This window comes from Tachysurus vachellii, chromosome 6, assembly GCF_030014155.1.
Source record: "Tachysurus vachellii isolate PV-2020 chromosome 6, HZAU_Pvac_v1, whole genome shotgun sequence".
In the NCBI taxonomy this organism is placed as follows: Eukaryota; Metazoa; Chordata; class Actinopteri; order Siluriformes; family Bagridae; genus Tachysurus; species Tachysurus vachellii.
The window spans coordinates 18,440,118-18,507,270 of record NC_083465.1 but is presented as its reverse complement, the minus strand read 5'-3'; the positions used below and the strand labels follow the sequence as shown (position 1 = coordinate 18,507,270).

The 67,153-nt window shown below is 36.4% G+C and overlaps 6 protein-coding genes across 12 annotated transcripts in view; 5 read left to right on the top strand and 1 right to left on the bottom strand.

The window, feature by feature from the left end:
- Nucleotides 1-3,559, top strand: part of sertad2b (SERTA domain containing 2b) — a 26,614-nt gene extending 23,055 nt beyond the window's left edge. For all 6 annotated transcript variants that reach the window (XM_060872688.1, XM_060872687.1, XM_060872686.1 and 3 more), the window contains one exon: nucleotides 1-3,559. This exon is cut by the window's left edge and continues 262 nt beyond it. In XM_060872688.1, the coding sequence (XP_060728671.1) occupies nucleotides 1-792 (792 nt within the window). In that variant the 3' untranslated portion in view covers nucleotides 793-3,559.
- A 7,809-nt stretch (nucleotides 3,560-11,368) lies between these two features.
- On the top strand, nucleotides 11,369-18,967 carry lgalslb (lectin, galactoside-binding-like b). The gene is made up of 5 exons (XM_060872683.1): nucleotides 11,369-11,790; nucleotides 13,036-13,119; nucleotides 13,225-13,313; nucleotides 14,417-14,606; nucleotides 15,473-18,967. Exons 1-5 carry the CDS (start codon nucleotides 11,758-11,760, stop codon nucleotides 15,614-15,616), a joined length of 540 nt encoding a protein of 179 aa, XP_060728666.1. The 5' UTR covers nucleotides 11,369-11,757; the 3' UTR covers nucleotides 15,617-18,967.
- Nucleotides 18,968-20,609: 1,642 nt separating this feature from the next.
- Nucleotides 20,610-24,832, top strand: echs1 (enoyl CoA hydratase, short chain, 1, mitochondrial). The gene is made up of 8 exons (XM_060872682.1): nucleotides 20,610-20,776; nucleotides 22,840-23,037; nucleotides 23,119-23,246; nucleotides 23,359-23,458; nucleotides 23,562-23,666; nucleotides 23,820-23,939; nucleotides 24,204-24,271; nucleotides 24,350-24,832. Exons 1-8 carry the CDS (start codon nucleotides 20,686-20,688, stop codon nucleotides 24,413-24,415), a joined length of 876 nt encoding a protein of 291 aa, XP_060728665.1. The 5' UTR covers nucleotides 20,610-20,685; the 3' UTR covers nucleotides 24,416-24,832.
- A 2,634-nt stretch (nucleotides 24,833-27,466) lies between these two features.
- Nucleotides 27,467-30,689, top strand: fuom (fucose mutarotase). Of its 2 annotated transcripts, XM_060872681.1 has the most exons (6): nucleotides 27,467-27,623; nucleotides 29,298-29,366; nucleotides 29,464-29,534; nucleotides 29,754-29,852; nucleotides 30,010-30,083; nucleotides 30,172-30,689. In XM_060872681.1, exons 1-6 carry the CDS (start codon nucleotides 27,539-27,541, stop codon nucleotides 30,236-30,238), a joined length of 465 nt encoding a protein of 154 aa, XP_060728664.1. In that variant the 5' UTR covers nucleotides 27,467-27,538; the 3' UTR covers nucleotides 30,239-30,689. The 2 variants fall into 2 exon arrangements, with proteins under 2 accessions (XP_060728664.1, XP_060728663.1); XM_060872680.1 differs by having other exon boundaries at nucleotides 30,010-30,689.
- si:ch211-217g15.3 (uncharacterized protein LOC368914 homolog) lies at nucleotides 30,681-32,375 on the bottom strand. Its single transcript, XM_060872679.1, has 4 exons — nucleotides 32,311-32,375; nucleotides 32,154-32,220; nucleotides 31,574-31,608; nucleotides 30,681-31,490 (listed from the first exon to the last, which is right to left on the bottom strand). The coding sequence occupies exons 1-4, from the start codon at nucleotides 32,316-32,318 to the stop codon at nucleotides 30,980-30,982; spliced, it is 621 nt and encodes a 206-aa protein (XP_060728662.1). The 5' UTR covers nucleotides 32,319-32,375; the 3' UTR covers nucleotides 30,681-30,979.
- A 32,146-nt stretch (nucleotides 32,376-64,521) lies between these two features.
- On the top strand, nucleotides 64,522-66,640 carry msx3 (muscle segment homeobox 3). Its single transcript, XM_060871421.1, has 2 exons — nucleotides 64,522-65,107; nucleotides 65,373-66,640. Exons 1-2 carry the CDS (start codon nucleotides 64,708-64,710, stop codon nucleotides 65,786-65,788), a joined length of 816 nt encoding a protein of 271 aa, XP_060727404.1. The 5' UTR covers nucleotides 64,522-64,707; the 3' UTR covers nucleotides 65,789-66,640.
- The last annotated feature ends 513 nt before the right edge of the window (nucleotides 66,641-67,153 follow it).

The following is a 67,153-nucleotide window of genomic DNA, read 5'->3' as shown; positions in this document are numbered from 1 at the left end:
TTCCCTCCCTCGCCTCCTCCAGACCACCCAATGGACGAGGGATTCCGGGAAGCGCAGCCTGCTTTTGGTGTGCTCTCTGTGGTGGCTCCACCCCCTGTGCTATCCCAGCAGCCCCCAGTCCCACCTCCGTCCCCGGCTTTAGCGAACCCCACGCCGCTGGATGCTTGCCTCACCCCAGCTTCTCTGCTGGAAGAGGACAGCGCTGTGTTTTGCACTTCTCCCTCTTCACTCCATAATTCTCCATCCAGACCCCGCCCCCACATGGCCACTGACAGCTTCTCCTCAGCCCTGGATGAAATCGAGGAGCTGTGTCCATCATCTACAGCAGCAGGGTCTATCACTACCTCCTCACTTACTGTGCCCCTTCCCATGCCCCTTCAGCCCTCCAGCCAGCCCACCACAGCCTCAGACTCTAAAAACTGCACCAAATCCTGCAGCTCAAAGCCAGAGGGGCTGAGCTCATTAGCTGTGGAGCGGTTAACAACAGGTACAGCAGCTACTGACCCCAGAGGGATGGACACTCTCCCTTCAAGTGGTTTGGACATGAGCACTTTGCCATCATCCTCCTCTTCCTCAGGCTTCCTCACTGATCTGGCCCTGGACGATATTCTCTTTGCCGACATCGACACCTCCATGTATGATTTTGACCCGTGCACCTCGGCAGCAGGGACCTCCCCATCTAAATTATCGCCTGTGGCTGATGACCTCATCAAAACTTTAACCCCCAACCAGCCTTTTAAAATGGACCTCACTGAGCTGGACCACATCATGGAGGTGCTGGTAGGATCATGACCACGTTTGGCTGGGAATGCAAAAAGAACTTTTTTTAGATGCAAATTTTAAAAACTCTTAAATACCTATCTATGTGGGTGTTTTGTACAGTTTTTTTTTTAAGGCAAGGCAATTGTTAAAATGAGTCATGATGTCACCCAGTACTACTTTTCAACACTGTGCATGCACTGTGCTTGCCTTTCCAAATACAAACATGAAGGAACACACTTGACTTCTGTCAGATTCAAGTGCCTTCATCAAAAATGACCACTTAAATTCCTGTCTTTTTTTTTCTATAGTCTATTTAATTTCTCTAATAAGCAGAGAAGGAGTAGCAGCTCTTTTTCCCCTTCTAAACATACAGGTGCAAGAATGTGCTTAACCCAGTCTATTTTAGTAATCCTCTCATTTTCATAAAGCACAACAAATTTAAAAGAGGAACTTGGATTATGTGCTTTTTTGTGTTATTCTACATATGTTAATATTATAAAGAAATATTTAAGTGAATTTGCTTTAAATTTAATCTTGTGAAATAACTTTTATTCTTTAGTATGAAATGGACATGCTTTACCCCAAGTGATGTGTTTATACATGAGCTTGATATGAGATTCACCTTTAAGCATATTTCAGATGATCTGCAATGGTGAACTGGTTCAGGCAATAAGTGCAAACTGTGTGTTTCTTCTAACGTGACAAGGAGTTCTCTTTCTCATCTGGAAAAAAAAAAGTCAAGGTTAAAGTTCCTTTATGCGATGCAAATGCCCATTAAATGCAACTGCCGCCTTCTTAATTTTCAGGTTTGCAAACATTATTTTTTACATTTATATTATTTTTTAAATGTAATTTCCTGTAAAAATATGACACTATCTTATAGTAAGGGCCTATATGTGCCTGATAATGCAGTTTCATTCATTTCATAATTTATGTCATAAGCAGCTTCACATTAACAGTGATTTTTTTTTTTTAATCAAACAAATCTTTTTCACTTCTAACAGTGGCATCATGTTTGCTTGTTTTATTACGTGAACATTTTCTCCACTCTGTCTTTCACAGCGGTACATTATTCATATTGCATGCAGGAATGCATCATAACTGTACAAAAGCAAGCTGTAGGATTTTAAGCAAGTGGGTTTTATTTAACCTTATCCATAGCGTTGATTATGTTTTGCCAATAGTCATCGTGTCCTGTCTTGGCTCATTGTTATCTCTCGATGGTTTTGGACCAGTAGAAATGGTCAGAATGACTGGGGATATTTTTAAATATTGACTGGGGAGATTTTAAATGAAAAACATGCATAATGAGGCTTGTCAGTGTTAATGTTCAAAGTACCAGAGGAGATTTTCTTTCTTATTTATATTTCTGAACGTTCACATTACCAGTCTTGATTTCATGGTTAAAAATCCTGTGTATGCAACGATAGGCAACATATGCCTTTAGGTCTGAAACCCACTGCAAACGACTTAATGCAATCAACCTGGATGTAGGGGATTTAGACTTTGTGTTTTCGGTTCATTTCTGACTAATCACATCATACATGTGCAAAGGGACCATTTGTCATATCAGCTGCTTAGTGTTATAGACCTGTTTACCGGAGAGTGCTGTTAATCAGTGATGTCTTTAAAACAAATATCATTTCCTGTCACAGATTTCAAAAGAATCTTGGATTTTTAGCATAGATTTACATAGGCATTATCAAACAGTGAACTGTAAAACTGGTTCTTTACTAGTATGACCATTTTAGATATGGGATACGAAATTTCAATTTACAGAGAAGCCTTCAGTGGGAGTAACGGATCACATCCAATAGTGCTCTAGAGATTATATGAAAAGAATATGAAAAGATGACGATCAGGAGTATATAAAGCCAAGCAGGCAATACTATTCATTTATAATTAGAATTACTGATTATTTTAAGTTGTTTGGATTTGGAGTGATTTTTGTTTTAAATTATTTATTTTTCATTTCCTGTGTAAATATATTTATTTTGATGTGAATCTACCATCTGGATTGTAATATGTACAGAATGTATGGTAGGAATGTACTCTGCTTATAGGAATGTATTATACAATGAATTGGGTTGGAAGCCATCTTTTTTGTTTTGTTTTGAAAGCGTATTATTATTGTTTCTGTTTAGTTTCCTATATTATAATTTTGGGGTGCTGTTTGTGGCAGTGTTAGGTCTACACTCCCTACCCCTGTTTAAATATTAAGTATTTAATGTCTATCTACTTCATAGTGTGCAAGGGAAAGAATTGTGAAGCAATACTTTATTCTCTTCAAAAACTTCTGAGGTTCAGACTCCAAAGCTTATTTTTAGGAAAGTCTATCTATAACCCTCAATGCCAAAACCTATGAAGAGCAGAAATGAGTGCTTTGTGATGCCGGTTACTGTTAGAATGACATGGTGTCACCCTGTCTTCAGCCTATACCCCAGACCACCTGTTTGGGGAAATATAACGAGTTCAGTGGTTTTCAAGAGAGACCACCAGAAGCTGATAGAGGTTGTTTATGTGTTTGTTTGGGGGGTGGGGTGGGAGGGTTGGGGTCCCATTTCTGCTCAGTAAGAGAGGCTGTATTTTTCACAGACCTTGGGAGCTGTGCCTTTTCTATGCAATTACCAACATATTCATTTTGAGGAAAACCCACCCACCAACTGATGATCACTGTATTTAAAACAAGGTGTGGACTGTAGAATATATATAAAATATGGACAGGTGTCTATGAATTTGAAACAGTCTTACTTTTGTAGTTTTATATTATACAATAAACTATTCAAATTAAAATGAATCTGATCTTTGTCATTTTCTGTATTTATCACGCATTTACACAATTTGCTCAAAAGTATTAATAAATATATCTCATGGTTTATACTGCAATGTGTATATACTGTACAGTTCAGAGTAATCAATAGGTTCTTTAATCTTTTCTGTTCCCCCATCACATTTCTTTTTCTCCTCTGTTTCTCAAAGCTAATGTCAAGAATTTCTGCATCAACAGTTGCCACCATTTTGTAACTGTGACTCATGAGCTGTTACCGTGAACCTATTTCCAGCATTGGGGCCACACAGCTGCAGAGAGCAGAGCCACTTTTAGTTAATAGCTCATGGCTGTGTCTCATTTGTGTGCATGAGGCAGCAGGAAGATAGGCAGGAGCATGGCCTAGTCATCAAGTCAGGACAGTGAGGATGTTTTTTCCCTTACGTAGTCCACTGTCTTTATGTGAAAGAGTGAGTCACTCATACAGCAACCACGGCACTGCACAGCTATGTACCATGTAAAACACTCAGCCTGTTTTAGAGAATTGTCAGTTGTATATCATAAAATACTTAAAACATAAAACTCAAATAGATGTCTAGATACATCTCTATTCAATTAATAAATGTTGATAAAAAATTTCTTATTGCATTTGCATTGAATCACTTTAATCATCTCTCCCTGAGGGTTTTTCAATCTTTCTGCTTCATACAATACTGTTTCAGTGGTCCGAGAGGTGCCAGATTTCTGACTCACCATTTCTGTGCACATACATACACAATACATGAACTCGGATCTTAAAAATTAAAATGTGTTGCATTTTTGTCACTTAACAGAAATTAAGTAAAAAAAACCTAAAAAAAAACGTTTTGCGCAGTTGTGTTGTCCAACAGCAAAATTAGCACTGTTTGTTAGCAACATGATTGACACTGAACCACTAAAAGGTGTACTATTGAGTTAAACACTACTACTACCACTGATACTAATAATATAATAATAATAATAATAATAATAATATCAGTGACAGGAAGAAAATGTACTGTATATTACTATTGTATATGTCATATGTTTAATGTATTTTTTCCCACACTCATTCACATAAACTAAACAGTCAGTACATCCTGGCATGAGCTGGGTTTTACAGTTTATCATCAAAAATCTTTCACTTTTATATTCCCAGCCAAAAGCATCATAAATCATTCATTCTTGAATGAAAGATAATTCAGTCTTCCCACAATTCAAGTGGTCTATTCAAAGTTACAATGTTCAGAAAGAGAACTGAGTACCATTTTGAGTCCACTTGTATTGTGAACACCAAAAGGATCCAGGTCTTTTACAGTAAGTTCCCTTTCAGATCCACTTTAAATGGATTATAAATCAGACATTTACAAAGAACTACAGTATATGTGAAAACGGCCTTACGGGTCATTTTGTTTTATATAAAATATGCATATAGTTTAACAAATTAAAGAGGATTTTAAATTGTAAAAACAAAAAAAGGAACTAAATAAAAACAAGTCCGTTAACTGAGAATTATATATTCGTTTTGAATTTTCTACTTTGGATTAAACACTAACTTCTGAATGGATATTGTTCCAATCTACTCTATTCCTATATCTTTCTCCTGCTGCTCTTGTGTAATCAAGACAGTAAGCTCCTATAGTGGAAGGTGTTTTCATGCTATGGACTGGATACTATGGGCTTAAGGAATGAAACAAAAAGTGGGTATGATTGTTTGTTTGTTTGTTATGTGGACAACCATATAAAATAGTAACACAAGTAACATCTATTTAAAAAGTACGAAGACATTTTTCTGTTTTTTGCTCTCCCAACTTGGCCATTGGCCAGAGAATGGAGATTTCAAGAGTATGTTCATATAACTGCATAAAGGCAACTCCATTTGACTAAATAGGGGATGCCCACATTAACGCTTTCCTCCTGGGCTCCTTATTGGACTTAATGTTTTGTGTTTAAGAGTACAGCAAACAAACTTTAACACTTGACAGATTTATATATTTGTTGGGTTAGCGGAGTGTAATTAATTGTTAGTGGCTAGCAAAATGGAAGCAGGACCAGCCATTTTCAGTTGCTAGAGATATTCAGTGAGTTTTTCTAGAGAGACATGAGGGGCAGATTTTTGGTGCTGTTGTCACCCACTACATATCCTAATGGCAACGTTTTCTATTATAAAAGGCAGACACATTAATGCAGGTGAAGATTCAGCTTTAATTAATATCATTCAAATTAGACAAATCAGTGTGAATAACCAAGTATCAAAATAAGAGACAGGAAGAAGGTCTGATTACTGGTATGCAGACATTAACCAGCACAGATTGGATAATGTTTTGTCACAAAAAAAAAAACAAAAGAAAATCCTAATTATTTAAAGGCAGCATGAGTGAAGGAGCACGGGTTTGTCTCATAAGAAGTCAGGAGATTTTGACCATGGCTACATTTCAATTTGATCTTTGGCTGAGTCATGTGATGTAGGAAATAGATGAGGATTGTGGAAGTTGGAGTTTGTACTTCTGCAGAACTGATCACTGAAATGTTTTTAATTCTACCAAAATCTAAGTACACACAGACAACAATGCTTTACAATATTTAATTTAATTGTATTTTTGCACAAATCTGACCAAAGTATTTTGCAGTAAAAAACAACAGTCTGTTTCAGGTTCAGGGTGACTGAACTCACACACCTGTATTTCTGGCTGAATATGCTGATGATTCAGTCTATATCTCACAAATCGTCCCTCTCTTTCTTTACTTTTTATGCAGTGTATTGTGCATTACATAATAAGAAGGGAACGTAAAACATTTAAGCAGTGAAATAAAAATGTACGTCGTTCTGGATAAGGCTGTCTGCTAAATGCTGTAAATGTAAAATGGTAAATGGTTATTTGATTATTCCTTAGATATTAACTCTAGCATGACAGAATACCACACAGAGATATTCAACTGTTAGAACAGTAGTCGTAGTTGCAGAGACAAACTGTCTGCAAGCTGCATTTATAATTGGATTCTGCTCAGTTCACAGAGGGCATCTACAGCCTTCCTTGTTTCTGTGAAAGTGCGGTGGGGGGGTTGGAGACACTGCAGCAGACTTGCACTCTGCTCTGCCCTCCTTCCTGCCCTCCCTCCATCTATCCCTGTCAGGTTGGCTTTGTGCGGCTATCTGAATGATCCTGTTCCGCTCGGTCTGTGGAGGGAACGAAGCCACGCCTGCTCTCCGCCAACCACAAGCCCAGCTCAGCACACTCACACTCACACTCACACACACTCACACTCATACACACTCACACTCACTCACACACATGTTTATATAATGCCTATGTCAGCACAGCATTGCCCCCACCGACTGGAATGTAGAGCGCATTGTGTGGAGGGCCCTACATCTCTCTGCACTCCACCCTTGAAGAAACATGCTAAACTGGTGATGATACATTGCTGCGTTGTTGTTGTCACTTTTTGTACATTAGGAACAAAACATTTTTTGATATGAATAGCTGCAATTGAAGCATATTCTAAAGACTTAAATGCTCACCTGCTAACTAAAGAGTATGTACAGAAGTGTGTTTTGTTGCATCATATCTACTGACTAGATAAACAGAAATATGCTAAATTTCTGAGTAAAGTGATACACATTACCAAGGTCATTTGTCAACACAGTTGAAGTAACAGATATGTAAAGACCTTCAGAGACAAAAGACTTTCTCTGATTATTTAAAACAGCAGGCTTAATGTTTTCTCTGGTGTAAAGATCTCACAATGCACATAGATTGTGTAAGTTCTACGGAACTGTACGGGGTAGATTAACAACATACCTCCGTCACTTGTTGTATTGATGCCTAGTTATAGAGACTCTGGTGATGGAGCCAAAATAATCCATAGTTATTTTTCACTTTAAAAAAGTGCCGAGATGGTTTTACAAGGCCGAAGTAGGTGATTTACACCACTTTTATACTTATCAAATCATTTGGTGAGTCCTTGTACCCTGTAGATGGGGCATTATCGTCCACTCTCATCAGTATAAAATGTTTTATCATAGAATAAAGAACACTCATAATAACTTTGTATTGATTTGCAATGACCCTGCCCTCTGAGGGAACAAGTTGAGCAGAACTATGGAAGCAATAAATGCACCCTATTGTATATCAGAGCCATCCATTTTTCCTTTCATTTCAGTGCTGGATGTCAGTGCCAAAGGTCTCTGGAAGTTAATGATTATGAAGGGCAGAATGGAGATACCAAAGACCAACTGCAGATGAGTGGAAATCTGAACAGTTTGATGCGAGGCTATGAGACACATAATCTATATTAGTACTTGTCTAGTGATACCTTTAAGCTAATGTGGCACTAATGATTAAACTGACATTCATTTTACATCATTTTGTGAATGCCACCTATAATGTCACATTTGCCTACAGGTATTATTAATTGAAAAATACTCAAAAAAGAACTCAATTCTTAGACTTACACTAATTAAAGTTAATGTTCTAAGTACTTTACCTCTAGGCTATACAAAAAACATCTTAAAAGAGAGGACAATAATGCATGAAGTATCATTTTTTTTTAGTTTTGTGTTTGGGCTTTGTGAGTGAATGCATGTGATTACATGTCTAATGAACAGGTTCATGTGATTTCCAGTGAGCAAGTGTTGAGGGGAAAGACCCAGAGTGAGGAGCCAGAACAGGAAGTAAAAGGCAGACCACACACAGCTGCAGCATGGAAGCAGTGGGTGTGAGGAAGTGTGTGGGAGTGTGACATTAAAAAAGCAGACAAACAAGGGACAGATAGAGATAAAGCGACAGTAAACGAGTAGCATAATAGATGAAAACTCTAAAACCTATGCTTGAATATCAAGAATTAAATAACAAATATGAGATCTAAGTGTCTATTTCATTTTTTATTAGACAGACTCACACCTGATTCCATGAAAACCCCTGTTTTATATTCTCTGACGTAATCAGAATACTTTTAAACAAAGCACTATTTTTTGTTTTAGTTATTTTAGCCAACACAAAAGCTCTGTTTTTCACCGGAGCCATTCTGGTGGTTCTGGTAACAGTGTCAGTTAAAGTGCTTGATGCTGTGAGCAGGAGAAAGAGGCGTATAGACAGATGAGGTGTTCAGCAGGCCCAGGTGCACCCAGTTGGATTACTGTGTCCAGTGTGAAGCCCTTCTGCAGGATTTTCTGCATGAGATGTTGAGAAGAATGGAGCAGTAGGAAAGTAGCACTGTGCTACTGCAACATTAACTGAATTACAGCCTGGTTGTGCTAAATAAACACTTATTAAATTTGCATGCTCAAATACACTTATGAATGGACAGGGTCAAAATGCAAGGTAAATTTTTCACCCTCAGTCAGGGAACACCAAAAATCCACAGTTTTCATGGACCTTATGTACAATATTTGTTTATGCTAACGTCAGGTAAGTTGATGTTACTAGTGTCATTAGAAATGTTGACTAATAGTGGAATAATTAAATCTTTGCACATTATATAAAGTGTAACATAATAAAACAGACCTTTAGTACAATTTTATTTTATATTTTTAAGATTATGAATTAAGATTATAATTATGAAGTAATATAACATTACTTGTTATGTTTATGTGGCTAAATGACGATATAACTAATCTGTTAGTCCATAATAACTGTGAGTCCATACAGATGTCAAGTCAAGAAGCTTTTATTGCCATTTAAACCATATATGGCTGATGCAGTATATAGTGAAATGAATCAACGTTTCTCCAGGACCAAGGTTCTACATAGAACCAAAACAGAGCTACAGAGAACAACGGAGAACTAAAGACTTAAAGTAAGTTAGATGGCCTAACTAGTTACACTTTCTTTTGGTTTCTTGCAGAAGCATGTCCCCTAGTGTCTAAAATAATTATTACTTGCAACCATTTTATTTTCAGGTACCAACCCCGACGGCTCAAGCTGTCTGCAGGCAAATTGCATTCTACACTCATTAGGACCACCTGTATAACTACACAATCGCGCAATTATCTAATCAACCAATCGTGTGAGAGGAGTGCAATGCATAAAATCTTGCAGGTACAGGCCTTAAATAATGCAAGTCAGTAATATGTATAGCACTGCTGTGCAAATAGATATAATCACAGACGTTCTCAATTGGATCCAGGTCTGAGGAATGAGTCAATGGCATCAATGTCTTCATCATCCCTACACGCACTGCCCACATGAGGTTAGAAACTGTCGTACAACAGGAGGAACCTAGGGTCACTGAGCATAACATTCCCCACAGCAGCTTCAGACTCTTTCACATCTGTGACATGTTCTTATTGTGAACCTGCTCTTATCCATGAGGATGTTGGAATGTTGGATGTGCCAATTTTGGTGTTCTTTGGCAAATGCCAGAGGTGCTTGTGAGCACAGGTCCTACTAGAGGATGTCAGGCTCTCAAGCTATTCTCATGGAGTCTGCTTCTGGCAGTTGCACACCAATATCCTACTGGAGGTTATTCTGTAGGCCTGTGGCCTGTTCCTTCTTGCACAGAGGAGTAGATACCATTCCTTCTGCTGGGTTGTTGCCCTTCTACTGCACTGTCCAGCTCTCCTCATGTAACAGCCATCTATTGGTATCTCCTCCATGCTCTTGAAACCTCCATGCAATGGCACATATGGATGTGCCATCCGGGAGAAGCTGGACTACATGTGCAACATGATTAGGTTGCATGTACTTCCTCATGCTACAAGTAGTGAAAAGGAGCATAACAAAACACATAACTAGAGACAAATCATTCAGAAAGGATAAGGAGAGAGCATCTGTGTGTGACCACCATGTACAAAACCTTTGCCTTTTTTGGAGGTTTTTCGTTTTGCTGTTGCCTTTATTTGCACCAAAGTGTAATTGACTTGGTGTTATACGTGATTAAGTCTTCCTTAATTTTATATTATATAAAATGAATCTTCTGTGACCCTGACCAGGACAAGGCAGTTAATGAATACAAATAAATGAACTGAGTATTTCAAACTTTGTGATTGTTTTAGTATAGGAAGAAATACATTGCTTTCTTTAACTCACCTGTAATGCAGTGAGCACACTGTCTTTCCAGCAGCTAGCTATTAGTCTGCCTGCATATTTTTAAGGTGGCTCTATGGGCACTGAACCTGTACCTTGTTAGGATCTGGACTCCTTAACAATCTAATTTCAGACTTCATATTATGATCTTTTTGGTGTATATACTGCAGTGTAAAACATTACTGGCTGGGCTGTGTGTCCTCTAGGTCTTTAACACCTTAAAGTTGAGTAGTTCTTCCTGATTAGTTTTCAAGGGCCAATGGAATTTGAGAGCTATTGTATGTTGAACAAATTTTTATCTGTTATCAGTTCTTACTTCACCTTCCTTTCTTGAACACATTGCTTTAAGATTGTTTTGCTTTACCTTGTACACCAATTTGGCCCTATTTGTTTTAGAAACAAATTTAAAATTAGGTACATTATTTAAATTGATTTTTCAACATATAATATACAAACCAATATACAACAATTTGTATCATTTATTGTTTAGACACTTGATAATGAATTCATTCAGTAATGCTAAGACATTTTTTATGGGTATAATTATGTTAATGGGGGTGGTGGTGGTTGTGGATCTACCACTGTAGAGTAATTAAATAAATAAAAAAGGTTATGTTTTATAAAATCCATGGGATTAGGGTATATAGGGTGCAAATGTGGTCAGCCTGTTTTTTTTTTAATGGTCCCTCTTTACACTTTAGTAAGCTATTAAGACATGTGACTGTAAATCAATATTTTTACTCCACGCACTGAAAGAGCCCCTTTGGGAAATCATTATAATTGCACAGAGGACTGTGAAGCTTTTCCAGATTATTCCCAATTCGCTTACAACCATACTAAACATTCATTTAAAAAGTAGTGGCGTGGATAGACGACAGCTATTTTGACATAAATCAGCTTATTATTTAGTACAGTACGTAGCAGTCTGTGTGATTTGGGACGTAGCTCAGTCTGGATGTAGACACTGGATTAAGCTCCGTCCCTGCTCTTTCACACGTCAGCATAATTTCCCACAGCGGTGTGGGGAGCGAACCTCGAGCTTTTGTGTCTTTTCTCTCGTTACGCGTCTCTCCTCAGAGGCGTCCCGGTGAGCGCGTGGCTGCTGTACTACGCTGTGAGGAAGGCGCGTGCCGCGGTCAGATTCCTGCGCTACCGTAAGCATCCTATGGTCTTCTGGACAAAATGGCGGAACCGAGCACGGAAAAGGACGCGATAGTGAGTACACCTAAGCCTTTTAAAACCCCACGGTGATTGCATGCACATGATATGAATGTTTAAGGTACAGCATGCATTACAGTTTGGAAATCCAGTCAACACCAAGACACACGTTTTATCGCATGTGGTGTCAGTGTGGTGTTCGTTTGAGTAACGTGAACCTGTAATCACAGACTCATTGAATATTTAGGGCGATGTTCATTACATTTCTCATTGCTGAAGCATAAAACAAGATTTGACACGGGTACTGATATGCTGTATAGTGTATATAGTGTATATACTGATATACTGTATATGGTGTATATACTGATATAGTGTATATATACTGATATACTGATATAGTGTATATAGTGTATATACTGATATACTGATATAGTGTATATGGTGTATATACTGATATAGTGTATATAGTATATATACTGATATACTGATATAGTGTATATAGTGTATATACTGATATACTGATATAGTGTATATGGTGTATATACTGATATACTGATATAGTGTATATGGTGTATATACTGATATACTGATATAGTGTATATAGTATATATATACTGATATACTGATATAGTGTATATAGTGTATATACTGATATAGTGTATATACTGTTATAGTGTTTATAATGTATATAGTGTATATACTGATATAGCGTATATACTGATATAGTGTGTATAATGTATATAGTGTATATAGTGATATAGCGTATATACTGATATAGTGTGTATAATGTATATAGTGTATATAGTGATATAGCGTATATACTGATATAGTGTGTATAGTGTATATAGTGTATATATACTGATGTAGTGTATATACTGATATAGCGTATATACTGATATAGTGTGTATAATGTATATAGTGTATATACTGATTTAGTGTATATGCTGATATTCTGATATAGTGTATATAGCATATTTAGTGTATATTATGTATATAGTGTATATAGTGTATATACTGATATAGTGTATATAGTGTATTTACTGATATAGTGTATATACTGATAGTGTATGTAGTGTATATACTGATATAGTGTATACAGTGTATATAGTGTATATACTGATGTAGTGTGTGTATATACCATTAAAAGGTTTTGATAAATATTAATAAGGTGTGTGTGCTGTTGCATTGTTCTTAGCGAATATCATAAACATAATAATAATCATAAATTGCAGCGAATAGGCTTTTTTGCAGGTATTGATCTTAAAACCTTCTTTCTCTTTTCTACCTTGGGTAACACCGAAGACAACTGAGGATGATCATCTTAACAATTCATTAGGAGACAGTGGTTTGATCTCCCCTGACAAAGAGAATATCTCACGAATCCTGGTGAGGTAGCCTCATATAGCACTGTAAAAGATGAAAGCCATGTAATTGGCTACTGCTCATGCTTAGGCAGGTCTTTGACTAATCTCCTTTATTTGAATCTCACAGACAGTGCCGTTCAAAGGCCGGATCAGAGGAGGTATGAGGCCTGGGAAGAAAATCATAGTCATGGGCATCGTGGATGCAGAGCCAGAAAGGTAGTGATAATAAATTATCAATGTCATTACATTATTGTCATCTACATCTGATCCTAGAACTTAAAATACAAAGGTAAAATCTTCTTGCTTCTTTGTTTCTGAAGGAGCTTGCTCATTTTTAGTTTAATCTTATCTTGCTACTACTTCACTGCTGGATTATTGGAACTGCAACATCAACTTTATGGATATCTATTTAGTTTGAGAATAGAACTGTTGTTTATCGACATGGTACAATTGGTCTTTGCAAATACTGATACCGATTTATCATTGCCTACAATATGCAAATAGACCACTGAATATTAACTGGTTTTATTATCCCGTTCCAGAGCATTCTAATCTTAAACCATGCAGATGTGTTTCTGAAGGTGTTTTGATTGATTTCATAAATAATTTCTTTTGTGAAAAATTATGATCAGTTTTTAATCATATACAACAAAGTGTTTTAACATACTATAATATGACATCTCAATATAGTATTTTGTCCATATTCTGGAGCCTGTGTATGGACATGCTCTGGACTTTGTAGATGAGTGGCATGTGTTTAAGCATGCCAATGGGTGTTTACCTACTCTGACGGAAAGAGATTTTAAAGCCATTAGAGCTTGTGGGTGTGTCACTGAAGGTTACACTGTGAAAATCTATTTTCATTTTGGCAATACTGATAAGCTGCACTCACATTTTCACATTTTTTGTACCAGTAAATGTAACTAAGACTAGCCAAATCAATGGATGTGTCTCTTTGAAAATTAGCAGGCGTTTTTGGACAGACTATTTGTTGCCATAGACATTAAACATCAAATCTGTCAAATATTTTTGTTGATATGCTGCATCTTAATTTAAAATACATTATTATTATTTATAAATACTATTAATATTCTTAGATATTAGTACGTATTAATAGTTATTTGTGAGAACCTGAAAACAGGAACATAAATGAAGTATCTTGTAACAGTATAATATAACTTAAAATGTTTGAAATCTAGGTATCATTGGAGGTATTTATGGTATATACTAATTACACTGGACATGTCAATACTGCATGTTAAAATCAAAGTCTTATGTCAGATGTCTTGTTTAAACTTAAATGGCTGTTTTATGTTCAGCTTTGATGTTAGTCTGACCTGTAGCTGCAACACAGAGAAGGATGAGGAGGAGGTTACAGATGTGGCCCTGAAACTTAGTGCCCGATTCCATCAACGGCAGTTCTTGCGGAATGCAAGGATTTCTGGGAAATGGAGTGAAGAGGAGGGAACCATTCCATATTTCCCCTTCATCCAGGACCAGCCATTCAGGGTAATTATCAGACTTTAATCTGTAGTGTGTCCCTAGCCATTTCCAGTAACATTTAATGGAGGAATAAATTACAAGTAAAATCATTATTAGTTATTATTAGTGTCACAGATGTCTGGTTTAAGAGGCTGGGAGATTATAAGTGCTTTTTTGAAGACATAGACATTATCCCTATCCACAATAGACATTGTTAAAATCAATCTAAAACCTTTAGATTTGGGTTCATAATATTGTCCCAGCACCCAGCTTCATGTAGCCTAAAACTAATCTGTTAATCTCTGCACCAAAGCCAAGCATATGTTTTCTGGAACTTATTCTGAGCCAGAAAAGATGATTTTATTTACTGTTAAGTCAGTTAAGAAGAATTTTAATTCAGTAATCCATTAATTTTGCAAATTTGCACTAATTGCTTACATATAACCTATGGTATGTCATTTTGTACTTCCAACAATTGTAATGGGGTTTTTCACCTTTTTAATAGAATATAGTAGAGCATTATTTTTATTAAATGGAATTTTTGGAAGGATAAACAACAGCCCTCTCAACAAATATAGTCACAAAGTATGAAAAGTCCAAATTGTAGTTTGTGTTCCTGTTGATGGCAGTGAACTGTACAGCAGATAGATGTAAAGAAGGTTGAGATAATGTGAATGGTGAAAGGGGCTGGAGGAAACGGGTCACTCTACTTCCAGATCAATCAGTGATTCAATACAAAGTTGAGATAAGCATGCAAAACTGGATACGTGCTTCCTTTCAGCATACTGCACTGCACTACAATGTGTATTTCAGTGACTTTTGCCTTCAACGTTTCCATTACTTACTCTCTCCCTGATTATGTTCTTTCTGTATTTTTACACCAATCCATGCAGATTGAAATCCATTGTGAACACCAGCGTTTTAGGATCTTTGTCGATGGGCATCAGCTGTTTGACTTTTATCACAAAGTAAAGGCTTTGCTGACCATTGATATGATAAGGATAGACGGAAGTCTGCAGATCACCAAGCTAGGTTAATCGAGCACAGTGGTGCACGTTCCAGAGTGGACTTCTGACAGGTGTCCAAACATACCTTTGTCTGGTAATATTTTTGAAGGCCTGAGAGTTTCTGCTTCATCAAACACATCATGACTACCTACATTCCTTCACTGTACTTTTTCTTCCTGTATCCCATTTTCTGTCTGCACATTTTTGTAGGTTGATATGTAATTTGACTCCTATAAAAGGAAGGTGTGTGTGTGTGTGTGTGTGTTTGTTTGTGTGTGTGTGTATAACTACTTTTTATTGCAACAATTAATTTTTCTGGGATAAATATCCTGCACTGACTTTATGCCAAATGTAGTACATTGTGGAATAGGTGTTTTAATACTATCATTGGAAATGATGGCAGAACTTATTGGTTTACAACAAGCCACTGCAAATTTTAATGAACAGCCAATGACCATTTAACTGAAAATCCTAGGACAGGTATTTGGTTAAATAGCTATTTCACATTTAGTTATGTTTTGTACATTTAAAAAAATCACCTGCTGTTTACAACCTCTCATTTGAGCTTAGTGATAATAATAATAATGATAATAATAATGATTGTATTTGAATTAATTAAGAATGTAACATCCATGCTGATAACTTGGCTGATAAGGAGAAAATGGAGAAAAAGATATATATGTAGCAGGCTCTATCACATTCATTAAACCCTCATGTTCATTCATTCATTCATTCATTCATTCATTCATCTTCTACCGCTTATCCGAACTACCTCGGGTCACGGCGAGCCTGTGCCTCTCAGGCGTCATTGGGCATCAAGGCAGGATACACCCTGGACGGAGTGCCAACCCATCGCAGGGCACACACACACACTCATTCACTCACGCAATCACACACTAGGGACAATTTTTCCAAAGATGCCAATCAACCTACCATGCATGTCTTTGGACCTGAGGAGGCAACCGGAGTACCCGGAGGAAACCCCCGAGGCACGGGGAAAACATGCAAACTCCACACACACAAGGTGGAGGCGGGAATCGAACCCCCAACCCTGGAGATGTGAGGCGAACGTGCTAACCACTAAGCCACCGTGCCCCCCAAACCCTCATGTTATTCCTTACAAAGCAAATTTCTGTGTCCTATATTTCTGTCATATATTCAAGAAGTCTTTGTAATTTCCTGCCTCTCATTAGAACATTTAGTACAATGTTGTTTTTTCCCCAGATGGAAGGGCATATGTTCGCACAGCTGTGCACTTATTACCCCACGCCTGCTTACATATAGTTGTAACATGACAATTATGGTGATTATTACCACCATTTGTGAGTTGTTAATTATATCCCATAACAAGAGCACTCTCTGAATCTAATTTCTTGCTATGCAGAGGTGCTTATGGACATTATTTGTGTCTCTTTCCAGGTCTGTGTGAGTATAAAGGGTGATATCGTCAGTATACTTTCTGTAATGTTATTTTACTTAAGTATTTCATTATATATTTTGACTAAGCTTTGCCATTATTTAAGTGGCTACAGGAATGTGAAATTAAATAACTTGAGTACAAGATAAAATAATTGAACTCGTTAAGCTCTGGTGAGCCTTTCTTCACATTCTTGAACTCGACTGACACTCTAAACTAAATGAATTTCAACAGCAGTTAACAGAAAAAGCACCAGGCCTGAGATCTCAAAAAGCCAGAGAACATTATAAAGCTATGATTTAGCTGTGCTAATACTGATTATTTGCTTTATTTGGAGGTTTTACCCTGCAGGTGTTAAGACTTCTACATATTAAATCAAACATGCTGTTTTAAAAAAGTAATGTAGCATTTGATGAATTGGTGCTCTGCAAAATATTGTCTTTAATGTGTCCAAAACAAAATCATAGCTACCGGTCACTTAGCAATATGAGAATACTGCCATTGTTCAGGCCACACTTTTGATTCACTTTTTTTTACTAGACATTTAAATATAGCTCTTCCAGAAGAAAATACTAGATAAAACTGTAATGCTGAAGATGGACACGTCTCCTTCATTTGGAAACTTTCTCTTTTACAGTATAGTAATGGTTTCTGTTGTTGCACATTGTTTTCTGGGCTGTCTTTAAAGATGTCTGTAGCCAGACACCAAGACATTCTTTCCTCCGAAAGTAAGGAAAAATGTTAGATGTTGATGGCTTAGAGAAGACATTTATACATAGTTACATTTAAGTAATAAATTTGATTACATTTTTTATTTATTTATTAGTTCAATGCAGGGGATTCCATCATAGATAAAATATCTAAAACATATGTGGAACTGATTGTCAGGAAAGTTTTTTAATAATCAATAGAATATCACAAAAAGCCAACACAATACGCCTAAATGTATTTTGGCTGTTCTAGTCGTTTATGTTGTGAGTTTCCATCTGGTGCTGTTTATTTTGCTGCTTGAACAACTCCTAGAGCAATGGAGAGGGAGCAATCTGACATGAAAATATTACTATAACCTAAAGAATAACCCAGATATAAAAGCATTTACTGTACAGTCACTGTAGCTGGAACTCTTTTCCCCATTCATCAACATTTGGGTCTAATGCTAAATGTCAGGCTCCTTATGATCCTGATTAGTCTCTAGGGCCTACAGATGGATATAATTTGTGCTTAATGTTACATTACTTTTCAAATGTAATGTAAGAACTCTTTGACCAGATTCAGACGGATTGAATTAGATGATACTGTTACAGGCTGTACACTAATCTGTTTACAATATTGGATGTATATTGTTGTGATCAGGGTTTATTTACTATGTAATGTCATTAAAAGAGGGCTTGTGTGTGAGATATTTAATCCAACTGTTTCTAGATTATGCCATTATACATTTTATACCATAGATTTCTTAAACGTTGAATAACATATGCATAACATATCTAATCTGAGAATGTGTAGTTTGGCATTTCACTAGTGTGATACAGAATCTAATGTATCAGTTGTTTGATTTGGGGATTATTTCATATGTATATGTGCAGTGGCCTATTACATCAATTGCTAGCTTGTGGGATCAGTCATCTTTTTGGGGTTGTATAATCAACTGAACAATTGTGTATACACTGGCTCACTGGCTTTTTGTTTCTGTATTTGCATTTTTATTTAAAGATGTGCCTATGGAATTATGACTTTGGAATTTGGAATCAAACTTTTTACCAAAATCTTTCACTGATTGACTTCTTTAGCACTTTCTAAAATGTGCTTAAAATGTGTGAGTGATTACTCTGAAATTCTGTAATGTATAAGCATTTTTATAATGTATGAGCTGTTCTAGAATATCAAATAAAACCCACAACAAACACCTGACTAAGCAATACATTTGACTACAAAATAAAAGTTTCAATGCCTAAAATAGTGCTACGTTTGATCTATTTATTAACTGATAAAACAGGATCTAACTGCAATATTGACTCCAGGATTAATCACTGATTGATTTTGTGGAGGTAGAACAGTATAAAAATGAATTAAAAATAAATCGCATGATAACTGTACAATATCACTTTCTCATCATATCAAAATTAGCTAATAGCAACAAAACAGGATGCAGGAATGCAGTAATCTGATACAGAGTACTACTATTATGGCCAATATTGGCCTGAAACCCTGTGTTACCGGCACTGGTGCAGCAGGAGCGTTATTGTTTCAGCAGTCCACGATCCTCAGTTTCATCTTGACCTTGGATTATTATGCTGTATTTCACGTTCTCCATGTGTCTTTCCTCTGTGTTCTCCAGTTTCCTCCCACTCTGGAAAGCTTGTTAGTAGGTGGATTGGCTATTAAAATGATAGACTTTTAATAAATATAACACATTTAAATGTATTTATTCATTCATGAATCATTTATGTTTTTTAAATTATTTAAAAAATTCTTTGCTTGGGAAAGCAACGTTTTAAGGTTACCCGAAGTTGATTAAACATAGGTTTATGCTTTACAAAGTAGGAAATTGTAAAAATGTTCTTTTTAGATTTCTTTATTACATTGTCAGCGTTATGCTTTTACACCCCTACATATTAGGATGTAACGCCTGACCTGCTGAAAAGTAGCACAACCAAGACTTAAAACATTTAGCAAGCCCTTAAATTCGTTTTGAAGCTGGTTACACTCTCTCACTGTAGGCACTGAAAATCTGCTTTTCAACTCAGCATTTGTTAAACAAGTGGGTCTTTGTTTAGTCTTTGTAAAGCAACATTGTTTACTCTGTTGTTCATTGTTGTTTTATGCAGATATTTCCACACTGTTTTACCAAAGTGCTTTGTCACACCTCACACACTGACTGACTACACTTTAAAAACAACATGATTTGTGAAATTATTATTATTATTATTATTATTTATTTATTTATTTATTTATTTATTTATTCTTATTGTTTTTTTAAAATCATTCTTGCAGTGGAGCTTGCCATAAATAGTTCAAAACACTCATTCATTTTAGATTAGGGTATTTTTTTTCTATTCCAATTAACAGTTCTGAGTATTTTAATTTTAACATAAGCCACTTATGCAAACTAGCATGCTAATAAGTTATGCAGGATTTTTTATAAATAGCACATACAGACTGTCTTAAGGCAAAAAATAAGTGACTTTTTTTTTTTTTTTTTTTACAAAATGCAGTATGTTAATATTACCTGGGTAATGTACTATAAAAACATAAAAACATAGCATGGAACAAAAGGTGTACTGGATTTCCCGAATGGAGAACTAATAAAGGCTCACCTGTCATTATATCCTCTTTGTGCTTGATTTTTCCTGTAATATATGCAGTCACCAGAGGGAGGCAGTATAACTCTGTGAACATACTGACACACATGCTTATGTTAAAATGCTCATGTTAGGTTGTAGGGAGTAAATCTCAACCTCAACTGCTCGATTTTATTGTCTAATGTGTAAGTCGTAAAAAAAATCAACATATTAATCTTCCCTTAATTAAAATAAATAAACGAAACCTTCAAAAAAAAAAAAGTTAGCATATACGGGTTGTTTATATAATATCTGGCAACCATTCTAAACCACCGTAAGGGGTGTATTAGTGGCGGAGTGAGAGAAGTGCTGTCGAGGTGAAACACTGAAACAAGTGGAAAATGGCAGTGTTTTGCAGATCAGCCGCTTCAATTTTGAAACCAGTCCATTTATTGCCGTCTGCGCTTGCAGCTGTTCGACAATACAGCTCAGGTAAAATAAGAAGAAACGTGCTAATTTCACTTGCTCCTTGTTCAATGTCACACCGACCAGCAGCCAGCGCGGGGCGATGGCTAAACATGCTAACAGCTCGTAGCTGGCTGTATAACGTTAGATATAGTGTATATTAGCAGTTCACCTCCTTTTTTGTCGGCGGAGAAACGTATTGTTGGCGTTTCACGGCTTTGTTTCTGTGAACTTTTCATACTATTGAGGTTTATAACAGCTAAAGGTTGACACGGGTTAGCTACTTAACGTCCCTCAGCTAGCCTCACTACCTTTGACCTGCTTTCTACAGGCACAAGGAAAGTATAAACTCTCACGACCTTATTTATTATCTACACCTGCACTGTTTACTAAATGACGACTTGCTACATGACTTAACATACCAGTCTAAATAGGACAGTATATTGTTGTCAAAAGGAGAAACGTAGCTAACTCAGCAGTCGCCAGGTGACGCCACACACCTGCACACTCGTCACACTCCTCATGCTCATTTGCACAACAGACATTGTTACATGAAGATATTATAGATTATAAACACACTCAGTCAAGTTTTATAAGAATAGAAGCGTGTTCTTGAAAGCAGTGTTAACATATTTATAAGTAATTTTCAACCAGGCCATGTGTTATCAATGGAAAGTTCAGGAATAGAAAGCGTTATAGTATTAATTAATACACTTTCTGTGTATCTTTTCAATGTGTTTCTCTTGTGTTTCCTCTCACATCCGTAAAAAATGCATTGGCTTCACTACATTGCTACTGAGTATGGATGTGTGTGTGTGTGTGTGTGATGGTCCAGGTTGTGTTCCTGCTTCATACTAGGTGTTCTTGGGATAGGTACCTGATCCAGTACAGCTATGTTTTTTCTGAATGTCATAAATAAACATATAAATTAATGAACAATAATTACATAATGCTTCTAAAATATGTCTATACTGAGGGTGTCTGTGAACTGTATATCACAGTTAAAGAGGTCCTGGTTACTGTATATGTATTTTGAGAACCGCTGGACTAGATGTGTCTAGCTAAGTGACTTGGAGTTTGGATATAATGTTTTTTTATAAAAAAAAATTATAAAACCAACATCCAACACTGTCCATATTCTATATTGTTTTATTTTTTTTTATTAAAGATGTATTTTAGACATCATATGTAATGTAGTTGTGCCCTTTGTGCCCTATTACATATGTAATGTAGTTGTGCCCTTGTGAAGTGTTATTAGGGGTCAAGCCTGGAAGGGGCGTAGACACCTATTGTTATCGTTAGTTTTCTTCTTCTTATTATTATTATTGAAGTCAATGGCAGCCCATAGAACTGTACGTAGGAAAGTTATGAAATTTGGCACACATGTAGAGGCCAGTCTTAGAAGTTACTATAGCAACTTTGGTGTGTCTAGCTCAAACCCTCTACCGCCACCAACAGTCCAAAAACCCAATTTTGTGCTGACTCGTAAGGCCTAGAGGCAAAATTCTTGCAACATCAGAATCAGTATCAGAATCAGAAAGGTCTTTATTGTTTTCACATACGAGGAACACACACACACACACACACACATTTACACACATACACACACTCTCAGACACACACACACACACACACAGACATGCACACACACACACACACACACAGACGCACAGAGACACACACATACACACACACCACACACACACACACACTCACTCACACACACTCACACACAAACACTCACACACACACGCACTCCTCCATGCAATGCCATATCGCTACGAAACTTGGTATGGTTCATCAGCGACATGTTCTGAGCGCATCTGATCGGCTTGACCCCGGTATTGCTGCTTGCAGCTATATTTTTAGTTTGTGTTCATTTGAACATGAACTTATCCACATGTATGTTTCTGATGTAAAAACTTTGAGACATTATATAGTTAGTTGGTCTGCCAGTTTTGAGGTCTGCAAACATTCAATCAGCACTGAATCAGCAAAAAAGAGGATTCTTCAAGAAATTAGTAAACAAAATGTCTATCCCGTGTGGAGGTCTTTCTCTAATATGAAATGTATCTTTGCCATTTTTCTAGGTGGACAGTATCAGTATATACTGGTTGACAAAAAAGGTGAAAAGAAGAATGTTGGTTTCATTCAATTAAATAGGCCCAAGGCCTTGAATGCGCTTTGTGATGGCCTAATGCTTGAAGTGGGTAAGGCCTTGGACATCTTTGAACAGGATACTGAGGTTGGTGCAATAATCATTACAGGCAGTGAAAGAGCTTTTGCAGGTATGCAACATGTGTTTAGACCTAATATTATATGAACATTTTTGTTAGACTTTAATGGTCATTGGCAATTGTTTTGTTTAGCGGGTGCTGACATCAAAGAGATGCAAAACAGAACTTTTCAAGAGTGCTTCGGTGGCAACTTTTTGGCACACTGGAACAAAGTATCACTGGTTAAAAAGCCAGTTATAGCTGCAGTAAATGGATTTGCTGTGAGTAAAGAATTATTTTTGACTTTACATTGGTATGTAGCTAATGTAACGTCAAACATTAGCTAACATTAAAGTCAAAATCTTAAGCATTGAACCAGTCCTCTCCTTGTAGCTTGGAGGAGGTTGCGAGCTGGCCATGATGTGTGACATAATCTATGCTGGAGAAAAGGCACAGTTTGGACAGCCAGAAATCTTATTAGGAACCATTCCAGGTAAAGTTGTGGTATGTGTGGGTCTACAAAGACACTGTTGTTATGTTACAATATTGGTAAATTAGTGAAAGTGTAAATTTTTCTAATAACATTTTGTATACAGGTGCTGGTGGTACTCAGAGGCTCACTCGGGCAGTTGGAAAGTCACTGGCTATGGAGATGGTCCTTACAGGAGACAGGATTTCAGCACAGGATGCCAAACAGTCTGGTATGTGCTTATTATATACTTTTAGTTATAGTTTGTAGAATGTTAACATTTTCAGCATACATGTAATGTTATTGGAAAGCACTGTTATTCCAATTTAAATAAGTAAGTAACCCATGCATATTGGATTTCTGTAATTTCATGTCCCCTCTGTAGGTCTTGTAAGCAAAGTGTTTCCTGTGGACGAGCTAGTATCCGAAGCAATCAAATGTGGGGAGAAAATTGCAAGTAATTCTAAGCTGGTGTCAGCCATGGCAAAGGAAGCTGTCAATGCAGGTGAATGTGATATTTCACGGGATTATTTTCCGTAAAAACTCAAAAGTATGATGAGACATCTGCTTTTTATCAAACTGTTAGAAAAAGCTTTCAGTATGCATTGGATTGATCTTAACTTTTAAAATACTGCTGTTAGTTCTCTGGCCTTCTATGTGGAGTGATTGCATGGGGCCTTATCTAAGGCTTCTGGCTTTTAGATGGATAATATTCTGTGTTCTGGTACATTCTTGACATTTTTATCTAACAGATATGGTATACTTTCAGCATTTGAACTGTCCCTGAATGAAGGCAATCGGTTGGAGAAGAGATTGTTTCATGCCACCTTTGCTACAGTAAGTTGTAGTATATTATAAATTAAAGACTTGTTTTAAGAGAAATTTTAACGACTCCACTTATTGTTTCTTAAACAGGAGGACAGAAAAGAGGGCATGAGTGCATTCGTTGAGAAGAGGAAAGCTGAGTTCCAGGACAATTGAAGGATCAGATCATAAGAGTGTTTCTTTTTATACACTAATATATTAGTTTGTGATCCAGTGCTGTTACTGAAAGACTGTTATACTGTATATGTCAAAACTTAAGAACATCTGTGGTTTAAAAGAAGCACCAGAATCAATAGTACAACACCCTGATATTTGCCTTTCTTCCAGCAAAACATTTTATCATTTGAACCAAGCTGTTTTGCTACTGTTGTTGAATAAACTCTGATCATCACAAATTTTGGCTTAATGACAAACACTAATTATAAGGACTTTTGTAAATATCAGGTGACACCAGACTGGTGACTTTACTGATCCTCAAGCAGGTTTCTGTTTGTAATACAAAATTTAATTTTGTATTAAATTTTTAGATAGAAAATTGAGGTAAAGAATAAATTGATTTCATTTGTTATGCTATTATGTTAAGAAACGGTCTGCATTAGAATAATGACATCAAGACAGTAAAACCACAATGGTTTGGGAAATGTGGGTCAGTGTGTATGTACATTTTTTACACACTAGGTGGTGATAGCACTATACAAGGCTGTAGAAATAAAGCATGTTTCCCTTCAAGACTCGTTGGCGAAGGTAGAGAAAACCACTGACGTTTGGCAGTTAGCAAATATTAGGAAGAACATTTATTCCGAGCTTGTTCAGTCACCACACTTCATCCCATTCTAAATATATTCTGAATTTTCGGCTTGTAGGTATAACGAGCGTTTAATGTGACGGTTGTAGTTATGGTTCTCCGGTTTTATTCTCGTTACAATGGTTAATATTCTGATCTGTGGTCTTACGTTGGAAAATGTAAGCGTAGGATTTATAATAATAAACATAAAAATGTGTTTATAAACTATAACGATTATTCGAAAGGTCAGAGCACTGCGCAAAAGTGTCAGTTTGTTTACCTATTTTAAAACTAAATATGTATTCATTGTGACTTCGTTTTTATTATTATTATTATTATTATTATTAATTATTATTGCACACTTGGACTAAAATTAAATAACCACGAGTTAAACATTAAACAATAATTGATCAAAATGTACATATTTGAACGCACAAACAATTCGCAGAAATTTCACAGTACAAATTTTGTTAGTTCCTTTTTTTGTAATTATTAATAAAGGGTTTAATTAAAAAAGTAAAACAAGATTCCACAACATTTCCATTCAGGCTTAAATGAATTCAAAGTAAATTACAATGTACTACAGGAAATAGGGTGCACATCACTTTTACGCGTGGTGTTCTTTAGGTACTTGAATTTTTAATAGGTGTTTTGTTGAACTGTTTTCACATCCAACGTGTGGGTCACAAAGGAGCAAGACAAATTTAATTATGAAACGACCCTTTTATTTCCACTATATCAGTGCGCTTTCTCACTCTTAGGATCTCAGGGTTTTCTTCACATGGCGACTTCCCATATACTCTCAAAAGTCCATAGCCTAATTGATTTTAATATTCATTCAATATTCCCCTTTAGTCGACTTTCTTCTTTGCCTCTGGAACAAAACTTTTGAAAGAGGCGAAAAAAAACTTTCTTCACATCGAAACAACACAAAGGTCTCCAAAAAGCGAGCAAAGCAGCAGTTGCGCTTTGAAGTCAGTCCCCTGCTAACGAAAGGTCAAAATAATAAATGTAGACCCAATTGAGGCGCTCTGCTCAGACAAAAGAGGCAAAACGTTACATTTTGGCAGAGGCAAACCCCTCGTAGCGTGATAAACTCATTAAAAAAGCAGAACCAAAGAGAGAGCAGCGTGGTGCCGCGCGTAAAGAAAAGAGCTTTCAAACTGATCAGACGCTCTTGGCTCCGGATGGTTTCTCCTCTCTACATCAGACTCTCTCTTCACTTCGCCTCCGCACTTCCATCACACGGAAGGGACAGGCTCGTAAGAAATATGTGCGATTGTTTTGTTTAAATATGCCAAGTTAGGGCAGTCATTTACACTCTGTAGAAAATTATTTACGGACTTTTTTCATTTTGCTTTATATGCAGCTGAAAATAAGATTACAGAACTTTTTACTGATAACTTCATGGCTATTTATATGGCCACGCTTGGATTTAACAAAAATATAAATAAACAAAACAGAAAATCAAAAGAAAAGCATCTATTTATATATATATATATATATATATATATATATATATATATATATATATATATATATATATATATATATGAGACTTGTGTATATATATCTCATATATATATATATATATATATATGAGATATATACACAAGTCTCATATATATATATATCTATATATATCTCTCTCTCTCTCTCTCTCTCTCTCTCTCTGTCTCTATATATATATATATATATATATATATATATATATATATATATATATATATATATATATATATATATATATATATATATATGAGACTTGTTTTTTCAACTTGCACATTTTTTAATGCCATAACATTATAACCTTCTTGTTGTTCCTTTACAACAGTGTCTGCATATTTTTTTCAATGCCGTAGCCTTAGGACCATTTACTTGTACTTTTCAACAATGTCCACACATCTCTGCACTGCTATAGCCTTTATATTTATTTACTGTACATATGTTTACATATTTATCTGCACTTGTCTATTTGCACAATTGCTACTCTTTGCACTTCTAGTAGATGCCAAACTGCATTTCGTTGCTGTGTATCTGTACTATGCATTGACAATACATCTATCTATCTATATGTGTGTAGCCTACATGTACGCACACATGAAATAATTGATCCTTACAAACCTGTTTTCATTCATTAGAAGACACTCCACTAAATGCAAGAATTAAAGTAAATAATAGTACTTACTACGTTGCCTATTTATTCTGATTATTTAGATTTCTGTCAAATATATTTGATTAGTCATTACAAACTAGCGTTAATGTCATTGTGGAAAAGCGTATAGGTTAAATGAAGACATGTTGGTGTACACAAACATGTGTAAACACCTATTCTACAGGGTCTATTAATTAGTTATTCTACAGCTTACATCCCAACCTGCTCACTGCTGTTCACATAGACAGCACGCGCACGTTCTCTGACCAATTGAGTGGCACGGTGTGGTCACGTGACATCTTTCACTTCTCTGTGAAATCTGCTATCACCTACTCTGGAAATGGTTGTGCTGAAAGGAATACCGTCAATACTTACACCTGAATTGTTGTATGCCCTGGCTAAAATGGGGCACGGAGACGAACTGGGTAAGTGCCATATAATCACAAGCATGAAGTTACCTAACGATATAAATACAACCTTAAGTCAGTTCAGGCTAATGTAGGCTAAACAATCCAGCGAATTATGTCTGTTGCTACGTGTAAACAGGGTCGTGTTCAGTGCGGTTGATAGAATAAGCCATTTGAGCGGCGCACGTTTCTGACACGACGTCGTTTTACGCGTCGTGACGTAAGCGACGTTTTTCAACATGGCGGAATCACGGGATGTTTGTTTAGTGTGACTCCATTCATACGGAATCTTTCCTCTCTCAACTCACACAGACGTTTAAGAGAATGTTTTTATTCCACACGTCACGTCTATACAGCTTTTGTTATTATTATACCCATCACATATACCTATCGCTGCATGCTATTAGCTCTTTAGTCTTTTATATGTTAGCTAGCCAAATTGTTTTACATTTATATTTACAAAGTAGACATTATGTGTGTCCGGTTTAATAGGAACACCTATTATTTTTTTTATGTAGTTGTCTAATCAGTCATGTCAGCAGCACCATATATCATGCAGATACATGTCAAGTGCTTCAGTACATCAGACAGACTTTTTGCACACAACAACCTCTTAGAGTTTACAAAGAATGTTGTGAAAAACATGATGAAACACTTTGTTGACGAGTGAGATCGGAGGAGCACGAAAGGATTGGACAGAGCTAACAGGAACATCGTAACTGAAATAAGTACAGAAAAGCATCTCAGCATGCACAATACTTTATACCTTGAGGTCGTTGGGCATCGACAGCAGAAGATCACTCCTGTCAGCCGAGAACAAAAATCTAATATCATGGTCACAGACTAACCCCAGTAGAACAGCTAAAGATTTCAGGTTTTGGTTCTTGGCTGACCGGAGTGGAACCCAATGTGGTATTCTTCTGTTTTAGCCCATCTACCTCAAGCTTCAAAGTTTTGTGCATGCTGAGATGCTTTTCTGCTCACCACATTTATAAAGAGTGATAATCTGATATACTTTATCCTTCCTGGCAGCTCAAACCAGTTTGGCCATTTTCCGCTGACCTCTCTTATCAACAAGGTCTTTTCACCCACAGAGCTGTCACTCACTCAATTTTTTACCCCCACTCCATTCTGTGTAAACTGTTTTGTGTGAAAATCCAAAATCAACAATTTCTGAAATGCTCCAGTCTGGCACCGACAACCAAGTCACAGAGATCACACATTTTCACATATTCTAGTAGAAAACAGTAGAAAAAGACCACTAACCAGATAAGATTTGGGTGGGGGATCATGTACTGTATAGTGATGATCCTTACACTGACCAGCCTTTCAGAGGTTTTTAAACACACTGGACCCTTTTACAGGTACTCTATTAGACCCACCTACCTTGTTGGTTCACCTTGCAGATGTACAATCTAACAGTTGCTATTTTTCTATACCCAGTTCTGTTATTTATACACTAGTCTAGTAGTTTTTGTCATTGAGATATTTTAACAGTTCAGTAACACTGGTGCACCTGATACTGCTGTGTTGAAATTGATGGATCCACAGCTCAGATATCACCTAGTCAGTGGTTGTCCACTTCCACTGATAGGAGGTGTAGATTCTCTCCTTTACTCAAGATTACAGTATATGTTTTACAGTATTCCTGGATTAGAAAACATAGAGACTTCTTTTTTCCCCTCTTTGTAGTTCTTGCAGATGCAAATTTTCCTGTCTCCTCTGTCTGTAAATGTGGTCCCATAGAGATACGAGCTGATGGTAGGTATCCCTAAAAAAGAGAGTCTATGAAATTAAACATCATGATGTTAGTGTCTTTACTGATCAAACAAGTATTGGCTATGTTTTATTCATTTAGGGCTGCGAATTCCAGAGCTGCTGGAAGCAATATTGAAGCTCTTTCCTCTTGATTCCTATGTTAAATGTCCGGTGGGTCATGCCAGTGTATGGCGAATCCTTTTGTACTGAAATGTAAATATTATATTATGTTAAAATGTACTTTTTTGTGTTATCTCAGAACCCACATTGTAAGTTAAACTGTACTTGTTAAAAAAATTCCAAAACATTTAATTAAACATTTTGAAGCTAAATAAGGAGCTATGCAAGGTTTATCCTTACAGCACTCACTGTGTTATTGTGTTCTTTCAGGCTGCTGTAATGGATCTAGTGGATAGTGACAGGCAGCAGGGTCTTGTAGTTCCAGTGTGGTCCTTCTACTCTGCACTTCTCAAACAAGTGGGATCAGATGTAGGTTGCTGTGATCTGCCTTGCCTAGGACAGGATTATGTCTCATCGTTAACAATGATTTCAATGGTTTATGACAGTGGTTTATGCTTGAACAATTAGCCTATACATACCTCATTATTATTAGAAATTTATTTTCAATTTTTGTATGTTTTTCTAGGGGACTTTTGATGCAGTTGAAAGATTTGCTTTTTATGAGCGTGCAAAGAAAGCTTTTGCTGTTGTTGCAACAGGGTACAGTATAATTCTCAGCTGCCATGAATCTTCACAGTTGTGTTTAATTATACCTTGGTATTATAAAACTTTCTTTTCTTTCCAACAGGGAGACTGCTCTATATGGAAACATCATTATCAAGAAAGGAGTCATTCGTCCTGAAGAGCTTTGCTAAAGAATGCTAAAACATTCTTGTGATTACAGTTAACTATTGACTTTAAAAAAACAAAAACAGTTCAGCAAGGTGGAAATGGAGAAGAGCCATTGGTGAATAGGTGAACAACCAATAGGTGTAATTTACTCATTTTAAGAATACAATTTTGTAAGAATAAAAAAAATAAAAATGACTTTAGCTTTGCTTTTGATACACTGACTTGGTAGAAACCTCTGGAATGGTTCTACAGTTATGGATCGACAAAGACATGAAGACTTCGTTTCCCCAAACTAAGAGCTAGTGTTGTTCAGGCAGTTTGCCTGAAAAAACTTTTCCTTTTGGTTTTGGTGCTAATGCTAAAGTGAAAATATTTTGTAGAATTACAAATCATCAGCAAAAACATGTGCAATGAATGTGCCTTTTAAATAGTTTATAAATGAATTTGAAATAAAACACATTAGTATGCGTATAATTATTACATTTATTCATTTGGCCTGCATTTCCATACTGAGCATTCTAGAATTGAGGCAGCATACAATTCAAGCATACAACTGAGCAAATGAGGTTTGGAGCCTTACTCATGTGTCACAGGTGGATCTGGCAGTCCAGAGAATAAAACATGCAATCTTCAGATCATTATTAGAGCTTTAACTGCTGTGTGCAGATTGTCGAAATGAGACATACAAGGTTAAGAAGCTATTACAAATTCAAGCTATTACAATTTAGGACAGGATTTCATTGATTAAAGTAATTTTTTCTTGTTCAGCTATGGAAGAGGTGATCTTTGTCCTCTTCAGGTTCTGTATGAACATTCTTGTGATCTTCTGGAAAGATGACTGGAACCTGGAACACTTGGCCTGTAAAATCTCCATGATACAGGCCATCTAGGTCTTCTTCTGGGGTCAAATACACAATTGATTCATGCAGTTCCACCACTTCAGCCTTGTCAGCCTCTGGTATCTCAGGATGGACCACTCTGTCTTTGAGGTCATCATGATTCACTAGCCCTTGTATGTTATGGTAAACGTCATCTAGGTCCTTCTCGGCTTCTTGATATAGCAGGCCTTGCCTATAGTACTGAGGTTCAAGGTAGGCTTCATCCTGCTCATTTCCAGCCAAGTGCTCAAGCTTATTGTCTTTCTGCTGGCGAAACTGCTTCATAGCTTTCCATATGGCCATATGGGGATCAAGGTCAACCTCTGTCAGATCCTGCTCCTCTACAGGTTCAACTTCCTTAAGTCCTAGTATGATCTTCTCGTTAATATCATAAGACCTAGTGTGGTATTAAGAGGTTAGACTGATGGTATAAAGATAATAATGCAAGATGACGATGGTCAGAGAGAAAACACAAATAACCTTGTATCTTGAACTGCTGTTTGCTTTTCATTTTCCTGTATAAGAAGGAAATCAGAATACTGATTATTATATCAGGATTTTAACAAGCTTAATACAGTTTGGAATGTTTTTGAGTAGGAAAATGATTGATCTATTTTCAGTCAATTTAACTGAAAAAAAGTATTTTTTGCCAATAAATTTAGATATATTCACAATATATTTTAAGAATAATGCATTTAAGATTAAAGCAAAGTTGGCTGATGATATTTTGACTAATAGAGCATAATTTTAGGCCCAGTGGTTTAAAGACACAGATGTAATCAATTATTTAGCTGTAAGTCTTTAAAATTTGGCTGTAACATTGCATTCTGTGGTTGCATACAGAACATCTTAATTATTTTGAAAGCTCAGGCTGGGGCTGCTCCCTTGATATACCTTACTGGTGAATGAAAGACATTTTACAGAGAGAGCTTTGGAATATGCTATTTAGTATACGAAGCTCACATTCATTAATACAATTTAAATATGTATTTGAGCAGTGCACAATACTAACTACACAACAAAAAGTTATGAATTATAAAAATATTACAAATATACACACCCAAGATTTATATGGACTTGATGTGGTGCTGTACAGCATCACTGACAAGCAGAGCAGAACACAGGACCTTTAATATGTAAGAAAATGTTTTTTGTCTTCATACACAATAGACACATAATTGTTATGAAATAAATGAAAAGAGTTTATATGCACTTACCTGAACATTGTTGCTCCTGGTGTCGTTATAGCACTGTGAATAAAGTAATGGCTTGCCACATGATCTTTTTTGTGTATCAGAATTGTCATAAAAAGAGTAAAGGTCAGTAGTTAAGCAATCATTTATAGACTTTGGTCCTTAGAAGTATACAGTGTTATTATTATCTAATTTTCTTTGCCATATATTTCTTATATATAACCTTACTGTACAAAATAAAATAAAGTTCCTTTACTTGCATGTGTATGAGCAAAATAGTAAATACAAGCAAACAAACAAACAAATAAATAAATGGAAAAGATCAGAAAATAAACCCTTGTATAAGTCCTTTTTCCATTATTTATGACCATGTATATGGCTGATTCAGAAAACAGGCAGTCATTGAACTTGAACAGAAAACAACAGTGTAACAAATAAGAAACACTGCAAACAGATTTAGACAAACCAAAACTGTTGGTAGCTGTAACGTTACACTATAAAAGCCTACCTGTAAATAGTCAGATTGATCCCATTACAAGATTTTACCATGACAGTGTTTAATTGATCCGTTCTATATAAACCTACATAAAAAAATGTGGCAGTATAATGTGATATACTAACGTGTCAGAAATAACTCTTTATTTACTATACACATAAAATATAAAGCAGCAGTAAAGGAGGCACTATTCTGAATTCAGACAACACTAGAATTCACTGCATTAATTTAACATACATTTAACATACAAAGTATGTACAGACATCATTTCTGTAGTTTGTTAATTAGGAAATATAAAATTGATTCTTTCAATCACATATTTAACAGAACTGCAGTTCTGCTTAGACAGAGTCAGTCTTCTAATAACTGGATTTGCTAAACTAGAGAGACTAAGAGCACCCACACAATCCACACCCACCTCCCACAGAGCTTTGTGGGGGAGATTGAAGACAGACAAGTGTGTTGTGATCTCAGCGCCAAGTACTTGCCCTCATTAACCCAAGCAGCCTAAGTAACAGGACAATGTTTATTCAGTATGTTGGGTAGACATGAGGGGGTTGAGTCTGACTCACCCTCACCTGCCAAGCCTTGTTTACAGGCTAAACGGAAGAACTCTTCAGGGCATTAACCAACTGAGTAGCAAGTCAGAAATGAGTCTCTGGAAGCAGTAAAACTGGGTATGATAAAAGCGTACGATAACAGGACTCTAGTTTGTAATAGGGAGCTCATTAAAGATACAAGTTATAAATGCTTACAAATGCTCACTTGTCCTCCTTTGCAAAGTTTCATTATGCTGTCAGTGGTTAGACATCGAAATAGTTTCTAATAGTAATTTATTAATAGTAATGAATTATATTTTCAATGGGGTTATATCAGTTTGATCAGCCACCTGGGCACTAAATCCAGTCCACTACCACAAGCTCTGGGGCATCTCTCCATACAAGGCTTTTTATTGTTTCTTACTAACATGCAACTTACACATGCTTATTATTAGAATGAGAGTAATTTTAATGTAGGAATTTTAATGAAGCTCCATATGTGCCCTTGATGTCTACTTTTACTGAACAGCAACCATTAGTATATGGGATTGAATAGTATGATGTTGTCAAAACCTATTGTAAATCCATTCTTTCGTCTGTTCATTTTAGAGGAAAGAAAACCCACCTGAAACAGATTGCACATTTAAAGGAAGCCCTCTTATACACCTTAATGCCTTAAAAGTGGCCTCTATAAATACAAGAAGAAAGCATATATTCAATATAGAACATAATTCTAAATAGAATTTATAATAATCTTATTATTTCACACAAATGCATAATCATACATCTATCAGTATTTTACAAAATATCAAGTGTTATATAAAAATATATGAATTAATGAATAATAAAAAATATGAATAAAAAAATAATACAAATTTTTTTATTCTTTATTATGTATGGTCTCTTACATTAGCAGCATTTTGTGTGCTTCTGTGACACTTGGTCACACTGAATATGTGGTATTTTTTGTATATTCTTGTATTCTTATGCAAAGGTAAAATAAGAAAAGAGGGGAGCAAGGTTTTCCCCCTCTACCCAGGTTTGTCTCTGTTTGTGTCAGACAACTCTGCATTTCACTGGGTGAGGGACAAACCTCCGAGCCCCCTGCACAAAGTGGACGCACGCCCAACTGGGCTGCTTTTAATTATTACAACCCTGGCATAATTCTCCTAGCCATCAGCCGCGCAGTTGCTGAGTGACGGACTGTGGGAACAAATGGCCCACGGCATGGAACTAAATAAAGTGCTACAAAATATTTATTGGTGCCAGTAATACAGACCTCATGCTTGATCGAGCCTCTCTGCTTCCCTTTTCCTGCTGCCAAAGACCCTTTTGCTTCATGCAATAGAGTCTATGAGTGACGGGAATTTAAGCAAAATAATACACTAATTGATTGCAGGCAGCATCTTACAAATGTCTCTAATTAAGAGAATTGGCTAGTTAAGGAACCCTGGAATTCTCTTTGTTAGGAGATTTATTGTTTGTCTGTAAACTAATGTGCATCATCTACTTCATTTAATACATTTAATTCCCAGACAGAATGTCTGCTTTGTATACCAAAAGCAGGTTTATTTTGCTTCAGCTTTAGCATTTTATTCCATTATTAGTCAGTAAAATATTATTATTATTATTATTATTATTATTATTATTATTATTATTATTATTATTATTATTATTATTATTATTATTACTTGCTTATGTAATTGTATTTTATTACTATTCTACTGAGTCCCTATTTGGAAGATCAAGGTCATTTTGTTTCCAATGTGAATAATCAGATATAACAGCAAAAGAACAATATCAAATAAATACATACCTAACAGTACTAATTTACTAACAGCAAATTATTAACAATTATGCAAAAAAAATCACAAGATTATTTTTATTATATCACATATTTTTGTTCTAATTTATTCTAATTGTTAAAGCAACTAAATATGAATACAAATCTCTGTGACTTGTATAACAGTGGAAGGTACTGTATGGTAAGGATTATTAAAATAAAACTAAATTAAAATCCCCATATAAATGTTCAGTCTCCTTCTGTTTTAAAACTAAACACACAAACCCTTTATCTATCAGTATGGACAGATTATTAGATCTAGTCACAATATGATTTGTAAACCCTGGGTTTAGAGCTTGTTGACATCTTACTGTAACAACCGCTGACATATCCAAAAATACCAACACAAATGCTAGCACTCACATGCAGTATTGATTACTAACCTTAATTAAATATTATGATTTGCCCATGGCTTATGCCTTTCTTTTTTTGTAACAGGTGGGGGTCAGTTTGATTTGATCAGATTTGCTCATAAAACCAAACCTGACTGTATTTTCCTTGGCTTAGCTCCAATCTCCTACTGTGTATGTTCTCTTTTGAGCCTCTCCAGGAATGTTCCAGAGGTACGCGGTACTCAGACTTCATGGCTCAGAGCGAAAGACGAGCTTTGTGTGAACGCATGCCTGAGGACACTGATGCTACAGGGCTGCATGGCAAACAAACTTGACTAGCTCATAATCATAATATATACTGTAGCATATTCTAATACTACATTGTGTTGATTATACAGCAGGTCTCTCACTGCTTGTGCCATATAAACTGCCTGTGTTTCATGCTGGCCTGCAAACCACCATTATTTTTTAGACGTTTTTTCAACGTTGGTGTTTTCTGAAAAATGTGAAAAAAAGGTGTTTCTGAAACCTTTTTTTTATCTGTAATGTGCATAAAGCTCTGGTTTTATGTCTATATTAAAAATTAACTACATAGTTTCATGAGCCATCCATGCTGTTTTGAGACACTTCTGAAATTTAAAAGACCTGGAGAACACTGAGTTGCTCAAACTTATGGGCTCTTGTGTTTCACAGTTAGTGCAGGCCTGATTTTAAGCATGGTTGGCACTAAATTTATGGGAGAACATTTTTAATTTCCACTGAATCGTGCAAAATGAGCACAGTAAAAAAAAAGCTATATTTGTTTATCCACTATTGCAGTCTGACCTTATTTGTTTTAGTTGGTCACAGAGCAGTCTGTGGCATTGGAAACAGACAAGTATGCTACCTAGGTCTACATTCCTTCATAGATTAAACCCCTGGAAAAATTACAGGCCTGTCTTTAGAATCATGCATATCGCCCAATTGCTGTTTCTGCTCCTGCTTGGCACCTCACCAATTAATTTAGATGACAATCTTGACACATTGCTTTAAATCTACGAAACCACCATTTGTGTTGAGTTGACCTAGCTAAATATACAATGTCTACATTAACAGCTAAGTGGCAGTAAATGATATTAACCAGTACGTGCTTTCTTGTCTTCAGAAGGATTCTGTTTAATTATTCAGATGTCATGACTGAAACATTTTCAGGCTGACAAATGTGTGTGGGTTTGATTTATAACAAGTTGATTGGTATCCAGCTGAGTATGTTTTTAATATAAGCAATACTGTGTAAATGTACTGATAGCTCACCAAAATCCTGCCAGTTCCTTGGTTTCATGTTTAGACATTATTTGACATTCAGAACAGGTCAGCGTTTTACTTTTGCATGTTCTGAGACAGTAAACTAATTGTTTTGCACACTGTTAAAACTTTTCAAAAGCGTTGACAGTTATGCTATGAAATGAGTAGCAAAAATTCCCTGATCTCTGTGAATAAGTGTGTGTGTGTGTGTGTGTGTGTGTGTGTGTGTGTGTGTGTGTGTGTGTGAGTTTATTTGTTTGTCTTTTACATAAAACATACACATACTGTATATTTTACATTTCAGTATTTACACACATGTGCAGCATCTGAGATATTGCTGCTAATAGTGTGTTTCATCAAGCTTGACTATTCAATATGCTCAGCCATCAGTCAATAATGTCAACATCTCAGACAAATCGCTTGGGCTAGCTGCACATAGTTGTGTGTGAAAACAACTGTTTGAACTTTTCCCAGAAGCTCAGCGACTGCAAATGAGAACCAGTGGCAGACACATACACCACTAACTTCCTCCGCTGAACTAAGGATGGCTCCATGTCGTCTGCATCTACTGTATCTACATTGGGTGCAATATTGGATCCATGTGTGGCGGCTTTCAGCCATTCCTCTACACTTCCCATACATGCTGCCCCCTAGAGGACATTAGTTTCATTGAATTTTAAAAATGAGGAAAAATTCACTATATATATATATATATATATATATATATATATATATATATATATATATATATATATATATATATATATATATAAAAAATGTATTTATTGATTCCTCAAATAAAGAAAATACACTATTAGCAAATACAAAATAAATAACACATTGTAATATATATCTGTAACTAATATGTAACTAATGTTTCCAAGATAACCTGTTAATTATTTATATGAAGCTATGATGTACAAAATGAATTATTCATTTAGTGTTAATATGATATTTCTCATCATCTAATAGCTGAACTTCAAACCAAGCAAATTGCTCATTATTGCTCTTAATGTTGATTTTAATCTCTAACATATAAATCTGTGGTTTATGCAGGCACTAATGATTCCATCAAAACCAACATCAGAGAAATAGAAATAGTGCAAAAATAATTTATACTTTATTTCATATTCACATTTTATGATTTAAAAGTAAACATTTTAAAAGTCAGTAGAATAATCTATGTCCTCTCACCCAGGTTTACAACTGTACAATCATCATGGCTTTATGAAGCATTAAATCACTCCCTTCACCATATCTTTCATTCATTTACATTGTTGTGGAGAGGGAATCAAAAGCCATGACATTTATTAGTAAACAGTTTGCCCAAATGTAAGCACACCCAATGCTTTGCTTTCATCGTAGTCATAAAAGAAGCAGTAAATGCTCTCTTTGTTTGACCTGGTCCTGAGCGCAAATATTGTCATTAGTTGTAGACCAAATCTCTTAATGACATCCTGTCATTAAGCTAAGGCTAATAGACTAATGGTACAAATGAATTAGAAAAGAGCAGCATTGGTTTCCATTAACGTCAGGCTCAGAGTGAATAGCTGGTACACGCTGGTTTAATTTAGAGCATGCAAGCTCTCGTTCTGACCCAGACGATGAGAAAATCACTGCCAGCTCCATTTGGATAAGGCTGTGCCTGTTGAATCTCAGGTGGAGGGAGGGGGTGCTGGGAGGGGGATACTGTTGGATTTTGATTTCTGTTATGATTGAGCAATTATCAGGGCACTCTGAGCAAGCCTCAGCACAGGATCAGTTCCACACAGAGTGGAGTTCAAACAAATAGTCATGATTTTTAGAAGACGTTTCTGTCAAAACCATGCCATGGTACAAAAACAGCTGATGGAGGTCAGTACAAACTAACCTGACTGAACAAATCAGCTTGAGCTTCTGAGGGGAGGGTAAGCAAACGGTTTCACATTGAGCCATAACTCTGTATCTGCATCTAGTACTAATAAGTTTGTCATATATTACTTTGGATATTTACAACTACACACATGAAATCCAGCATATAGAATCCTAATATGAAGCTGTGGGTGCCAATTACCCTAACACATTAAAGGAAAGAGGTGAAGGCATGTTTCACCCTTAAAATTCATTCAAAGCTATTTAAAGATAGAATCTTAGTTTATACTTGCATTGTTTGCAAAAACAAAACCATTTCCACTGCATTCCAATTTCTAATGCTTTCCAATGCGTTAAATGTTATGTTTTTTTTTTCCACAACAATCTACTACATGCTCTGGGCTAATCGCAATGTCCTGAAGCATGTTAGTTTAGCATTTTTTAACTTTTAAAACTCAGCAATAAGGGGAAAAGTGACTTAGAACTTTTAGCAAATAATGACTATTGGCAACAAAGCGTGACATACTCATGCTGGCTTAGGCTTTGCGATGAATAGAATGCCAAGAATAAATTGTCTGTCTGTAACGATTTAAAGGCAGCATTATGGTGTGATTTGTGCACAGAAAACTGATATTTGGGGCCAGAACTTTTTCCAAGTGTAGCAGCTTGCAGCAATTTAATTTATATGGGGGAAAACCACCAAAACAAATATTTGACTGTGTTCCCATATTGAAATGGATTTATTTATATGGATTAATTTGGCTCAAATGAGCAGTTATAAAATTTTAGCTCTATCTAGGGACGTGGGGTCTGTGCAGAAAGCATCGTACAAATTTTACAGTATGTGCAATGTATGTGCTAAACATTTTCCTGAGCTATGACCTTGTTATTAATACATGCATTTAAATATATTTGAATTTTCCATAAAAAATATTATATGTGCAATCACTATATTTTGCCAGAACTAAAACTAATGTGCACATACATTAAGTAAACCCTATTTAATGTGCACACACAAACACACACACACACAGACACACACACACACACACACACACACACACACACACACACACACACACACACACACACACACACACACACATACACACACCCACACACACAAACACACACACACACACACACACACAGAAATGTGTCTATGTTTGATTATATTTTGGACTTTATAATATAGTGGTATACATCTGTTTGATTAATTAACTTAATGCTGATAAGGATAACAAATAAGAGAAAATTCAAGGTGCATATTTTTGAGTTTGATGGACAGTTACTCCTTAAAAGCACATGAATGCTTGTACTTTATATTTTGTTTATGACTAAATAAATCTTGATTATACTTTGATAAACTGATATACACAGTTATAATTTGATATACACAGCTTAGGTTGCTACCAGTGGTCATTGTATTGGGTTTGTAATTGTGTATGAATGCATGTTAGCTTTCATTTCAAATTCAGGACTGTTAGAGATACCAGAAGCGATATGGTAAGAGATACTGTAGATATACCATGTTGACCCACTATTTATTTATGTATTTATTCATTTGTTTATTAATACTTGAGCTAACCTTGCTCCTTAATTTGGTTTTCAACTTGTCACATCTCAAAATCCACAGTAAAACCGTCAATTTTTATCCATACATAAACTGCTGATTTTGGTGGCTTTATGTTACTTTTCAACCCTTTTAGTGCTTATTTAAGCTTAAACATGACTATGGGCATGAGGAAATAGCCAAGTACAATTCATATAATTTTTCATTTGATCTTATTTGACATCCTTCCTGCTGAAACTGCCCAGCTTGGAACAGCTATCTTATGTCAAATAATGTAAAAAATATACTCAACTGTTCAGTGACTAGCATGTGAGTGTGGTTCTAAGCTTCACCCAACACCACAACAAAATTCCACATTTGTTTGGCATATGTGAGTAATTACGAATAACACATTTGGCAGACTGCATTGTAATTTTGAGGATATCGTTGCAATGTTTGGCCTAAAGTCTCTAGGCCATATAATTAACATTTACAACATGTTTTTAAGTATATACAACCACGAGTGAATAAAGCTGCAGATTTTTAATTAATTTTTTGAGCACCTAGTTTAAACATACTCAGGGGTTTAATTGGAACATTTATTCTTCAAACGTATAATGATTTAATTATTGGAAGGAATGAAACTCTTTTTGCACATTTTGATTTTTTAAGAATCTAATCTACAGCTTCTATTAAAAATCCAGTGCTTGTGCTTGTAAATAACACAAATAATAGATGAAAATAAATCATCTTTTCAACTAAAAATTCTACAGGATAATACTACATGTTCTCTAGTCAATAATTGTTCCCAGATAGTTGTAAATGTTTCCTTGATATATGTCCTTGACATGGTTAAAGCAAATATCCTCACATATTATCTGTTATACAAATTAGATACTAAGCTGATAAGCTCTCTATATTTAGATCTTAACTAGTTATAAAATCACAGATAGCTATGCCAAGGCTTCTACATCTCTGCTGGTGTAATTTACATTTAGGGGCAGAGAAAATACTTGGAAAATGTATTTTAATAAAAGTATAAATAATGTGCCAATTTCTTGCTCAATTAAGCATGAAAATATCCACCAAAATGTACTCAAGTTGCTACTTTTAAATAGACTCAAACAATAAAAAGTAAACAATTTTTAAAAAAATAACATTTTTAACTGCACAGGAGAAACTACTGTATGTTCTTGTCAAAAGTAACTTGCTTGTCTAAAACTGTTATAAGATAATATTTGTTTTAATGTAACTACACCAAAGCAACAACTAAACTAAAACAAGAAAACATTGTGTCTTAGGAAGTTTGCTGGTTATAGCCAATGACTAAATTTGTACACTAATAAATTAATTTAAAGTAAAATATCCAGTAAATTATCATTGTTTACTATTAGCTAGAAATTGACCTGCCAATAATTTTAACTGCCCAAATTGCTGCTAGTCTAACCCAGAATAAGTAAAGAAAATAAGCTAAACACTTAAATATAGCCAGTTAATGTTTGCTAATTATCAAAACCTACTTTAATATGCCATTTCAAATTAGATAGGGTTGGTGCCTTCTGGGGCAGCAAACTAGATACCTACTTTTATATGAAAATTTGCTATCTGCAGTATATTGAAACACTTTTAATGCAAAATTCAAAGTCAACTCTGTAACCTGGTGGCTCATGAAGGTCACCTTGATAAATCGGTATGATTGCAGTGATGCAGAAAGTATAAAGACATAAATTTTTCATTAAAAAGTAATTAAGTGAGTTCCTTGATGACATGCAAGAAAAGTATAAGTACACTAAAATAATATTTAAGTATAGTAAAAAAAAAAAAAATAATGAAAAATTCCTCAATTATTTTCCATTCTTGTTTGCCTCCATGTCCCATGTCCTAGCCGAGTTCAAAGTTAATTTAAATGCACTCTTCTCTTAAGTCAATGGGCATGAATTACTATAATCTGAACCATCACCACCATGGGTTGGAAGACATGATGCAGTTTTAACTGCATTTTAAAAGCATTAATTACGAGCAATTCAGCAGATCTCCATGAGAACTTGAAATTTTACTATGAACAGGCCAGTGGCAATTCTGTAATAAATTCACCTTTTATTCCCTTTGGAAAAAGTACCAGAAGAATTTGAACCAGGAAAATGAGCAAAGCTGGATTCAAAGTAAATCCAATAAATGTACTAGGTATGAAATGATTGCCTCATATTTAATGAAGACCGTCTGCCTTTTAAGTTGTCACTATTGTCATGCTTGTAGTCTTTATTTTTTCTCACAGAAAAGTCTGGGCAGAGTATCTTCTACCCAACATTCTCACTGTCACCTATAATTTAGAACGGATTTATAAGCCTATAAGCATTCCTGCCCCCTACAAGCTCTCTCTCTCTCACACACACACACACACACACACACACACACACACACACACACACACACACACACACACACACACACACATAGATGCACATAAATAAATAAAGCCACATAAAATGATGTATTTACCATGTATAAATGACATAAATATACTGTACACAAAGAACCTAAATGTCAGAGCCACATGCTAGCTGATAGAGGCAGGCATTCCACCGAACAGACCTGTAATATTAGGTGATTAGATAGGACAACAAACCCACATGTGTTTTATTGCTTTGAGCTCCAAGGGTGTAGTAAAGAACAGGAAAACAGAGGGGGTGGATTATCATGAGCCCCAACTCATCTTTAGAGGAGCTCGAGTTTGCCCATTGTCTGAATGCAGGAACGAACCCCACTCTGTGGCGCCAAGCTGACATGGCAGAATGCTGTCTGGGTCAGTGAGTCACCTGGCACCAGGAGTAATGGCAAGCAAGGGTGTGCTATGTACAGTCGCAGCCGGGCACCAGGGGCCACAATGGCGACACTGAAACACTCCCCTCCTCGTGCGATGACAGGCCAATCTTTGCACAACAATGCCGTATAATTTGTGAGAGGGCCCTGCTGTGAGAGCAAAGATGGGTAATTAAAGTGAGAGAGGACAGTCTGCGATGCACGCAGAGCAGCACTGATGACAGCCATCAGCTGATTGCTGTATAGAGCCTTGTTATATGCTCCATCGTCGTGGAACTAAATGAGCTCTCTAACTTTGAGCTGAGCTCGGTGGCAGTGGAGAGTGAAAAGTGTGGTGTATGTGTGTCACAAGCCTGAGAAAGGAGCCAGGGTAGCTATTGTCCTTCTGGTGCTCGCTTTCGTGGGAACAGCTTTCTGATCATGGAAAAGGGGAAGTTATTACCAGCCTTCGTTCAGCTCACCTACTAATGATACTGGTCAACAAAGCCAGCTCAGTCCCACTGTCTGTCACAGACATCGTGAGGCCAAGCACTCTACGCTGCCCTAACTGCTGAATTAGGAAAGTTCATTTGGCTATTAACTCATGAATGGAGTCCTCTCTCTGCTTGGGCTATAAATGTAAGGGTCTTTATGCTCTTCAGGAGGGTTTAGACTTTATACTTTGGGGAATATGATTGGCTCTATTGTGGGTCGAGATAATCTGCCTTGTCACTTAACAGCTTGGTTTGTGGTCAAAGAGATGGCACAAACCCCCCTCAGAGTAATGGGCATTAATAACACCAATAGAGAACACCCATTTGTGCACTCGACGACCATTAAGCTGCTTAAGAACTGAATATGATAGGACTTAAAGTAGAAAGGGAAATGGCTGAGACTATTCCTGTTGTTTATGTGATGAGTGACTTAGCAACAATGGCTGATTTTCACAGTGAACTTATAATAAACATATTTTCTGTATTCACATATGAGTTTCAGACCTGAACATTAAACTCTATGCCAAATATTTTCTCTGCTTGGTCACAAACTTTGGAGTTGGGACCCATGTGCATCTGTATAACAGCCTAAATTACTCCCAGCTTCATAAGCGCTCCATCAGGCCACATTGACAAAATTCTGATTGGATTGGTCATTACTTTGTTCTGAACTGGGTTCCAGACTTAGATATTTTTGTTCTTCACACTTCACCAATGTCTTTATAAGTTGTTGCCCGATACAGCTGCAGTGGGGTTTAATTATTTCTATTCTCACTCAGTGCAGATGTGGCTGATACACAAGATACGTGTGTGTATGTGTGTGTGTGTGTGTGTGTGTGTGTGTGTGTGTGTGTGTGTGTGTGTGTGTGTGTGTGTGTGTGTGTGTGTGTGAAAAAGTGGGTCGCTGGAACCACTTGGCACAGCCTTCAGCAGACTGTGGCTTCCCCTCGCAGACAGCACACTTCCAACTACACTCCAGCACTCATATTCACTCAGAGGCAGCCAGTCTGCTGACAGACACTTGATTTACGATCGCTTTGCTGAGTTTTACTGCAAATGTTAATGTGACAGAAACTATTGACTTGGGGAAGTAATTCTGCTGTGGGTCATAAAGTGTAGTGTAAAAGTGGTTGTGCTTTCATGAGAAGTGCACTTGATGATATGTTTATAACATTATCATAAAACTTTCTTCACTAGTCCTTTTTCTGTGTGTGACTCAGCCAAATAAGACTTCCACACCCTGTCGAATCAGAGGAAACAACACACTGAACACCCAGTAACCTGTCAATACATATTTAAGTGCAGCTATACCAACTGATGATAGTTCAACTGATGAGTTATACAAATGCTTACACAAACTCTTTCTACAATATATAGTAGAATTTAAAGATAACTCTCATATCCCATAAACAAAAGCAACCTACATATATTTTGTTTAAACTGAGTTCTACAGTCATTTTAACTAGGTTCTATTAAATTGCTTAATTATACACTCTCTCTCTCTCTCTCTCTCTCTCTCTCTCTCTCTCTCTCTCACACACACACACACACACACAAACACACACACACACACACACACACACACACACACACACACACACACACACACACACACCTATACTTTCTCTCACACAAACATATGCATAAACATCTGGTACCATTTAAATAGGTTTTAATAGCTATTTACTGTGATCTGTACTTTTTATTTAAACACATTTTCCACTCTGCTAATGCTAATGTTTCATAAAACCCCCATTTCAAAATTAGATTATTGTTGTGCCAGCAGTTAGAACATTAAGTGTTGCACATGCATGTATAGTGATGTACTTAAGGCTTGGAAACAGTTGAACAACAATTATTCTTGATGTGTGGCTATCATCCCTTCCTCCTCATAACAGCCCTGGGCAAGTCTTAATGATAAACGCAACTATCCCAGAGAGAGAATATGCAGGAACCATGCAGTTTTAATAAACAGTCATGAGAGCTGGCCAGGCTGCAATTCTGAGGTCAGCTGCAGTTCTGTCATCTCCATCAAGGCTGTAGCACTGTGCACCGTAAGCCCCTCTGCTCCGAAACCTGAAACTGCACCGGCACAACGGGACATGTGTTCGCTCTTACTCTAATGTGAAAATGGACACTCAAACATTCAACTGTGACCTGTTTTATAGTTTTACACACTCACCGAGCCCTATAACCCCTAATAGGACACACAAAGCTAGGCTACAGAGGCAAAGCACTCTTCCAGCTGGATCAGGAAGCATAGACAGAGAACAGTCCTAAAATACGCCACAAAAATTCTAATTTTAAAAACTATGCATACAGGGGTCTGTTAGTAAACATTGCTGGACTGTACCAAGAGTCAGTCATATAAGCTATCTCTTAATAAATAAGATGAAGCAGGTATGTCAGCACAAGCCAGATTGTGTTAATGTTTATCTTTTTGTCGAAATACCTATAAAGGCACCAAAAAACGTCTAATTTAATAACATTCTTTCAACACATATATTTAATAATTTTTAATGCATGCTGTCTTAATGGATTAATAAAATACATTTTATTAGTCATTGTTCTGCTGCTATGGTAGTGACAGAAGACATGTAACTGATTTACAAATGAACTAATTTGTCATTATTCTTTAAGCATATAATACATTCAGGTTTACATAAGGCACATTGAGCAAATCCTGAAAAGGATTTATTTGAGATCTTGCCTCAGACATTTTCAGGCAAGTCACATCATGTTTACTAGAATTTTAAAAACATACACGTTAACAAAAACAAACAAACAAAAAACTCAAGGACAAGAACTTCTTCAAGCCTGAGAAGTACGATTATCATCTAATCTCACTGCTTGTCCACGCAAATCACACCAACTCCATGCCAAAGCACTTAGCTCTTTAGCAAACTACGTCTCATAAGGAAAAAGCCTTTGTCTGTTATGGATTTTCTGCTTTGTGTTTTGGCAGCAGAGCAACAGCTGGCAGGCTGGACGCCCCTAGTTCACTTGTCAGAGCGAGATGAACACACTTCTTTTTAAGATAATTACTCCATTCAGGGGTTTGACAAGTACATAATTGATATGAAATGAGTGACTCATTGTTAATTGGTCTAGGTTGACTTTATGCCAAGTGTGAAGAGAAAGAATATAAAAATGACTTAGAATTATTGTATTATTTCATGTTAACATAACATGGTCTAATAATCTAATAGAAATATTTGTCATTTTGTACTCTATATCCTAAAAAACATGCAATTCAGTCAATACAATAACTTAGCAAATGCACATTATATGCATTTCTATATTTTCTTAAAAGATTTCCTTAAAAATAAGAGTAGAATCCCTACATTGCTGCACTAAGCAGTGGAATGTGAATTGTTCTTGGTGGCTGTAATCCATCAGTGATAAACACAAGTTATGTCCTTTTGGCTAACAAAATATGCAACATTTGAGGGAACCATTTTTTATGTTGTTGACAGATAATGAACAGATATTTTCCAGGATCAACTGACTTTTACACAAAAGTTTAAAAAACTGCTACAGTTCTGGCTGCTTTCCTGAGTTTTATTGCTCTCCATGGAGCTAGAAAACTAAATTCAGAAAGTACTTTCCAGGCTTCAGGTAATTCCAGTCAATATTTGTAGTCATGTTATGTGCTAAGAAAGCAATTAATTGCTGATTGCGAATAAATTAATGACTGAGTGTCATATTGTTTGAAGGGTCATACTATGCATTTAATTATTATGACATCCATCACAGCAAAGCATGGCTTAGCCTTTGAATTTTTGACCTAGAGCTAATAATGGAGTTCACAGTTTGTACATAATAAAAGGGAGAGAGTATAATACCACTAAAAGCAGAGCAATAAGTCAAAGTGAACGCCCACTCTATTTTTTTTTTTTTAAGATCTCTCAGCTCTTTCAGTTTAGGCCAGAGGCAGCGTGGGGTGGGACACATGGCTGGCGCTTAGTCAGGTGAAAGTGTCTCCCCCACACTGGCGTCTGAAAGGCCTGTCTCCAGGTCCCACTGTGTCCCTGCTTGCCAGCTGGAGCCCCCTGACCCCTCCAGTCCAGTCACTGAGCACAGCACTGCCAGCAGGGGAACCTCTTCAGGGTCACTGAACTTACTGTGAGAGTACGGCTGGACTCTTAATGCACAACTCTAACAATGCATGACTTTTAATGCAGTATAGCGTATCTAGCTTCATGAGGGTCACTGAACTCATTGTTTGCATACAACTGTACACAGGTGATCAAGCAATATGATCTTTTAGAAAATGAACTAAACGTTGCTCAATTCCAATTATGTAATCGTCTCACCCTGTTCTTTGTTTTGCTCAGGGCTAGTTTGCTTCATATTATATATATATATATATATATATATATATATATATATATATATATATATATATATATATATATATATATATATATATATATATATATATATATATATATATATATATTTGTATGTATGTATGTATAATGAAGCAAACAAACCCAGAGCAAAACAAAAAAAGGGGGAGAAGATTACATAAAGGTTTAGATCATATTCTAGAAAATGTATCCATTTTCCAATGTAAACATTAGATAATGAACAGATATTTTCCAGGATTCAAATGAATTGAATGTATATGGGACAAATTTTAAGTATAAGGCTATTGACTGTAAGTGAGGGTGTCTTTGGGGCTATTCGTTTCGTCTACTGTGCTTGCTCAAAATACCAAATGTTTTTATTGTTTGCATGAGAGTTTTGTATTTAAAAGAAATAGAGACACAAAATGTTACATATACATCTCAACTGTAATCAAAGTAGAATATTGTATTACAAGTAACTTACTGTATTATTAATGCAATTTACTACCACAAGTCCTGTCTGTGGACTAACAACTCATTAGTGAACTGTTTTCCAGGCTTGGTATGGTGGATCTTGCATAGTGGCATTAATTTTATTAAAAGTTAAGGTAACGGTTTTGAGACTGTGATATTAGTATAACAGTTGTACTAATTTCATTATTTAGAAATTAGTACAATTAAAACTGGTAAGCACACTAACATGGTTGTAACAGCAAACTAATTTGCTGTTGGACCTCAACCACAAGCGCTTTGATTGGAGATTTTACATCAGGTTTAGAAGTCAGTTTTATTTTTGTTCTATCTTATTTTGTGTCTCAGACCATACATATGGATCAGTTCACATGTTTCAGTTACAGCCATAATGGCTGCAATGAAAAAAACTTCAAACATTTCTAATTGTATGTCAAAAGCAAATTACCTGTGCTTACTTACTTCCAAGTCTTCTCTTACCTCTTTTTGTCATAATTTTTGCACACACAGACTTCCATAAAAAAAGAGGCAAAATCAATTGGATACAGCAGGTAAAATGTACTGCAGAGAATTCAGCTCTGGGGAGCAGACCTGCAGGAGCAGACAGCAGTAAATCTCCTCTACACGAAGACCCCTCTTTCCTGTACTGATATCACCCTCTCAGGTACTAAATCTTTACAGCTAAGTTAGGGCCATTAGAACCAAACCCAGGGATTGCTGACTAATTGATAAGGTTACGATTTGAAACATTCTCCAAAGCTCTAATTGAAACCATTAGGAAGGAAGACTGGAGATCTCTGGGGAACGAGCACAGGGAATCGAAGGGGGTCTTTGATCTTGGAGCTTGTCTGCCATCCTGTTTTCCTTCAAGGTTTCCTGGTTTGTTTCAGAAGACAGAGTCAGACTCTTGGGGACAGGATGTTAATGGATTGCTTAAAAGAGGCCTATTCTTTACGAGAAGGCTAAAGCGTTATCAGCTGGGTTAAAGACAGTCAGCATTTGGAGAAGGGAGGGAGGGCAGTGACAGATAACCCCACTGAGTATTACAGTAGCATTTTTTGCCAAGATAGTAACTGCACTATGCGGTGACGAAAGATATGGACAAAACATTTCAAAAGGTTTGAATGTGACTACAGTTAATTTGTAGGATTAATCAAAAAGAATGGATTTAAAAACCAGAGAGAGAAAAAGTAACTGTTTTCACCGGTGAGTTTAAGATACTGGGTTTTAATAATTTGTGATTTATCTACATACTAGCAAAAATAAGAAATGAATATAAATGTTGATATTAAACATTTGGACAAACTGCTGTCACAGTAAAATAGGCCATATTCTAATATGATGATTTATGTTTAATATCTTGATGGCTTATTAACAGCATATTTTATTGCCCAACCTCACACCATCTTGTATTGTGCATATTGTAAAAGTTTAATATGGTTAGCAAATTAATGGCCTGTTTATATCAAGCCCTTAAGAGACATGAGTTAACCTTCTGAAACAATTATACACTGATGTTTCTTTCACACTTTGCAGCTTCAGTTCATACAGATTACAAGCAAGACCAAATAAGAAATCATAATCTTTATTTTTATAGACCCTTAACCTTTTTCAATAGGAATGAAAACAAATCACACAGCCAAACTTGTGGAGACTGAGTGAATTCACCCTGCATCTCTGTTGTATTAGCAATATGAAACAAATCCAATAAGACACAGCAACTTTTTTCCCCCTCACTGCTGATTACTGAGATACAGACGCATCAACCATACGATAAACCTCTTGACAGACTGTAATCTAAAGAGTAACTCCTGTATGCTCACAGACTTTGGCTTTGATTATGTCTAATCAAACTGTCTTAGATCTTCATTACTAAATGTAATGCCTTCTTTGATCTACAGCACAAGCAATGAACATTTCTACAAAACTGTGCACTTTGATTAGATTCATGGCTGGTTTGGATAGAGCCTTTACAGCAGTGAGTTCACTAACAGCCATGCATTCACAGGACTGCTCTGGGTGCTTGACAAAATATGAATCACCAAACTCTCGAGACCGTGGAGAACAGTTGGCTTTGATAATGCTATTCCAAATCACATTTGGCTTTGAACAGAAACATTTACTTTATTTTTTTTTTGTTTGCGTGTCAAAGTCTCATCCATTCCAATAGCTCTGAATTATAGTGGAGATCATGCTGTTCCAGCATGAAATGGTGCCTGCTACAGAAAGATCAGATTTCATGAATTTTGCTCTTTCATCCTTATGAAATAAATATGTGCGCCCTCTCCCAAAGTTATGAACAGGGGCTCATTCCACTCATTTTAAGTTTACAGAAGAAATATTATTTTTCATCAAAATATTTAGTAAAAACAAATAATTCATTTGAACGACAAATGGTTAAAGATTTTTGCTTAACAATTCTTCTAAAGATCTATTTGTATGATCATATTTGAGAAGCAATAAGTTAAATAAAAAATTTATCATTAAAACGATTATTTATCAGGCTGTCCAGTATATTCAAAACAGACGTGTACCCTCCATGTTTCCAGTTCCTTGATTTTATGGTTTGATTTTCTGATTCCACTGTGTATGGCTTATACAATGTATATGATATTTTTCAGTGAGCTCATAACTTTAGTTTTATTATTTGGATAAAGAAATTTGCCTAAGGGAAAAGGAGCCTAACCTGCTCATGATGGCATGGAGGCAGAGTTGCATGCTCCCTGAGGACTTCACACTTTAATTGGCCCGGTGCCATAGTCCCTGAGTGGTTGAAGATCAATGGACTGCATGGGTAGTGCAGTGGCAGTGACCCGTAGAGCTGGAATCTCCCTGAGCGTCTGTTTCTGCTGCTCTGCCTCACACCCCTACCAGGGATTGCATGGGGGCTTCTGAGAGACCACTCAGTCCAGTCAGACAGGCGCTAGCAGAGCCAGAGTCAATAAGCAAAACTGAGCCGCGATCCGATTCGCTATCATAATTTTGACATCCTGTGTTATATACATCTCATTTGTTCTGGCATGGTGGCGCCTTCATATCAGCACATAGCACGGTGTATCCCATGTATAGGTACACTGCAGAATGTCTAAATATGATATTATAGCATATTCAGATTTTTAAACATTATAATAGTTTATCATTTATAATCCCATTATAAAAATTGGCAGATATTTATCTGTGTCTAAATAACGCTAAGTTAAAGGTGCCCATGCTGTCTGTTTTTGAACGCTGGGCTTTAATGTCGGTCTTCATGGAGGTGTAGTGCAGAGGTGTGGGATGATATTACAGCCTGAGAGAGTGAGTGTGTTTGCTCTCTGCTTATTATGGAGAGGAGCCAGTCTTCTGAGAGGCCACGGGGGGAAGATGGCAGAGCTGATAGCAGCCACATGGGTTCCATCAGGGTAATTGAAGCAGTCTGCCCTGCACCAAAATGGAGCCCTGAAGGACGCGACAAAACCAATTGATTTAAAGGCAATAGAGCCTGTGCTCAAAAGATGACATTTTTATTAACATCCCTTAATGCAAAGCAGGTCTGTTTATGACCATGTAGGTGTCCTCTGAATATTCTTTTTTACTTCTAGATGATTAGAGAAATTTGGGCATGCCACAGGGTTAGAGACACAGAACTTCAGAGAAGGGATATGATGATCCTGCAACAGACCTCAGGCTTACCTATCTGTGCATTTAAAGAATGATAAAAAAAAATATGACTGTGCTTGGTAACTTTATTGAAAATCACCTAAAGAACCAAAAAAGGCATATCTCTTACTTTCCAATTTAGTCCTAAGCAAAAACCATTATGAATGATGTCACTGCCTAAATCCATTTTACAATAGTCAGTCACTATGGTCAAGTTTACAAAGACTATCAGAATCTGGCCTACCTAAATGCTCTCTATCTATATTGCAGAATGACATAACAATAAAGACCTTGATAGAAAAAAAAACAGTTCATTGAGGATTACCGTGGGGGCTTTTCTACTACAAGATATTGCCTTCATGCCAGGTTAAACAGACAGTGGTCAAAACAAATGCCTAACCCAAACTATTCACCATTCTCTAATTGTGTGATACTGTATTTCTTTTATGCTTCGCATCAGACATCGTTGTGTGAGATGGGGAAGGGGAAGAGAATGATCACATCTCCAACCTGTATATTGTTAAGAGGCATTGTCCTCTGGATCGCCTGGCTCCAGACCTCAAAAACTGTAATTACATGTCTGCTAAAACCCACATACAGTACAATACCAGAGTATTAAGGCAACTTATCACTTTCCATGCACATGTTGCATTTGTTTTATACCTTTCAGTATATCTTATGTTTTATGTAAATGTATGTTTATTTACTGTAACAAATAAAAAGCAAACAATGAGATGCAGTATGTCAGATATGTTTCTTTTGGTTTAAATGGAGCAGATGAAAGCCTTCACCACAGTGTTGGATTACTGAAATCTGAAAGCAACTTTTTCTGACATATTGGAAACAGCTTGTATGATTTTATAGGCATTTTACAGACATATTTTTGAGGGACTTTTTGAGTTTCTTGTTCTGCATATTATTTAAAGGGGAATATACTTCTAAGATCACACACATACTTTTCTAAAAATGAGATATTGTACATTTTCATCTTGAATAATATGACTGTGTAGATTATTCAGAAAAGAACAGGGAAGAGGTCAGAACAGAGCAGAGAAGGTGGACCTATAGATTACCCTTACTTGCATCTACTTCCTCCACTGCTGTACCACTAGACCATTAAAGACTTTCTGTCTATAATAAGACATGACACACAAAGGAAAACATACAACCAAGGTCAAATGTGGTAATCGTTAGCCTAACGAACACCCCATGAGGACACTAGTCTGCACTGTTCTCAGATGGCCCTTCACATGAAACTAAGGCAAAATAATAACCATAGCTGCAGTGAAATAAATGTGACCTCAAATGCTATCTATGTTAAAATTTCTTGAACACTGACTGTTGCTGTTCAATGATACAATTTAATTTCCCAAGAATCTCTATAGCACAGTTCGTTTACTAAAGCATTTACCTTGTGTTAAAATGGTTACCACATGCAATTTCAGTACTAGGACCAATGTTTAGATAATGGATATGATTCCTTGCCCAGTCATACAGACATTCAAGAAACATTCAAACACTCAAACCATTATGGTTTCATGTTGACTTGTTGGCATAGTTAATCGCAACATGACTGGAAACAAGGTCTGCCAAAGGATGGTGCATTCCATCAAGCCATGCCAAAAAAAAAAAAAGGTTTTACTGAGAAGTTTTAAAATAACACAAGCTACTAAAAGTCATCAGAGGAGCTTGGCTTTTTTGTAAACCCTTTCTTACATAAATAATGCAGAACGTAGTGATTCTTGCTAAACTGGATCATAATTACATTATTGGTTTACATAATCTCCCAAAGGAAAGCTCCTTGGCAAAGATTTGCTTTAATATGTCTCAAAATTGTTACCAGCTGGTTTGGCTACAGGAAATGCTCCTCTCTCTTAAAAACCTCAAAGCAAAAAAAAAAAAAAAAATACAAGTAGCATGCAATATTCAGAACCCTTTTTGTTTTATTGCCTTCCATCCAAAAGCGACATGTAGATCTGACCTTTCTGTATTTCATTACGTGTATTATTGTATAATTCCTTGCACAAAGTCTGTGATATCATCCAATCTCATCAGTCTGTCATCTCCCGAGGCTTACATTTCCCCAGTCTCCTATGAAAGCATCTCCTGACCTTCCGACCCTCCTGAGACTAGCATTAGAATGAAGTCAGATCAACCCCATAATAACCCTGTGTGATGATCGGGACAGAACACAGTGTATTCAGGTTGCATTTTAAATTTCTCAGTGCCAGCATGAATAAGAGCTTGTCATATCATTTTACAAAATCATTTGACTTTTCACATTACAATCACAAACATCAGGGAACTGTTATACAGAATCTTAGTGTTTAAACTTTTCCATAGCTTAATTAGCCTATCAAGAGCTGCTTACTGCATAGACTTTAATCATCATAAATTCATCTTCCCCAATGCTGGCTCTGAACTGTGGGAACGGAGTCGTGTTTTCTGTTTTCAGAGAGTAAAGCACAGTATGGTAAAGTGGTGACATCATGGAGGTTAAGGAATTTAAAAGGACCAGGGGATAGCGTCTGTCTGTCTACAGTCTACCTGGTTTCCATCTTGTTCATCAAAGGAGACAAGAGCTGCTCTAAGGGTAATGCTGCAGGGGCTTCTAACATATAAACAGAGCTTAAATATTCTATAGTCACATGAATAATCGGCACAAGTCAATGCTTTGTTAAACATTATACTAATTTTAGATCTAGTAAGTCTATTCATAATTAAAAATTATCAAAAACTTATTACAAGAACTAAATTCTGTATGACAGCAAAAATATTCAGTATGACAGCAAAATGAAAATCAGGAAATAATGACATACAACGCAATGTCATCAGCAGTGTAGTGAAACATTGGCCCATTCACCTCTAGATCTTTCACTAACTTAGGAAGAAAATCAGTATCTATATATATTTTAACATTCCAGTTAAAAAAAAAAAATTAGTTAAAAAGAAAATAAATAAAGAAATATCTAACAAATAAAATAAATCAAAATAACAAACATCTTTTTACTGCTCTTAAATATGAGAAAGTGCAAAGTGAAGAAATGAAGGTGCGATGCTCTGTAATGGACTGGAGTATGCTGCGGGTGTGTTTCCACAATAGATTGGATGATTTAAGTGGTTACAAATGAATTAAATGAAGCATTGCTGTATGTGTTTTAAAGGTGTTAAGTAATCATATTAAAAGAATACTGTTAATATTATTAAAATGCTATCAAGCAATTAGAAGTAGATTCTCAAGTTTCCCTCATAAATCTCTAAAATATTTTTCTTATCACTAATAGGCTTAAAGTAACACTAATCATGATCATGAAATCCTGACCATGAAACAGAGTAATTAGGCTCACTGCCAAAAAGAAAGTGTAAAAATCCAGGAAAAAACACCCAAAACTCAACTAATTCACCTTATCATATTCTGAATGGAATTAAGAGCAATGTAAACAGCCTGGGGCAGACAATAACAAAAAGTGGAGTTGATTGAAGAAAAGCCTCCTACATTACTTGAAATTAGATCGGATCTAATAACATTTATTTACCAAACTTAATTAGTTCAGGCACTCAGTTCTATATGTGTGGTAAAGTATTGCCTAAGCACATAACTCTTCACATCTATATTTTAGAACCTTGTGTATTAACAAAGGATATAAAATATTTTACATGTGCCAGGGAAAGGAATGTTTTTATAAGAATTTTTTATAAAGCTATTTTATCATTAAAAAAAAATTCACATTGTTGATCTATGGTTAGAGGAGAAAATGCAAACATTTGCAGAGCCCTATAAAGTGTAAGACAATATACTAACTGGACTAAGCTTCTTAATTTACATAACCAAATTGCAATGCCCTTAAGATGTGGTAAATTGCTTCTGATCATGGTATATAAGGCATGCTTTTGGCATGATCCAAAGGAGATTTTCTCAGATACTGCCAATGAGATATGAAACATGAAAGGGGAAGGGCAATAGGCCTACTGGTGTGAATTCAACAAGCAGTGTTTTTTCAATATGGCCTCTGCTCTAAACTCCATTGATGTTGAGGAAGCACTCCAGTGACTTTCGGCCAGTGGCGTCAGGGAGCCCTCCTCCCTTGTCCACTGCGAGCTTGATGTGAGCGTGAAAGCTGTTGCTAATAAAAGTTTCAAAGAAAGGGATGAAAAGGAGGAGAAATTGAGCAGCCAGGGCTGCATTATCCCTGCTCTGTATGGTGGCTGCCCCGGCGGAGGTGTTCTGCCAATGGCAGGGGCTCGGAGAGGTCGCTGGAGATGTCACCAGCATTGCTTGAGGGCAGGGGCAAAATCACTTGCTTCTCACAGGCTTCAAAGCACAGGGCAATTACACTCAAGTAGCCAAATGAATAGATGTATCAGCTTGCCAGCAGTTTCTTGAGCAAAACAGAAGAGGCCTTTGAGAAAGAGAGAGGAGGGCAGAGCCACACCTTATGAGTAATGCATAACAACTCGCATGATAATTACTATGAGGGAAAAAAGCTGCCTATGCACCATCCAAAAAAAAGGAACTTACTGCAATCATTGGTTTTGATCATGGATAGAAAAATATGAATAGCAAAAGAGCTGGAATGGCTGCAATCCATATGAGCAATGCTGTTTAGAGAAGGCGCTCATTGTGAATGCTTCTCTCGGGCAGTGGCACATACGAAGTCAGATTCCCATTGAGTGTACTGAAAAGAGCCTTTGATTGGAAATTGCTTTGGCAGGAGAGCTCACCTGCAGAGTGTAGTCTATAGCCTCTTTTGGAGAGCCCAGCAGCTGCCAGAGCTGTAAGTCTGGGCACCTAGTGGGCCAAAGAATGGAGGCTGCAGAGTCTTTCAATACAAAGCCACTTAGTAACAGAAGGCATGTGCCAAGCTTGCAAAGCCAGAATAAAAAGTGCCCTTCGGAGTTGACTAAATATCAGGGCCATTTTTTTCGCTTTCTCCCAGTCCCTTCTCCTCAGCCCCCGCTCACACTTCTATCACAAGGACAAAAGCAGACCTAAAGTGCCCTAACCGCAGAAATATACCAACAATCGCCAGGGAAAAGGCTAAGGAACTCCGCCGGAGTGTGGAAGCCATCAATTACATAGAGCAAAAGTTAAAAACTCAGCAGGGCCCACGCATTAGAATGCAGAGATATGCAGGCCTGCAAGCAGCAAAAGCCTGAACTGTGGCCAGGCTAACAGAAGCCCACAAAATGGAAGTGTGGAGTATGAGTCATGAGTGAGAAAGTTTTACCACAAGTTGTCACATCTTTCCCACTGATTTGAATGATATGACTTTGATAATTATGTGAAAATTGAAGCTGAAATGCAAGTGCAAGTGAAATTTTATTGGTGCTTGGTAAAAATATACAACCATTTCCGATTCCCAAAAAATCCGATGAATCTCCAAAAACAACATAAACTTGCAGATAAATTGTAAGCCAATCTGAATATCATTTGTTGCACCTTAGTACAACAGCAACAGCATAGATATGTGTTACAGAATACAGATTCCTTGCCTGAAAGCCTTCACAAACAGCAGAGGGCCTAAAAAGGATGAAAAGCACTTGACTGTCCGAACACTGAGAGCTTGAATTCCACTGTGCCTTTTTGGCTGTGTCTCTCAGAAGGCGCCGCTTGACACACTGAGAGCAATGCGCAGGGATCACACAAAGACTCGTCAATTCAACCATCTCCCAGCAGCTAATTTATGATGCCCTCAAAGCAATTTTCACAGTCAGAAAAGTGCAATTGTATTTTCCAGCTCATTAAACCCAAGCACAACAAAGCTTTCATCCTCCGACTGCCCCCTCCCATTCCAGCCCTCCATCCCACAGTCTGCATTTCAAAAGAAGCATCGTGAAAACACAATCCTCTGTAAAGTGTAAAATAAACATATTACTCTCTATTATTTTAGAACATTTTTGTCAACACTTAGAGAGAAATTTGTCAACACATAAGGCCAAGAGAGTACTCCAACTTAAAGTGTTCATGAACTCATATTGCCCAAGTTTCAGTAAGAATTTAAGGCTTGTTTATTCAGAGGGCCTCTTCACTCTCCTCCCTCTTCTTTGTTCTGCGTTTCATGGGAGGACTTGGAAATTGTAATCTCAGGACAATCAGGCTGACTTATTTGTTCAGCTCCTGTCTCACTTGTAATCGCAGGAAAACCTTTAAATCACGTGAGTACCTGTCAAGCAGCTCCGCTTGTGCTCGGGTTGCCCAGCCTCACAAACATTACAGCCAAAAATAAGCTCCTATGGGGCTAATAAAAAAATTAGTTGAGCTTGAGCTTGCATAATATAATGCTGACAAAGCATGGTCCTGGAGTATCAATGCTTCAAAATCAGTTGTGAAAGTGGATTAAGCATCTGACATTCTTCTTTGTGTATTATGCCAATTTAATCATAAAACAATAAAGCTGAGTGATGAATGCTTTCCTTTTACTACAGAGAATCTACCATTACAGTACTATGCAGGGATGGGTTTTAAGTATAATCAAATTAGATAATTGCTATAAATCTAAGACATTATATGTGTTCATAGAGTAATAACATAATAAGGGAAATTCAATTTAATGATGCTAAATTCCAGCTTTAGTTTGTCCATGAATTAGACAGAGAGATTGCTCAATGAGACTGCACAGAAGAGGTGCTTTGGTAAAACAGTCAGCTTGGCTGTGGTGAATTTGCCCAGAAAACATTTCTGTGCTCTTCATTTTGGCCTCAGTCAAACTTGGACACATACGAAGGGGAATACTGACTCTATGTCAGAAGCTTTTGTGAAAACTAACCCATTGTATGTCTGGCCACTGGAGAGAAGCTGGGAGGGAAGAGAGTATTTGAATGTGTGGTGAGGGTTTTTGGTCGCTCACTAAAACCACAAAGATGCCACAATTAGTTCTTGTCCCTACAGAGAAGACCACATGACCAGTCTCATTGTATTTGTACTTTGCTCAAAAATCCTGGTTCAAGTCTGCAATCAGAGCCCAAGAAATGACCTCGGTTATTCGTGTTAACTCTGTGGTATACCTTTTGTACCATCTGTAAAATATACGCTATGCATATTTCTATGTTTGAACACAGAAGTTTTGGAAAGATAATAAAGCTTGAAAATTCAGCCTTCTTGTATGAATATTTATATGACTTCCACAATTAAATTTATTAATCATGTAAACTGATGCAGCATCTACTAAAGATTGTGTAATAAAATGAAAAGTGGAAAAAAGCTTTGTGGTAGGTTAGATTTCCCAGCAGGGCAGCTCAGGAGTTCATGGGTAGCTTACCCTTATAATTGTTCTAAAACAAGAGCATGGCAATTGAGCTAAAGCAGGCAATGTATTTTTTTTGGAACGAAAGTCAAGGGACTCTAGGACTGGGGCCATGTTGGGCCACGTTAGCCTAAAATGATTAGGTCAGGTCAAGCTCTTGTTAAGTCAAATAAAAGGTCAACATACTTTCTACTTATCCGTGTCACCCGAGGCCTCTACTTTAAGTGCCCCCTCAGGGCTCAGTAAAAAAAAATCCTAAGGAAACCTTATGCGCATGAACGTAAACCCAAAGCTGACTTGCTAAAGCAGTTTCCCTTTCGAGATAGTTAAGTATTTATGATGCCTGACCTCTCTCAAAAGTACAGTGTGTTCATGTTTGAATAGGGTGGAGGTAAAGATGGTCATTTAATTATGTTTTGAAAAAATACAGCTACTGAATTAACAATTCAATTTAACATTTTACCCTAACAGCAACTGCTATTCTAAAATAGTTAGACAATTTTGAATCAGTAACACTGCACAGGTGTGCTGTGCACCTTTGTCATATTTGACTGTTTACAAAAAAAGTTGTAAAACTGCTTTAATTACTTTTATACTTAAATTCAAATATTAAAAGGTATAATGACTAACACTTTAGTTATATCAGAAAGATTCCCATTCAGTTGAGTCAGTTTAAATATAAAATAATAAAACTGAAGATGAACATTACATAAGGAAAAACCTATTCAAAGAGAATCTCTGTGACTGGTTAAGAAGATTACTACAGAATTATGAACACTTCCAGTCCTGGAACAATACACACATGTGATCCTTTTCAGCCTGATTCAAAACATGTTTTAGGAGATCTCTCATGCTGGTAAAATACATCACATGTCACACAACATTTATATTTTACTGCCTTTGTTAATGTGCCCTTCTGTATGATTCAGGATCCTTATGTCAATAAAGAGAAGCTACTGAAAAAACTTGAAACTTAGGAAATAAAAAGTGCACTTTATTTTTTTTTTTAGGAAATAAAAATGCAAATATTCATAGCAGAACAAACAAATAAATACATACAAATTGTTTCTTGAATACAGATGATTCTTCCAAATGTTTTTTCAGATTTTATCCATTTATAAACTGTGGAGTGCACTATATGAGCTGCCCCTCATCCCCTCTGTGAAAATGGCCATCCCAGTTGAGGGTGACCTTGAGGGACAGATCTGCTTTCAAGCTCTGTAATGACTTCTGACATGGTTTACTTGCCTCCACGCTGTGACAGAAATGTTTGCCGGAGTCAGAGGAGGAAATATTTGAAACAAGGCACCACTAAAGGGAGCCTGAAGCAAAACAGTGAGATTACACTTCAAGGGCAAGTTTTTAAATAAAGGTACTTGTATAAAGAGGTATGGTATTTGAATTAACACAACAACCCTATTACTGACACACTTTAGTCTAACATTGAAATAAAGTCATATGGAGACTTGCAGTGTAACAGGAAATACATGACCACATATAATTTAAATGAAGTCTGCAGTTTTAAATATACATACATTTTTACAATGAAATGCAGCTGAAAAACTTTTGAAATTACTTTTGCATTCAGTACACAGGAGACTTACACAACATGATGCTCATTTGAAAACACATAGAATTAGACAATAATAATTTTAAAGAATTTATGTTGACATGCCAGGATATAAATTTGAAACATTAAATAATAATAATAATAATAATAATAATAATAATAATAATAATAATAATAATAATAATAATTATTATTATTATTATTATTATTATTATTATTATTATTATAAAAGGCAAAAATTTAAGCTCCATGTCTTAATGAACTTGAACTGCTAGTTACAACAGAACAGTTAGAATAAGAAAGCTGTTAGTTTGAATATTTTGGTTTGCATGCTAATAATAATAATTATGTGATTTTGAAATGAAAAAAAAAAATTTCATTTTTCATGGAAGTTATTGCATTTGAGCACATTGAGCACATATTTAATTACAGTAAGTTATTTCTTAAAATATACATTTAATAGAAGGACTTGGTTATGATCATTATGACAGTTATTTCTTATGATCTGTTACAGTCTTTGTGCCTACACAAAAAATAAAATACCAATGATGAAATAGTAATGACAAGAAACTGCTGCAGGTATTGGGAGTGGTTTCTCCATGTTCGGTATGTGATGGACGTGCATGTGAAAACTTGTGTGGGGTACTAATTGCCATTATCTACTTACAGCCATTCATGCCAGGAGGATAATATCACCCTGCCGATGACATTCAGCCTTGAACTAGTACAATACAAACTTTGCTGAAATTTAAGTCATCAAAAGTTAATATTGTATATATTTGTTAGACTGCAGTGTTCCAAAATCTTTCAGAAACAAGTAAAAACATTTCTGACTTTCTCTCTGCAGTTTTGATGGATATGTGCACCATTTACCATTCAGTCTTTGGGACTCAGTAACATCCTTAAGATGTTCATTTTGTTATTTTTTTTTTTTTTTTTTTTTTTTTGAGAAATAAAAAGAAAAGGGTGGAGGATGCATGAGAAATCTATGTAACCCCCCTTGGATACAGACAAACATTCCATGCAAAATCAGATTTTTGAAAAACTTTGAACTCGCACACAAAGATCTAACATAAACATATCTGCAGTGCACCAAAGCAAATGCTCCACTGGCAAAGCAATAGTGAAATCATGAGGGATTCCCAAAGAAAAACACTTTGTGTTGATGTTTCAGGCAATTATACTAAACCCAAGAAAAGCAACAGGAAAAATTAACTATTTAATAAAAGTGGCTGTGAGGGATAGTGGGGGACTGTTTAAAAGATGACATTAAATTGAATTCCCAAGAGGTGACATAAACTTAGATGACTGCAAAGGAAATTACTTAATAGATGTAAAGAAGCAAGGAGTAACAGTAATATTGTTAGATACATGCATGCTGTCGATTTTTAACTACTGAGGTCTGACCTCTTGTAGTTCTTTACTGAACATCACAAGTAAGTGATTACACTGCAGGGACTTTCATTTACCGCTTGTAATGTTGTGCAGATGACAATTTTTTGGGACATTTTACTGTTTAATATATTTGATGAATCATAATGAGGGTGCTAATTTATAATGCTAAACACATAACAGCACAATAAGGAGTAGAATAATTAGAGGCATGATTAAAAAAACAAAATACTAATAAATAAGAACATGTGATTTACTTTTCATTTACATATACTTTAGATATAAATTGTGTTCAATTCATGAACTAGCTAAATGGAATTTCATTAAAAGAATATACTGGGAGGTGCAACAGAAAAGAATCATAATTGGAAAGAGCTCAGCATACATAAAGTTATTGTTTGCTGAGGCACAAATCTGAGTACTTTTGATACTTGTGTTGGCATATTATATTCCAAAACATTTAACAGAGTAATAAGGCACAGAGATAAACAATTAAACCCCCAAATGCCCTTGCCAGAAACAAATTCACTTGGCCTTTTTAATAAGTAAGCCTCCTGTCATTTTCTGTCATTTTGAGTTAAAAAGCAGCCCACTGTTTACAGTATTCTGCTTTGTAATAAATCAGAAGACCACTTCCTTCAGGGAAGTAAACACTTCAATATGTGCACTGGTTTTGAAGAACATTCACAAGTGCTCTCATTAGAGGAGGATACATGTACCGAGCCATTAGACTGACACACCACCTTTTAGAGAGCAAAGGAACATTGAAGGCTCACAGGCTATTTTAACATTTAAAGGAGATAAATCTGCTTTTCAATGCTTTATTATGTATTAATTTAGAAAATTGTTAATCGTGAAATTACGCCTATTTTTTTTACACCAAGTTTCGTTTTTGTTCATTTTGAAATTTCAATTTTGCTTGAAAGATACCAACACAGACATCACAGTCACTGTATGGAAATAAGTGGTTCCTAAAAAATGTAAAGCTATGTCCCACAAAGCTAAATATTAACTGATTATTAGTTAATTAGCATAAATCAAACCTACAAACATTACATTCCTTTAAATCTTTGACCGAAAGCAGTGCTTTTTTTTAAACGTATAAAATAATAGTTTTCTCTACTAAATATTGCTTTTTAAATGCATTGTAAAGCCGTGCAGGTAAATGTTAACGCATTCTCACTTTACCGACCATCCGAACAAAACCATACAATTAAAAATATTATTTGTATTTAAATAGATTTTTTTTTAATATTATTCTCATATAAAATATTTAAAAGCAGCACATTGTAACCAATGTAATTAAATGCATTGTTAAATATTTAACTTTCCTGAAGTTAATGGCTTGTTTACAACTGTCAAGAGAGAACATAAAAAGGCACAGCCCACTTTTAGTTTATTCTGTGAAAGATGAATCTAAATAGATCACTGGTTGTATGTTTTGATCGAACAGTCATGGATGAGTTTGGTGAGGTTGGAGTGTGTAGCACTAGTGTGTTAGTGTGTGGGAACCGCTCGCTCTGCACTTATTTCCCTGCCATTAAAGTGCTGCAGGAGAGAATTGGTTAAGTGGAGCTACCCGCTGCCTTACTCTCCCCGAGGTAGCTTCCTTTTTGATCTCGCCGAGACTGGCGCCTTCCAAAGCACGACTTGTCTGCCTTATGAAATGCTTTGACTTACGGTGAAGGCTTGCCAGTTGCGTTTCAATAGAAGCTTTTTTTGCAACCTTAAAGGGCCAAGACAAGCTTTAAACTGCTGTAATGTGGCGTGACACAATCGTCATTCATTCACTCCCATCATTTATCAATTGTCCCCGAAGATCAAGCTAAACGTGTTCTAATTGGTGCACTTTATTTTGTCTTTTCTACTTAAAATGTTAATTCTCTATACCCTCAATTTTAATCTATTTTGATTTATTTTTTTGACAAATAAATGTTTATAAATAAGCTTAATTATGTAGAATAAGCCTAATTTTTATGTAGCCTGGGGCTGAAATGAGGCAAAAAGTATCCAGTGTGTTAAAGTTGTAAACAGATTCAGATATATTTCTTAAAAAAAAAAAAAAAAAAGGAAGAACTCCCCAAGGAGGTGACTAGTTGTCTTGCTGCCTGGTCCCAATAAGGGTTAAGCTAATGAGTGCGGAGTCAAGCGCGCTCGCTCTCTCTCTCTCTCTCTCTCTCTCTCTCTCTCTCTGGCCCTCCGGTTAATTGCAACAAAAGTTCTCAAATAGCTCAAACACTGGAGCCCTGGAGCCATCAATAAACCACCGCGGCAAGACAAGTATGATTGACCATGCACATTTCTTTCAAAATCACTTTGACGTCCGTCCCTAAGAAAGTTTGCTGGCCAATCAAAACGCAGACATGGGGAGTCATGTGGGTAAAATGAAGTGGCGATTGGAGGGCGGCAAAGAAGAAAGCGAACTTTTGGGAGTTTTATAGGTGGGAGAGCTTTGAGCTATACAAGAAAGAAGGAACTGTCGCAGAGACGCGACGAATGACAGAGAGAAAAAGAAGCGAGGACGAGGTAAACTGAGAGAGAGGGCCTGGCATTTGGAAGTTGTATGGCCCCTTTACCCTCCACGATGAGCTCTGTTCAAGGACCGCTTTCCCAGGAAGCTGAACCACATAAGCGCGCAAACACAGACGCAGAAGGCGCTGAGAGCACCGAGAGAGCAGCAGCCAAAGGATGTAAAAATAAGGCGTTCAGTCTTCCCTTTAGCGTGGAGTCTCTAATATCGGACCGAGTTACTACTAGGACTTCATTTTCCGGATCCGACTCCGGGCATATATCCCCTTCTGAGGAGCGATCACAACTCTCACCAATGGCTCTTTACACAGACAGGAAACTGCCGCTAGAAAGTGTCTCAAACTTGGCTGTGGGGAAAAGAGGAGAGTCTGAGGAGCGGAATGAGAAGGGACAGGGCGGGTGGTATCAGACTCCATCATACGCCTCCCCGCCGAGTAAGTGACAATCCATAACAAAGTTTAAACGTGCGTTCCGGGCCATATTAATGCTCTTAATACACATATGCCATATTTGTTCGTATAGCCTATGAAGGGTTGTCATGCAGGAAACATATTGGTGCTTTGGAACAGGTTTTCTTGTGGGAGAAACTAATGTGCCGAAATAATAAAAGGTTCAACAGCCCATATCCGTGTAACTGCTTAGTTTGTCTACGTCCCTTTCTTTCTGTTATTCTCATACTTCTTTGGGTTTCTTTTACAGGACACACCAGTCCGTCTCCGTGCACTCTCCGTAAACACAAGAACAACAGAAAACCGAGGACGCCGTTCACCACCTCACAGCTGCTAGCTTTAGAGAGAAAGTTTCGGCAGAAGCAATACCTCTCCATTGCAGAAAGAGCGGAGTTTTCCAATTCACTCAATCTAACAGAGACACAAGTGAAGATATGGTTCCAAAACAGGAGAGCGAAAGCAAAGAGACTTCAAGAAGCAGAGTTAGAGAAACTGAAACTCGCCTCAAAACCTCTACTACCGGCGTTCGCCTTTCCCTTCCCACTGGGAGCGCACGTGGGTTCTCCGGGTCTCTATGCAGCCTCGGGTTCTTTCCCGCGGCCTTCACTGCCCGTGCCGGGACTTTTTGGAGGACCTGTTACCTATGGGATGTATTATTTGTCTTAAATGTTTTCAGTGTAATTAACGGCAGGACTGCTGTTTATGCCAGTCATAAACGGACAAGTAAAATGTCCAGCTATGAACTTTGAAGTAAAAGAAACTGCGCGAGCATATACACACATTTAAGTCCGAGAGCGACAATTAAGAAATATAAAATATATATATATATATCAAGCTTTCAGTGGTGCCCTCCGAATAAATAACATGGGACTTATAGGCCTTACTATTTAGCCCCCCGCCCAAAAAACCCTCAAACCACGATTTTTTTTAAATCGGCAGCAATCTCGTTTTAATTAAAGTCGTCTTTGGAGAAACCAAGTGCTGCAGATGAAGCCTGTTATTCAACATTTTAATTTGAATCAATATATAAAATCTTTTTTTTTTTATGCTGTCATGAAGGCCAGGAACATCTGTGCCAGACTATTTTAGTACCCCTCGAGCAGGCCTACATCTAACTTGAAATTATTTTTATATTAATATATCACAAAGATTCATTTACAAAATAAAAATAAAAATACAAATACAGAGGTACTTGTAATTTTTTTGCGTACTGTTTTGGAGTGTTTTTAGTAGATGCGCTCGCGCTCCATTGTCGCTTTTCACAGACGCAGTTTAATAGTGAAGGTTATAAGGTTTCACGGGTTTAGATTCGCCCTCACTGATGACTTTCATTGTTGTCTTCGTTTAGCCACAACAACCTTGTTCTACATGTACTATTCTATAGTTTGGTAGATTGTAAAATTAATCTCTAGACCCTTTTTATAACTGTAAATAGCGTATATATTAGCATACAGATATTTTCAACTACATTTGAAATTACGAATAGAATTGATATTTATATACTGTGTTTACATTTACCTCCTGTAAATAATTGTATATATTTGTACAGAAAAATAGAAAAAGTAATCTTTTGTATTAAACAAAAATACATTTTCAACAATTTGAGTGTGCCTTATTGTACTGCAGCTTTTTCTATGATATTATTAGAAAATATATTATATATTTAATTATATTGATGTTAAGTATCATTCACTTGTACATTACACGTATATGCGGGTGTTTAGGATCATATTTAATCCGATCCGTAAAGATTCAGGTGGCTTTTTTTTTTTTTTTTACAAAAATAATGAAATACGGGAAAATTGTGGAGACAAGGCGCAAAGTCAGTCGCATCCTTTAAAATGACTTTTCTTATGCGCAACTATTTAATTTTTTTAATCAACAAACTGTTAGAATTAATAATAAAAACAGTCACTTGCATTATTAAGTCTGACTTCGATTTGGTTATGTGTTATTCTTTAATTAATTTAACCGTTATGAAAATTCTAAATAATTCGTTTTCCGAGTTTACATTTGCTCTTCACTGAGGTT

Coding starts and splice junctions, on each gene's coding strand:
- msx3 (XM_060871421.1), top strand. CDS start 64,708: ATGGCCCCTTTACCCTCCACGATGAGCTCTGTTCAAGGACCGCTTTCC. Junction 65,108..65,372: donor ATCATACGCCTCCCCGCCGA/GTAAGTGACAAT, acceptor TTTCTTTTACAG/GACACACCAGTCCGTCTCCG.
- lgalslb (XM_060872683.1), top strand. CDS start 11,758: ATGGCGGAACCGAGCACGGAAAAGGACGCGATA. Junction 11,791..13,035: donor GCACGGAAAAGGACGCGATA/GTGAGTACACCT, acceptor GTAACACCGAAG/ACAACTGAGGATGATCATCT. Junction 13,120..13,224: donor AGAATATCTCACGAATCCTG/GTGAGGTAGCCT, acceptor TGAATCTCACAG/ACAGTGCCGTTCAAAGGCCG.
- echs1 (XM_060872682.1), top strand. CDS start 20,686: ATGGCAGTGTTTTGCAGATCAGCCGCTTCAATTTTGAAACCAGTCCAT. Junction 20,777..22,839: donor TGTTCGACAATACAGCTCAG/GTAAAATAAGAA, acceptor CCATTTTTCTAG/GTGGACAGTATCAGTATATA. Junction 23,459..23,561: donor CTTATTAGGAACCATTCCAG/GTAAAGTTGTGG, acceptor TTTTGTATACAG/GTGCTGGTGGTACTCAGAGG.
- fuom (XM_060872680.1), top strand. CDS start 27,539: ATGGTTGTGCTGAAAGGAATACCGTCAATACTTACACCTGAATTGTTG. Junction 27,624..29,297: donor GGGGCACGGAGACGAACTGG/GTAAGTGCCATA, acceptor CCCTCTTTGTAG/TTCTTGCAGATGCAAATTTT. Junction 29,535..29,753: donor ATTCCTATGTTAAATGTCCG/GTGGGTCATGCC, acceptor GTGTTCTTTCAG/GCTGCTGTAATGGATCTAGT.
- si:ch211-217g15.3 (XM_060872679.1), bottom strand. Junction 31,609..32,153: donor CAAGTCCATATAAATCTTGG/GTGTGTATATTT, acceptor CTTCTTATACAG/GAAAATGAAAAGCAAACAGC. Junction 31,491..31,573: donor ACAGCAGTTCAAGATACAAG/GTTATTTGTGTT, acceptor ATACCACACTAG/GTCTTATGATATTAACGAGA.